Source organism: Gossypium hirsutum, chromosome D12 (genome assembly GCF_007990345.1).
Source record: "Gossypium hirsutum isolate 1008001.06 chromosome D12, Gossypium_hirsutum_v2.1, whole genome shotgun sequence".
In the NCBI taxonomy this organism is placed as follows: domain Eukaryota; kingdom Viridiplantae; phylum Streptophyta; class Magnoliopsida; order Malvales; family Malvaceae; genus Gossypium; species Gossypium hirsutum.
In genome coordinates, this window is record NC_053448.1 from 52,254,672 (window position 1) to 52,306,927 (window position 52,256).

The 52,256-nt window shown below is 35.2% G+C and overlaps 3 protein-coding genes, 3 long non-coding RNA genes and 1 other non-coding gene across 8 annotated transcripts; 3 read left to right on the plus strand and 4 right to left on the minus strand.

The window, feature by feature from the left end:
- Positions 1-10,399: 10,399 nt before the first annotated feature.
- LOC107943836 (myosin-7-like) lies at positions 10,400-11,088 on the minus strand. The gene is made up of 2 exons (XM_016877656.1): positions 10,825-11,088; positions 10,400-10,777 (listed from the first exon to the last, which is right to left on the minus strand). Exons 1-2 carry the CDS (start codon positions 11,086-11,088, stop codon positions 10,400-10,402), a joined length of 642 nt encoding a protein of 213 aa, XP_016733145.1.
- Positions 11,089-14,802: 3,714 nt separating this feature from the next.
- On the plus strand, positions 14,803-15,521 carry LOC121224215 (uncharacterized). Its single transcript, XR_005921825.1, has 2 exons — positions 14,803-14,948; positions 15,244-15,521. It is a non-coding gene; the product is annotated as an uncharacterized lncRNA (long non-coding RNA).
- A 4,458-nt stretch (positions 15,522-19,979) lies between these two features.
- LOC121224217 (uncharacterized) lies at positions 19,980-21,651 on the minus strand. The gene is made up of 2 exons (XR_005921827.1): positions 21,030-21,651; positions 19,980-20,428 (listed from the first exon to the last, which is right to left on the minus strand). It is a non-coding gene; the product is annotated as an uncharacterized lncRNA (long non-coding RNA).
- LOC107946494 (protein NRT1/ PTR FAMILY 4.6) lies at positions 21,506-24,921 on the plus strand. Of its 2 annotated transcripts, XM_016880847.2 has the most exons (5): positions 21,549-21,630; positions 21,718-21,823; positions 22,001-22,218; positions 23,315-23,755; positions 23,857-24,921. In XM_016880847.2, the coding sequence occupies exons 1-5, from the start codon at positions 21,628-21,630 to the stop codon at positions 24,826-24,828; spliced, it is 1,740 nt and encodes a 579-aa protein (XP_016736336.1). In that variant the 5' UTR covers positions 21,549-21,627; the 3' UTR covers positions 24,829-24,921. The 2 variants fall into 2 exon arrangements, with proteins under 2 accessions (XP_040962997.1, XP_016736336.1); XM_041107063.1 differs by having other exon boundaries at positions 21,506-21,823.
- Positions 22,213-24,307, minus strand: LOC121224216 (uncharacterized). Its single transcript, XR_005921826.1, has 5 exons — positions 24,168-24,307; positions 23,800-24,021; positions 23,332-23,702; positions 22,921-23,027; positions 22,213-22,778 (listed from the first exon to the last, which is right to left on the minus strand). It is a non-coding gene; the product is annotated as an uncharacterized lncRNA (long non-coding RNA).
- A 10,447-nt stretch (positions 24,922-35,368) lies between the features above and the next one.
- TRNAA-AGC (transfer RNA alanine (anticodon AGC)) lies at positions 35,369-35,441 on the plus strand. The gene has a single exon. It is a non-coding gene; the product is annotated as a tRNA-Ala (tRNA).
- A 692-nt stretch (positions 35,442-36,133) lies between these two features.
- LOC107946495 (mitochondrial outer membrane protein porin of 36 kDa) lies at positions 36,134-37,920 on the minus strand. Its single transcript, XM_016880849.2, has 5 exons — positions 37,684-37,920; positions 37,503-37,589; positions 37,229-37,290; positions 36,869-37,095; positions 36,134-36,776 (listed from the first exon to the last, which is right to left on the minus strand). Exons 1-5 carry the CDS (start codon positions 37,724-37,726, stop codon positions 36,470-36,472), a joined length of 726 nt encoding a protein of 241 aa, XP_016736338.2. The 5' UTR covers positions 37,727-37,920; the 3' UTR covers positions 36,134-36,469.
- Positions 37,921-52,256: the final 14,336 nt, after the last annotated feature.

Genomic DNA, 52,256 nt, shown 5'->3' on the forward strand with positions numbered 1-52,256 from the left:
AAAATTATTATTTTTAAAATTTATTATTAAAATAAAATTGAAATATTAAATAATTTATTAAAATAATAAATTATTAATATAATTTATTATATGATTAGATATAGATAATTAAATATATATGTTTAATAATATTAGAAATTATAATATTTTACATTAATATTTTATTAATTTTATTTTTTTAGAATAAAAATAAAAATTTATTAATAATATAATAATATTAAACTTGACTTAAATTAATTTTTATATAAAAATAAACTCACCAAAAAAGGAGTTTTTTTTTTTCTAAAAGATGACTTACGCTTTTAAAAATGGTAAGTCATTTTATATGATAAATGATTTATTTTCCGTTTACCAAGCTGTTTTTCAAGAAACAAACACAGGAAAATACAGAAAATATTTTTCGAAATCCACTTTCAATTAAACAAACGGAGTTTTAATCGTAAGATTTTAATCCTAAAATTACCAAAAGCTCTTTATTTTATAAAATAATATCTTTTAATAGAAAATCTAAAAATACTTACATAGGATGAGATTCAAGTCCAAAACAGAATAACTTAATATCAATTTTATTATTTCAATCAAAATTATGTTGGACTATTTAAAAATTATTACATTCATTTTTCGGTAAAAATCTAGTATTATTATTGTTAGATTTGATTGAATGTAAATTTTAAAGGCACATGTATCGGTATATTATCTTCTTAGGGAAAGAAAACATGACAATCAACTCAATTTTTTAGGGTTCGAGAAAACTCCACAACAACAATCAACATCTTCCGAAAGATGGATGACTAGTAACCGAAAACTATGATTAGTCAAAATATAAGCTGAATGAAAAATAATGCATATAAATTCAATATAAAATATATATTATTGTCAGATTTTGTATAACATAAATTTTAACAGTTCAATTAAAAAATATATTTTTTAAAAATACAATAAATATTTTTATTTTTATATTTATATAAAATTCATAAAAAAATTTAAATCCAAATTAAATCAAGAGCCTAGGGCTTCAACTTCAAATACCAAAGTCTTCGAAGATTAACTTTGTCATTTTCATTAGAATTGTTTTTTTTTATATTTATATATAAATATAGTTTTTAATTACATAATTTCTTACATAGATGTAAATTTATTATTTACCTATATTTGTTATTCATATACTATACTATTTTTAGGTGTTGTGAGTTTATCGAATTTCAATTTAATTAAAATAAAATTTTAAAAAATATTTTTTTAAAACTAACAAATATTAGTATGAAATTATTATTTTTTTACTTTTATATATTTATAACAAAATCATTTAAGCCCAAATTAAATTAAGAAGTTAAGATACCGAATTTGCCAAAGATTAACTTGTTATTTCATTAAAAGCTCATTGATTTTTATATAATTTTTTATAAATATATTTTATTTATTTTTGGTAAATTATTAAGGGGTGATATTTGATACATTCATACTGTATTTTTTTTTTAACAATCTCATTATAGGTTCTATCATATTTGCTCTTTTTGATACAATACCTAGAATTATCTATAGTCATTTTAGCACACTTAAACCCATGTCCTCCTGTATTAGCAATAATGTCTATGCCAATCGAGTTAAGACTCAATCGGCACAGTGTACTTTTTTAACTCTACAAGCATAGTTAAAAAATTGTCATGTGTCCCATCTCTTTTATATATTTACTTTTTAAATATTTTACTATACTCTATAGAACATTTTTCATCACCTTACTTGTAAAATTTAAAATCGAAATTATACAGGTGTTATATATAAAATACATAGAAGAATTTTTTTTAAAAGATAACATAAATAGAGAGACATTTTTCTTTTGATAATATATAATTAAATGATTAGTATTTACGCACACATATTTATATCATACATGCACGCATTATATTTAAAGAGAATTGTCCAAATCAAATTCTATTACTACTCCCCTAATAACCCTAATTAGTTACTAGATGTACATAATATACAGAAGTGGCGCGCGCATGGCAAAAACGTTGAAACATGCATCCCACCATATGTGGCCACAACGCAACTAATGCCATATCTCCTTCCCTCTTTTTATCATGTTGGGCAAACATGTACCAGACTTATGGCTTAGTTGTCACTGCTATCAGTTCATATATTCTATGTCATATTTGTACTTTTTTTAATGTTATAATTATGTTTAAATTATTTCACATTTTATATAATTTTTTATTTGTTAATAATTTGTGTTATATAGATTTTGATATATTTACATATTTACGTCATGTTTTTTTTATTGTGTTTTTACTTAGTTTTTTTTTCTTTTTTTATATTACATAATTGTGTCATGTTCAATATTGTCAACTCTTCAATAAGCTGTGAAATTGGTTTTGTCGAAACCGTTTTTTTGAAAACAAAAATTTAGTTGTCGACCTTTTTTTAAAAAATAGAACTGGAGTCGCCACCGATCCCTTATTAAGGTGTGACCGGCCCACCTTAAAAAATTATTTTGGTCTGCGAGTTTTGAAAACAGGTTCGGGAGTCTGTTACGCACGAGGAAGGGTTAGCACCCTCGTAACGCCCTAAAATCGGTACCAAATTGACAATTTAATGTCTTAGTGTCGAAAGTTAAAAATGATTTTAAAATAAGCTTGAATGATGAAATTTGCAAAAGGATAACCAATTGTTTGAGTCATGTAAAGAAATTGAGTCCCAATACGTTAGGGTACAATTCCTCATAATCCCCGAACTTTGGATATCTCTCTTATTCCATACGAAAATCTTCATTTCGAGAAAGTAACATGCCACACCCAATACGTTAGGGCACAACAAGTTAAGTTCCCAAAATGATTTTTATGCATTAATCTTGAATAAAGAATATCCTTGGTTATTTAAGATTGACTAAGAAAATCAGAACCCAATACGTTAGGGCTCAATTTCCCTCGAAAATCCCAAACTTCCAAAAAAGCTTTTATTCAAAAAAACCTTTAAATCGAGAAAATAATTTTGACGAATGGTTAAAACCAAAATGTATTTTCAAAAGGGTATGTTAAAAGGGTTTATATACAATATGATGCAGATCCTTTAATTTAAAGCATATATACATAAATATTTACAAATATATATACAAGTATAGTATACAAGTAAACTTGCAAGTATGTGTGCACATATATTTAACTCGCCTATACAAGGATACACAAAAAAAAGTAATGTAATATATAAAAAAATAATATAAAAAACGTGTATATATGTATATGAAAATCATGAAAATAAAATAAATGGATAAAGTATGCACATGGGTATATGTTTACGAAAAAATAAAAAGACATAAGTATATGTGCGTTGGTAAAGTACGAAATTATATATATGTATATCAAAATACTTATATGTCTATACAGTATGTATATATACAAGAAAATGGAATAGAATGGTAAAAAAGTATTTTAAAAAAATGTATATACTATAGGAAATGAATGTATATTTTAGAACATGTATGTATAAAAAGAAATTAGGAAGAATAATACATATATATATAAATACGCACACATGTTTACAAAATAAAAAAACTAAAAAATATAAAAGTATATATATATATATATAAGTTGAAAAATAAAAAAATAAACACACGTATAAAATATATAGGTAGGCGTGTAATGTAAATCAAGCATATATATGTATATATATTATAAAAAAAAATGTGAATACCATATAAGGAAAATGCATATATATATATTATAAGAAAAATGCATGTGAATGAATATAGATAGAGATGATGATAGTAATAATGATAATATATAATATAATAATAATGTTTAAAAAAATAAAAAAAATAAAAATAAAAATAGCCCCAAAAAAGTGGATTAAATCGAACGAAAGGCGAGAAAACAGGGACAAATTCGAAACAAATAAAAAAACCAAATTAAATGCATTGGAAACAATGGAGGACCAAAAGGGGAATTAACCCATCTCTCCTACATACTGCGCAGCACTGGGTTAAACCGTCACGCGATTAAATATTTGGGCCAAATTTAAAAAAGGAAAAAAAACTTGATTAAGACGCGTCACAAAAGGGGGAGGGCTAACTGCGCAATTTCCCCATTTAAGTGGAGATGCGCGGACCCCCCCCAAAAAGCTAAACGGCGCCGTTTCTTGATTCCTCTTTATGCTTTAACAAAACTAAAAAAAAAAAGAAAATCATTCTGCTTCAATTTTTAAAAAAAAAAAAACTCAGTGGCTCTGTTAGGTTTCTCCCAACCCATTCTTTGCGCCACTACCAACCAAGGCCATCCCACGCCCTTGGTCACCTCAGTCTCCAATCACGGCGGAGAAAGGCGCACCGTGGCGGCACCGGTAAGCGTTCCCTCTTTCTTTTATGTTATTTTAAACAAAAAATAAAATGAAAATAAAAGAAAATAGAACATATGAAAATAATAATAAAAATACTGAAAAAACGAAAAGAAGAAACCTTTGTAAAAAACCCTTCGATATATGTATTTACTCTTCTTTTAAGAAAGCCCGACTTGCCCTCGTATTGAATCTTTTTTTCTCTCCCCCCCAATTTTTTACAGATTTTGATAGGCCTTTTATAGGCCGAAAATAAAGAAAATAAAATAATCTAAATGCTGTTTCTTTTCTCTGGGACTCTCTAAGTCCGTGTTTTTGCAGGTGACGTGCGTGGAGAGGGGTCGATCTCCGAGTTGTACGGCGTTTGGAGAAGTTGCTGGAGGCATGGAGGCTGCGGCGGCTAGGACATATGGAGGCTCTTAGGGTTTCAGCAAATGTTTTTGCTGGGTTAGGGTTGAAATTGGGTATTGGGCCCGATATTGGGCCTGCTATTGCTTTTGTTGTGTTTGTTTTATTATTTGTAAGGCCTGGGTCAATTGGGCCCTATTACAGCTGCCCCTCTTTGCTCATTGTCGTGTAACGGGAATAGAGCAAAGACTACAAGCCCAATTGAGCCCGGCCTTACTGAGCCTCGACTTCTTCGGTGTTTTTCTTCTTCAAATAGCTTTATTCCTTCCTACTGCATCTTCAGAAGTACATGAACTAGCACTTCAATCTACTCCACTACAATGTCAGGGAGATAAGATTCGTATGTTGTAGCTTCTCAATTTGCTATCTTTGATCTGCTCCACTGCAACTCCAGGGAGACAAGACTTATAGTTTTAATTTGGTCTGCTGCAACTTAAAGATAAATCTGGCGCGATCTGCTCCACTGCAACTTCAGAGAGATGAGATCTGCGGTTTTAATCCACTCCATTGCAACTTCAATGAGATAGGATTGGTTACTTCAGTCTACTCCACTGCAACTTCAGGGAGATAAGACTTGTATCTTTGATCTACTTCACCACCAGTATGGGAAGACAAGATCTGCTTTCTTCGATCTACTTCACGCCAATACATGAAGACAAGATCTGCTTTTTCAATCGATTCCACTGCCGACCGGGGAGGTAAAATTACTGGCTTCAATATACTCCACTGCAACTTCAGGGAGGTAAAATCCGCCATCTTCGATCTGCTCCACTACTGCTTAGGGAGGCAAAATCTGTAATCTTCAATCTACTTTGCCGCCGGTATGGGAAGATGTATATTCGATCCACTTCGCTACCAATATAGGAAGATAAGACCTACTATCTTTGATCTACTTCACGCCAGTACATGAAGACACGATCTGTTTTCTTCGACCTACTCCACCACCAGTATGGGGAGACAAGATCTGTTTCTTTGATCTACTTCACGCCAGTACATGAAGACAAGATCTGCTTTCTTTGATCTACTCCACCACCAGTATGGGGAGACAAGATCTGTTGACTTTAATCTACTTCACGCCGATACATGAAGACAAGATCTGCTTTCTTTGATCTACTCCACCACCAGTATGGGGAGACAAGATCTGTTGACTTTGATCTACTTCACGCTGATACATGAAGACAATATCTACTTTCTTTCGATCTGCTTCGCCACCAGTATGAGAAGGCGAGATCTGTATATTTGATCTACTTCACGCTAGTACATGAAGACAAGATCTGTATTCCTTCGATCTGCTTCGCCACCAGTATGGGAAGGTGAGATCTGTTATCTTTGATCTACTTCACGCCAGAAGACAAGATCTACTTTTTCCTTCGATCTGTTTCGCCACCAGTATGGGAAGGCGAGATCTGTATATTCGATCCACTTCGCTACCAATATAGAAAGACAAGACCTGCTGCTTTTCAACCTGCTCCACTGTTGTTCAGGGAGATAAGGCTTTATGATTTCACCGATCTGTTCTCTGGGGAACATAACCTGTATAATTCACTTTATGAACCTAACTATGCCTAATGATTAGGATGTCATGATCAAATGAATCAAATGCTCCTAACTAGGCGTGTATGAATGACATTTGAATGAATGCAGAATGTCATTTTTTCGAGAATGATCCCTCATTTTCACTTAGGTTATCATTACTCAAAGTTTATTTAAAGTTTCATCGCTAATGTGCTATAGCACCCTCTTGCTCAGCTGGCGTCTCGAAAGAAACAGTTGACCAGATTGCCCCCCACTGTAAACCTCCAAGTTTGATCCATTGGGATGCAAAATTTATACCAACTTTCTCCCGTTGTCACCCAAGAGTAAAAAGATTTGGTCTTTTCTCAATCCTTTACTATCACAATTCAAGGATACGGGATATGAAATTCTTTGGTCCCTTACACCATTCCCAGGGTGTCATACCAAATTCTTATGCACAAATGAAGAATGTTCCTCTCCAAGAACAACTTCTTCTTATTATTCGGTGATCATTGCCTGCTTGTTCATTGAAGCCTTGTGACCAACATGACACATTGCCATTTTGTCCAATCGATGTTTTAGGCAACAAAATTTAAAGGGATAGTCTGAATTTAGACTTTTCCTTATTAGATTTCCAACCTGGTGTGTTCTAAACAATAGTCCTGTTTCAGGTTCCTGTATTATTTAGAAACTTCTAGAGTAATATGCAAAACTTCCCTTGTGAAAGTTTTATTAGTCTATTAACCATTATTCTAATGCAACATGCTTGCAAAAAGATCATGGATAAGAATAGAGTTGGCTTTGAGCATAGCTCGAAATGAATAAATTATCAAGGATAATAAAGATGGATAACAAGGAAATTGATTTAGGAATGCATATCTTGGAAATGAATGAAGTGTTCCAAGAATAACAAAAATAGTATAAGGATTAGGTGCCCTAGATATCGCAGCCTGAACTTCTCAGTACAGACTTTCTGAAGACCATTCTGACTTTAACATGTGTTTAGGAGATCTACAGTACTTTGTCGATGCCCCCAAAATGTCGCGTACCCTTTCCTGTTGATTCAGGTATAGCAAGACCACTGCATGCCCCGCTCTGATCAGTATTTGATCTGCTCTGATTACTTCATGCCCCATTCTGATCAATATTTGAGCCACCCTTTTCAGGTTTTTAACTCAAATCCCCTTTGGTCTAAGGCGCCCTTTGCGAGTTTTCACCTTAGCCTCTCCATTTTTTTTTACTCAAGGCTCCCTTTGTAGGGTTTCACTTGGTCTTTCTCTTTTTTTTTTTGACTCAAAGCGCCCTTTGTAGGCTTTCACCTTAGTCCCACGTTTTTTTAAGCAGAGTATTTCTTGATTGAATCTGAGTTTACAGAACTTTGTAAATTTTTACCATCCATCTCACTCAAGATCAAAGCTTCTCCAGAAAAGGCTTTCTTTATAACATATGAACCATTCTAATTTGGCCTCTATCTTCCTCTAAAATCCTTTTGTATAGGAAGGATCTTTTTCAACACTAGTTCCCTCTTGTGAAATTCTTTGGGACGAACCTTCGGGTCTTCCTCTTAGGATAAAATGTAGAGAAATGACAATTCGACTTCAATGAGTAAAGCTATGATAAGCCAAAGAGGAGGATATTGCCCCAGCAAAGAAAGTTTAATGCATCGTTCATAGCATCGATGTTGAACCTACTGCCCATTTCTGACATCATGCTGTTATTCAGATTACAAGCTAGTGCTTAACCCGAGCATATCTGGGTATGACCATGTGAAGACATCATTGAATTCTTGGGGTAGCTCTATAAGGTCCTGCCTCGTCTTTGTGATCATGTCAATTCACCAAGCTCACAATTTCTGATAATTCATCGTGATGTAGGATCTGTCTATCCTCTTATTCTATCACCCTCCTCAAGTCTGGAGATAAGCTACAATCTATGTCATCTTCAAAGTCATGAGATCCCTCTAAACACATGTCTCACTCAAAAGGAAATTTTGAGTCTGTAGCAGCGTCACTCATGACATTGATTTCTGGGGACCCATAGTAGGTATCCGAGAATATACAAAAGAATGTATGAATAATATGAATGAATGGTTTGGCAGAAAAAAAAATCCAAAAAAATGAAAAAAACGTAAAGAATGAAAGAACATTTGCTCAAAGATGATTGCAATAATGTATTTCATTAAAATAATAATGTTCAGACATGAGCCTATTTCACAAAGAAAACCTTATTGCTTCTAGGCTGAAAACAACAAGTGTGTTCTGAACATTACTCTAACAGACTTTAAATACTTCAGGGGTTTCCTCCGCAGTCTCATTATTTAGAACACCTCTAAGGCAAATATCTAACAAGGACCCTTTAAATTGTTTCTGCATATATCGCATCCATGTGCAAATTTCCCACCACTTCTTCATACATTGCAGTCCCTCCGTCCTCAATCATGATTGGGTAGCGGATTTCCTGCGCTAGACGAGTCACCAAACTTGATAATACCCATGTTGATAAGTCTTTCAACTTGCTTCTTGAAGGTAGTGCAATTCTCAATCGAGTGTCCCGTAATTCCCGCGTGGTAGTCACATTGTGTGTTCGCATCATACCATTCGGGATACGGAGGTTGTAGAGGCTTCACATGAAAAGGGGAAACAACATGTGCATCAAACAAATTTTGATACAGTTCCTTATACGGTACTAGGATTGGTGTAAACTGGAACTTTTCAGTCTTTATGCCGGAATCTTGCCTCGATGGATTTTGTTGATTACCAACCACCTTTCTTGGCTGAACAGTAACTGATTTAGAGTAACCCGTGTTGTTCACCTCATTTTCTCTTCTTTTTGAGACTGACCTCTTGTTACTCTCCTCTATATCAATTTTCCCACTTCTTATCGCATTTTTGATCATTTCACCATTCATAATTATGTCGGAAAAGCTTTTTGTAGTATTTCCTAACATATGTGTAATGAATGGGGCTTTCAGTGTGTTAATAAATAGCATGGTCATTTCTTTCTCCAAGAGCGGTGGCTGGACTTGGACTGCGACTTCCCTCCATCTTTGTGCATATTGCCTGAAGCTTTCACTCGACTTCTTCTCCATGTTTTGAAGGGTGATTCCATCAAGAGCCATGTCTGTCACATGACTATATTGTTTCATGAATGCTTACGCCAAGTCTCTCCATGAACCAATCGTAGCACGACTCAACTGATTGTACCACTTGGATGCTGCCCCTGCAAGGCTGTCTTGGAAGCAATGTATTAATAGCTGGTCATTATTAACATATCCAGCCATTCGCCTGCAGAACATGGTGATATGAGCCTCTGGGCAAGTCGTCCCATTGTACTTCTCGAATTCAGGCATATTAAATTTATGAGGAAGTACAAGGTCTGGCACTAAACTCAGCTCTTTTGCGTCAATGCCTCGATAACTTTCAGTGACTTCCATCGCCTTGAACTTCTCCTCGAGCCACTTACATCTCTCCTCTAACTGTCTCGGTAACTCCTCCTTCACTCTTTCCTTCTCAACCACTTCATCAAAGTCAGGAACGGCAGAGTTAATAGGATTATTTTCGGGATTAAAACCCGGCCCAGTTTGGAGGTTCGGAATACCAGCTCGAAATTGCTGAGGCATGATGGTGACGGTAGATTTGCGCGGGTGTTCAGCTTGAGCTCGCTCATGTGGAGGGGTGAAACCTGGAGGATAGAAAAGTTCATCATCATTTCCCTCATCGACATCTGCCATGGGGCCCTTTCCTTTGTCACCTCCCTTAGTTATCAGTTGGATTAACTTTGCCACTATATCTTCTTGGGATTCTCGCATCTTCTCAGACATCTCTTATTTCATCTTGTCTAACCGCTCCTGCATTTGTAGCTGAAGCCGATCTTACATCTCCTTCTGGTACTGTTCGAGCTTCTCTAATCTCTGATCCATATCTTTTGTCTTTGCTCGAGTGTCGTATCGGTGTCGGGTTGGTTGGTTGGTTTCCAGGTTAACTGAGCAATAATCTTAACTTATTAGGATTTAATAAAGGTCTTTAATGCATATGATGTGATGCTAATGAATATGATGCGATGCATGAGGTGAATGCAAAAAAAGCGTTAATTATAATTCAATTCCACTCAGAAAACTTTACTAGAGAAAAAATTTCTTTACATAAAACAGCTATAAATACGGCTTTGCCCTAACACTTAGAACTTTAATCTCTCTAAGTAATGATGCCAACTTCTGCCCCTGATCTAATTCCAATTCATACTTCACACTTAGTACATCAGCTTGTACTGCCAAAGTCTGCAAGTGCTCAGCTACCCCTTGAATCTGAACCACAGCTTCTCCCATGATGTGATCCCTGCTTGCAACTTGATCCTGAAGATAGTGAAGCTGTTCATTTTGATGATCTTCATTTGCTTCCAGATGTTCAATTCTGGCTTCATAGTCTTGTAATATTGCCTCCAGTTCGGCCACCCTAGCTTTTAATTCATCATTTTCGTTCTGGCTTTCGGACAAACTCCTCTCAAATGACTTATTTTGCTTTTGAGCCTCCTGAAATCTCTTTTCCCACCATCAGCCTTGACCTTTTCTTCTTAAACTTCTTGACGCCACTGCTCTGAGGTTTTTCCCAATCCAGCAGTTCTCATTGACATACGTAGCCTCTTATAATCCATCTTCAAGCTATTCAAATCCTCCTCAGCTTTGTGCTTTTCTTTCCTCAGGCCTTCGGTTTCCAGCTTCTGAACATCCACATCCAGTTTCAGACTCATCTTTTCCTCTTCCATTTGCCCTATCTTCTTCACAAGTTCAGAATTTCTTCTTTCAAAATCTTGTTTTATGATTTCTAGCTCAGAAGGGACCATATGTACATGCTTTTCTACTAATTGGCTATCTCATTGACCTGGTACAGGTATATTATCATTGACCCTCCTACCCAGCCAACTGATATATTCAGGAGTCATCGACGGACCTACTGACAATCTCTTCAATCGACGAGTCTGCCTCCAAGCATTTGTCATTTCTCGAATCTTTTTCTTGTAGCCATCACACTTATACGAGAACTCACTTTGAGCTAGTCCTTGGGTTGTAGGTACGAACTGCCTCGATCTATACTGCCTCAATACCAGTAATGGTGCATAACCAATAGCTCCCCAAATCCCAAGTAGGGGAACCCAATCGAAATCTCCACATCTATACAATATCTCATCTGACAGCAACCAAGGAGCTCTTCACTCAACGTCCTCCTTTTGAAGATTTTGAAGAGTTGCAATCCATCTTTCTTCTAAGGCCCCATCTTGCATCGGTATTTCCACTATTTCTTTTAAGGGCGAATAAGTTTCAGAAAAAACTCGATAAGAAAATTTATCAACCTTCCTGAAATGACTGTGAAACCATGCCAAGAGAAGCTACGCACATCCAATGAATCTTCCTTCACCTACTCTTCGACATTCGTTCAGTGACTTGAAGGTTTCTGCTAAAATTGTTAGAACCGGTGTGACTCCTTTATTAAGTCGATCGAAAATATCAGTGTCTGCTTCATCGATATGTCCCAAGGCTTTGGGAAAGACAACTAAGCCGTAGATACTCAAAGCAAAAACATCAACCCTCTTCTTCGTGTCTGGATGTACTTGAATTAAGTCTCTCAGATTCTTCCAAGGAATACATTTGCTATCTCCCTTCTGTTTGATTCGTGCTGCGACCCATTGCTCACTCATCCCAGTTATATTCACCAACTTCTTCAGAAAAGTTGGAACATTAACAGCTCTTGAATAGGCTTTGTCCACTTGAATTTTTGAACAACGAAGCAATGCCGTGTATTCCTCCACTGTAGGCACTAAATCAACACTTCCAAAGGTGAAACAACAATAAGTAGAATTCCAAAATTGGGCTAAGGCACGGAACAGGCGCTTATCCACCTTTACGTCAAGCAAGTAAGGTAGGTCTCCATAGCTAGAGTAGAAGAGTTGCTTAATCTCATCATTCCACTGATCCCAAATTTCCTTTAGTTCCTGTAGGTTATTCTGAGTCACACTAACACGAGTGAAGTCCCACAACTCTGACACATATCCTTCGGCCAAACTATCACATTTCTCATGCTGTGTTGTCTCAGACCAAGTTTGGACAGCCGCATTATCTTCCACCTTATCAAGAAACCCTTTTTCCATGATAAGCTTTCTGTCTAGCAACCAAATTTGAACTAATGCCCTTTTAGGATGAAATGTTATGCTATCATGATGTCATGCAAATAAAACAAAAGAAACCCAAGTCAGTATCACATATAAAGATATAAACAAACATAAAATAGCAAGAAACACCTAAACAGGAAACCCCTAGGGTTTTGGGATAGTTCTACCTAGGTCAAGTTCCTAAAGCTCACTATATGAGGTTTAGTTTCTAGAGTAAGGGTACCCAAACCAGCAAATTCCTCGATCCTCACCCATTATAGGCTCATACAGATCGAGTTCAGTTCAGGGGGACACATTTCCCTATGGCTGCACGGAGATGAAAACCTTACGAAGACATAGGTACGGATATATCCCGGAAGCGGTCCACTACCCTGCACGGAGGTGAAAACCTCATGAAGGACTAGTTTCTCGCTCCCACTTAAGGGTAAAATGCAAAATGCGAATGCAAAGTTTCCAACACCATGGTAAAAAAAATATGAAGGGAAATCATGAATTTTTTAAGAACTTTTGATGTTCGACACAAAGACAAAAAAATGAATCAATTTCTGGCTCGACTCTCTAACGGTCCCCAGTGGAGTCGCCAAGCTGTCGAAACCGTCTTTTTGAAAACAAAAATTTAGTTGTCGACCTTTTTTTAAAAAAAATAGAACTGGAGTCGCCATCGATCCCTTATTAAGGTGTGACCGGCCCACCTTAAAAAATTATTTTGGTCTGCAAGTTTTGAAAATAGGTTCGGGAGTCAGTTACGCACGAGGAAGGGTTAGCACCCTCGTAACGCCCTAAAATCGGTACCAAATTGACAATTTAATGTCTTAGTGTCGAAAGTTAAAAATGATTTTAAAATAAGCTTGAATGATGAAATTTGCAAAAGGATAACCAATTGTTTGAGTCATGTAAAGAAATTGAGTCCCAATACGTTAGGGTACAATTCCTCATAATCCCCGAACTTTGGATATCTCTCTTATTCCATACGAAAATCTTCATTTCGAGAAAGTAACATGCCACACCCAATACGTTAGGGCACAACAAGTTAAGTTCCCAAAATGATTTTTATGCATTAATCTTGAATAAAGAATATCCTTGGTTATTTAAGATTGACTAAGAAAATCAGAACCCAATACGTTAAGGCTCAATTTCCCTCGAAAATTCCAAACTTCCAAAAAAGCTTTTATTCAAAAAAACCTTTAAATCGAGAAAATAATTTTGACGAATGGTTAAAACCAAAATGTATTTTCAAAAGGGTATGTTAAAAGGGTTTATATACAATATGATGCAGATCCTTTAATTTAAAGCATATATACATAAATATTTACAAATATATATACAAGTATAGTATACAAGTAAACTTGCAAGTATGTGTGCACATATATTTAACTCGCCTATACAAGGATACACAAAAAAAAAGTAATGTAATATATAAAAAAAAATAATATAAAAAACGTGTATATATGTATATGAAAATCATGAAAATAAAATAAATGGATAAAGTATGCACATGGGTATATGTTTACGAAAAAATAAAAAGACATAAGTATATGTGCGTTGGTAAAGTACGAAATTATATATATGTATATCAAAATACTTATATGTCTATACAGTATGTATATATACAAGAAAATGGAATAGAATGGTAAAAAAGTATTTTAAAAAAATGTATATACTATAGGAAATGAATGTATATTTTAGAACATGTATGTATAAAAAGAAATTAGGAAGAATAATACATATATATATATAAATACGCACACATGTTTACAAAATAAAAAAACTAAAAAATATAAAAGTATATATATATAAGTTGAAAAATAAAAAAATAAACACACGTATAAAATATATAGGTAGGCGTGTAATGTAAATCAAGCATATATATATTATAAAAAAAATATGTGAATACCATATAAGGAAAATGCATATATATATTATAAGAAAAATGCATGTGAATGAATATAGATAGAGATGATGATAGTAATAATGATAATATATAATATAATAATAATGTTTTAAAAAAATAAAAATAAATAAAAATAAAAATAGCCCCAAAAAAGTGATTAAATCGAACGAAAGGCGAGAAAACAGAGACAAATTCGAAACAAATAAAAAAAACCAAATTAAATGCGCTGGAAACAATGGAGGACCAAAAGGGGAATTAACCCATCCCTCCTACATACTGCGCAGCACTGGGTTAAACCGTCACGCGATTAAATATTTGGGCCAAATTTAAAAAAGGAAAAAAAACTTGATTAAGACGCGTCACAAAAGGGGGAGGGCTAACTGCGCAATTTCCCCATTTAAGTGGAGATGCGCGGACCCCCCCAAAAAGCTAAACGGCGCCGTTTCTTGAGTCCTCTTTATGCTTTAACAAAACTAAAAATAAAAAGAAAATCATTCTGCTTCAATTTTTTAAAAAAAAAAACTCAGTGGCTCTGTTGGGTTTCTCCCAACCCATTCTTTGCGCCACTACCAACCAAGGCCATCCCACGCCCTTGGTCACCTCAGTCTCCGATCACGGCGGAGAAAGGCGCACCGTGGCGGCACCGGTAAGCGTTCCCTCTTTCTTTTATGTTATTTTAAACAAAAAATAAAATGAAAATAAAAGAAAATAGAACATATGAAAATAATAAAAAATACTGAAAAAACGAAAAGAAGAAACCTTTGTAAAAACCCTTCGATATATGTATTTACTCTTCTTTTAAGAAAGCCCGACTTGCCCTCGTATTGAATCTTTTTTCTCTCCCCCCAATTTTTTACAGATTTTGATAGGCCTTTTATAGGCCGAAAATAAAGAAAATAAAATGATCTAAATGCTGTTTCTTTTCTCTGGGACTCTCTAAGTCCGTGTTTTTGCAGGTGACGTGCGTGGAGAGGGGTCGATCTCCGAGTTGTACGGCGTTTGGAGAAGTTAATGGAGGCATGGAGGCTGCGGCGGCTAGGACATATGGAGGCTCTTAGGGTTTCAGCAAATGTTTTTGCTGGGTTAGGGTTGAAATTGGGTATTGGGCCCGATATTGGGCCTGCTATTGCTTTTGTTGTGTTTGTTTTATTATTTGTAGGGCCTGGGTCAATTGGGCCCTATTACAGGTTTTAATAAAATTAAAAATAATTAAGAACAATACCACTAAGATTAAGATTAGTGAATATTTGGATTTAAATGTCATAATGATAATGTAATAAAAATATGTTTAAAATAGGTTTAAGTATAAAGCATGCGAACACTTATTAAAAAAAATATAATTTTATCGTTACTTTATGAAAATTGAGAAGTTAAAACTTTTTACTTTAATTTTGTCAGAAGTTGATCTTCATACTTTATGAAAATTAGTAAGTTAGTCCATTGAGTAACATTGTTAAGCATTATCATTGAATCGCAAATTAAAGTGGTGATATTAACTTGTAAATTTTCATGAAGTGTAATGATCATTAAAGTAAGAAGAAGAAGAGAAAAATTAAAGTGATAAATTGTTATGATACATGCATGCATCTTGAATGTTGTGGATGTTATAATGACTTTTATGAGATTTATGTATTTATATGACATATTGTACTATGGAAGGAATCACCTCTCCTCCTATAAAATTGCATTTATGTATTTATTATTTGGAGTTGTGTATAAAATGAATTAATCAAATTATCTATTGTTCAACCCAGTCAATTAAACTACAAATATTCTAAATTCAAGATCAACCTGATGGAATTGAAATAAAAGCTTAAACCTTTGACTTTCGATTTGCCTTTGCCTTTGTGGTCTTTTTAGGTTTCATCCTTTGTTGGATCTTACAATCATGTTAGCTTCAATGAATGTCCTTTGTTTGAGCAGTTTTTTCAATTCCCACATTATGTTTCATAAGGGTTTTTATTTATTTATTTATAATTTTAACATAGGAAACCAAAGTATACTTTATGTGTAGCTGACTTGCCTTTGTAAAGGATGTTGACTGTGAATTTAATATGTAATTGTTGCGTTTTCGAATGGGATTGATTTTTTTTATCTTAGATTATATTTTAATTGGTTTTCAATTTGATTAAAGTCTGATTTAGATAATATTAAATTTTAAAAATTTTGTTTATATTTTAAAATTAAATTAAATTAAAATTATTTTTTATTTTTCGAATTTTAAAGAACTTTTAATATATATTTTTAAAAATTATAATTTTTATTTTTAACAATTATATGTATTTTATGTTTTTATTAAATTATGACAAAAATAAATTTTAAAAATATTTATACACTCTTAAAGGTAATGATCAAATTGATAAAAAACTGTAATCGTTGAGGGCTAAAAAATTATTTTACCTTTAATACCATTAAATTTAACAGCAAAATTAGATGAAGGGACCAAAAATTTTAAATAAAAAAATATAGTGATTCAATGTCTCAAAATTAAAGTACATAAATAAAAATTTAATTTTGAAAAGAGTACAAAGAGCCCCAACATGTTTTAATCTTTTTTATCTTATTGAAATTAAAAAAAAATATTTATAAAAAAATACTTTAAAACTTAATCGAATAATGTTCAAACTCATAATAAAAAAATTATAATAAAAAAACCGAAAATCAAATCAAATTATTACAAACAATAAAAAAACACTACTAAATGGAATCAAAGTCAACTACAACATTAAAACATATTTGAGAGGAAATAAGTATAGTGGTATTGGTTATCCAAAACCTCAGTTTAAGTGTACCACGATTGAGGAGATGAAACATTTAATAGAATCAGAATCTAAAGAAAAAGTGAAGTGAAAGGCAGAATCAAGATCAGCTTTTAAAATAATTATTTTTTGGCTTAATGTTAGGATTATATGTCATCCAAATATATTATTAATCAATGCTTAAAAATATTAATGTTTTTTTTTTAGTTTTTGAACTTATATATTTTTCTGTCAAATCACCTTAAAATGGATAAAAAGTTAACGATTGTTAATTTTACTCACATGACATACACGTAGATGATGTCGAAACCATTTTTTTGAAAACAAAAAATTTTAGGTTGTCGACTTTTTAAAAAAATTAAAATTGGGAGTCGCCACCAATCTTTATTAGGGTGTGATTGGATCACCTAAAAACGGATTTGGTCTACGAGTTTTAGAAAAACAGATCCGGGAGTCAGTTACGTATGAGGAAGGATTAACACCCTCGTAACGCCCAAAATTGGTACCTAGTTAATTAATTAGTGTCTTAAGGTCGAGAATTTGGAAAAAACGTAATCCTTAGCAAAACTTAAAAGGCTACGTATTAAGACCCTTATTATTTCAGAGAAAGAAGATACCACATCCAATGCGTTAGGGCACATCATTCTAATTTTCCCCAAAATGAATTGGGCCAAAATACTTGCACAATAAAATTTTAAAAGAACATCCACTTATCAAAGATTTAAGAAATCACACCCAATACGTTAGGGCACGATTCCTCTAGAATCCCAAACTCAGAATATTTCATTTACTTTAAAAGAACATCCACTTATCCAAGATTTAAGAAATCACATCCAATACGTTAGGGCACAATTCTTTTAAAATCCCAAATTCGGAATATTTCCTTTATTGTTTTTAGAAAAATAAATTCATTTCGAGAAATCAATGCGTCACATCCAATACGTTAGGACACAACATGTTGAATTCCCAATAATGAATTCTTATTTTTTGATTAAAGAGAAATGCTCGATTGTTAGACTTAACGAAGAAAATCGGAACCCAATACGTTAGGACTCAATTTCCTTGAAAATCATAAATTCAAGCATTCTCTCAATTTTGAAAAGTTCGAAATCGAGTAAAGAATGATGTGATGCTATATTAAATATACAATGCAATAATAAATATTACAAAGGCCTAGAAATAATATAAATAAATGAATAAATAAAATCAATATGCATAATAAAAATAATCACATACAAAATATCAAATAAATCATAAAAAATAATTCTTTTTAACATATAAACGAAAACATGAATTAATAATCGAATGAAGAAAATAAACAAAATATAAAGAATAAAAGGCACATAATATATACATTGAAATTAAAAGCCATACACATAATTTACATATGTAACTTTGGATTAAAATTTATAAAAGCAGAATATATAATGCATTTGTGAAAATAAAATATAAATTATAAAGTAAATGTTAAAAAATACATATATTTGAGCATTTAAAAAAATAAATATATTCATATATATATATACAAGTATATAAAAAACTGGTTAAGAATATTAATATGTATACATACATATATATACAAAGATAAATATAACATATATAGATTATAAAAAAATAATTATATATAAATAAAATAAAATAAAAATAATTACCTCATATTAAAAAAATAAATATGCGAAAAATATTAGTTTTTAAAAAAAAATATAAATACGCACATAGAAACAAGTATACATATATTTATAGCTAAAATAATAATTACATATGAAAATAATAATAATAATAATTACATTAACAAAATTAACTAATTTTAAGAAAAATATAAAAAAAGGATTAAATTGAATTACAAGTAAACAAATTTGGGGTCAATCTGCAAATAAATAAAATTTGGAGGACTAAATTGAACGAGCAAATTACATAGAGGGGCTGGAAGGGAAATTTTCCCTTCTCCTCTAAAATGGTGTCGTTCAAAAGGATTAAATTGGAATTTAAAATAAATAAAAGGGTAAATTAAAAAAATAAAGAAAACTTAATTACAAAAATATTAAAAGGCGGAGGGGCTAAATAAATAAAATTTGCAGTGGTATCACCTTCTCCCTTTTTTAAAATCGTGAATAAGTAAAAAATAATCAAAAGAAAAAAAATTGTAAGCCACCTTTAAAAAACTGCCAATCGTTCTTTTTTATTCCTCCTCCTCTTTTCTCCTTTTTTTTCTCCTTTTCAATGAAGGGAGAGGCCTCTATTTATAGTTGAGCCTCCCCAAATCCAACGGTACAGATCAATTACATCAACGGCTAAGATTAAAGGGTATCTACAATTTAAATCTCTAAGATTACAAAATCATATATTCTAAGATTGCATATCATATCTAAGATTGCATATCATATCTAAGATTGCATATCCTCAAAAATTATGTTTCCATATGTGAGCCCGGGCTAAAATTGGATATTACAGATGATATATCAACATTTAATTAATTTTTTAAAATAATAAAATATAAAAATTGATTTTTATATTTTTTTACGTTTTAAAATTTTAAAAAGTACCATTCACGTGGCAATTCACATATATGTCATGTCAGTAAAGTTAAAAATGTTATATTTGATAAAAGAATACAAATTAAAGACTTAAAAGAGACGAAAAATTAAATAAATGACAAATGATTTAAAAAAATTATTATGCTAAAAAAAATGAATAAAATCTTTAAAGAGGTGCAGAAGGGGGGCATGGATCAGTGGGCGGTGGTATGTGAGGGAACATCGGCCTGCGTCCGGTACGACTCTTCCTTCATCAATAGGCAAAGGAGCTGGGCGTATAGTGACATTGTCCAACCTCTACAGTATGCCCATTCCTGCTATGGTCAACAACATATGCTGCTCAATATACTAGTTTAATGCACATGCAATCTCATTCTCGTGTGGTCACCCTTTAATTTCATTGGCTTTTATTTAATTGTTTCCTAAAATGCTAATTCACCTTACATTGTTTCATTATAATGGTTAACATATCAAGGCCAACGGCAAAAACTTGTGGAAACCCACACCTAACTTCCAAGTTAATTGTTATGGCCGGAAAGCTTCAGCGATGTGTCCCATTAAAAGCATCTAAGCATGGGTGGCAATATATGCATGCAAGCAAATGGAAGGAAGTCTGGTCCCAATCCTAAAAGGCTATAAGCCACCCAATTTGGAGATTTGGAAAAGGTACATCGTTATCACGTCCACTTAATCGGCTGAGCAAAGGGACTTTCAGGTGGCCTACAAAGGAAACCGGTGATGAAGGTAATGCCATTGGAATCAAATAGTACACCACACTCCTCAGATGTCCTTCTTTCTAGTGACTTGACTTGTGAGAATTGAAGCTGAAAACACTAGTAGCAACATGAAAAAGGGACAATAAATTCACATGTATTAGACGGTGACACGACATGACAAAGAGATTAGCTCTTTTTGTCAGATTAGAAATTCAATCAGCCTGATCCAAGTGATCTGGAACAACTTTTTTATACAAGAAAAAATTTCAACTGTTCATCACTTTATCTATGTTAGGAAAGTCAAAATATAGGATCTATGAGGATAAAACACAGATAGTGGAAGTAGAAAAGGCACTTATCTCTCTTAAGATTAGCTTTAAGTCCCAATGGCATTACCACCAGAAAGAGTGAGTGTGGGTGTGGGGCATGTACAGAAAGCAAGGATCTTAACTTTACCCTCATCAACATCATATCACTATAGCTTCATTTAATCTACTCCACTTGTTTCTTTTATTTTTATATCTCATTCTCAGATACTCATCCTTGATAAAAATAAATACGTCTGGGCATCTATGTATTGCACAGTACTCTGGACAGGCAATCATCTGACACCACATTCATTTCCAATTTGCAGCTAATATCAACTAGAAAATAATCTCCTTACACATGTTCGCTATCATAATTTCCTTACACATGTATAGACAAGTTTAAGTAGAACCTGAGAATTAATCCAGTTGGCTCCATGTAAACGTTGGACTTAATATTTGCAATTCTTTCCTCTTTATGAGCTCCTTTGCGTAAATAATAAATATGACCATCATCATGAAGTTCAAATAATCTTCTTATTCGTGTTGTTTTGATGATAATGGTTAGGCATATCGTCTGGGGTAATCGGAGCCCATCTAAAACAGAAAACATAACAGCATTTTTCAATCATCATAACAAGTGTGCAAACAGGTCTTGATTCCTAACCTATTATGCTTCTCATTTTTATCATCATTTCCTGTATGATTCACTATAACCAAGTGATCTTAGATAAGAATACACCTCCACTAGTATCCCTCTCTCTCTCTCTCTCTCTCTCTCTCGCTCCCCCTCCCCTTCAATCTACAACCTACACTGACAATATAGGAGGAAATGAGTAGTCATTATCATAGGGTCTAGACCTTTCTCTAATGCTTGGACCACATATTTTCTGTCTATATAAATAACTCTACTACCTTTTATTCAAGAAATTCTGTATCAAAGTCTTCTCTACCAGAGATATCCCTCCTGAGTTTAAAACACTAAATATAATAATAACAATAAACGTTGCTATGGTAATCTTAACATCTTGTTCCTTTTTCTTATTTTATCTTCAAGCTTTGCCACTTGTTTCTAATTCAGTTGCTGGTTCATTGTTGCAGGAAGAAGGACAAGAGTTAAACAAATGGGAAGGGTATGTAAATTGGAGGAATAAACCTGCCATGAGAGACCAACACGGTGGCATGCTAGCAGCCTCCTTTGTCTTAGGTCAGTAGCAACATCATCTGTATTGTTTTTTATCTGATTCCAAGGTCTTACAAAAGTACGCAACTTGGTTGTTGCAGCAAAGAACAGTTTAGATATAGTAAATTCAACAATATGAAAGAAATTTTTACGATATGTTATATTATCTTATATTGATATTGCAATTAAATTATATCCTAGTGGTGGAGATACTGGAGAATCTAGCTTTCCTGGCTAATGCAAGCAACCTTGTGCTATACCTTTCAAAGTTCATGCACTACTCTCCATCAAGTTCTGCAAATATTGTTACCAATTTCATGGGAACAGCCTTCCTCCTTGCTGTCCTTGGTGGCTTTTTATCGGATGCTTACTTCACCACCTATCGCCTCTATTTGACAAGTGCTGCAATAGAATTCATGGTAAGAATCTTTAGTAAACTTAAACTCTTCAACTTTATATTAATTTTTTCCCCATTTTCTTTGGAAGCTTAGATGACAACAATAAACTAACCGAATATTGAAATATGAAAATCGACCAGCACAAAAGCTGCCATCAACTGGGGTACAAGTTGGTCAAGAGAGCACTTAATTGGCTTTTTCAAGCTATGTTGCTCCGATTTTTCATTTTTGTTGAGTTACTCAGCATCAAACACTTGTGTTTGATATATGGATATGGAGTTATGACTTTCAAAGATCCTCACAATACATGTAAAAACTTAAAAAAACCTGACCATATCTGTTTTGGGCACTTAGCCATATCCAAAACTTACACCCAAATTCGGGTAACATAAATTTCAAGTCTCTTTGGTAGGAAGGGTGTAGAGCAGAAATCACCACAAAGTATCTGTTTGTTATTTCAAGCACGACGAAACATTTAATGCTCCATTCATCTAGAAGCATGTGTGAACAATGCTGCATGTCCCAATTAGCATTTCAAAGGGATATGTTACTACCCTAGGCCCACCTGATGAGGTCCCTACCTACAATTGACACATTATCAATGGGTTCAGAACAATGACTCCATCACAAGTAAGACAGAGCAAGCCTACCCAATAATGATCTATGAAAACAAGGGGTGGGGCAGGGGGAAATACAAAGATTGAAAGTGTTAATTTGGCTTACATTTCATGGCAACTGGGCTTGGTCCCACAAATGAATCTGCTTTTCCTTTAGAGAAATTTTATTGGTGGAAGAAAAAAATTCCACGTCTAATTCCCCATCTGAGTCCACTTCAATTAAATGCAGTCCATGTCCAACCATGTAAAAACTTGATTAAAAGCGGGTGTTATTAATGCAATTAAGGGGGCAAAAGTGTATGTGCCATACAAGCTCCCCCAATCTTCATAAAGTAAATGTAGTGTGACCAAAAGAACATGATGCCCATTAAAACTCCATTTGCCATTGTTTTTAGATGTGTAATAAGTAATAGGGGCTTTTGTTTGTTTGTTGTTTTCCCGCAGATATTTTTTACTTGGCTTCTACCTGATTTTTTTAACAAATTCTAATAATCAAACAGGGGTTATTGATACTCACAGTGCAAGCTCACACACCTTCATTGAAACCACCAATTTGTGCTTCAGCAAGCACTGAAATTCAATGCGAGAAAGTCAATCGGCGGAAAGCAGCCATGTTGTTTACTGGACTTTATCTGGTGGCACTAGGTGTTGGTGGAATAAAAGGTTCACTTCCCCCTCATGGAGCTGAGCAATTTGATGATACCACCCCACAAGGGAGGAAGCAGAGATCATCCTTCTTCAATTACTATGTTTTCTCCCTCTCTTGTGGAGCTTTAATTGCAGTAACATTTGTGGTATGGATTGAAGACAACAAAGGGTGGCAATGGGGTTTTGGTGTTGCTACTGCTGCAATACTGGCTTCTATCCCCGTTTTTCTCCTTGGCTCTCCTATTTACAGGACAAAGATTCCAGCAGGAAGTCCCATTACCACAATGTTTAAGGTAGAAACTCAAACGAATAATTAAATTTAAGAGTACAAAAGCACCGCAAGTTGCAAAGCTAGAGCTTGACTAAGTGACCCTTTCTCATTCATGCCCAACAGGTTTTAATTGCAGCAGTTTGCAACAATTGCAAGTCTAAGAATCCAAGCAATGCAGTCATGGGCATGAAGACAAGTCCCTCATCCTACACTACTGAAACCGGTGAAGAAGGGAATGCTACCAAGGTGAAGGTCCCAAGTCAGACTCTTACAGAAGACCTGGAGTTCCTAAATAAAGCAGTCACAGAAAAAACAGTTAGCCCAATGTTACAGTGTACAGTAAAGCAAGTAGAAGAGGTGAAGGTAGTGCTAAAAATAATCCCAGTTTTTATGTGCACTATAATGCTGAACTGCTGCCTTGCTCAGCTCTCTACCTTTTCTATCCAACAAGCAGCCACCATGAACACCAAGATTGGTTCCTTAAAAGTTCCACCAGCTTCTCTACCTGTCTTCCCTGTCATCTTCGTGATGCTCATTGCACCAACCTATAACCATTTCGTGGTTCCATTTGCCAGGAAAGTAACCAAGACTGAAATGGGAATCACTCATCTCCAGAGAATAGGAACAGGGCTGATTCTATCCATCATTGCAATGGCAGTGGCAGCTGTAGTGGAAATGAAGAGGAAAAAGGTAGCAATCGAGTCGGGGCTACTTAATTCTGCGGAGCCTCTACCGATCACATTCCTATGGATAGCTCTCCAGTACTTGTTTCTGGGATCTGCTGATCTTTTCACCTTAGCCGGCATGATGGACTTCTTCTTCACCGAGGCCCCGAAAAGCATGAGATCTTTGGCCACTTCCCTCTCTTGGGTTTCACTTTCCATGGGATACTATTTCAGTTCAGTGCTTATATCAACGGTCAACAATATTACCAGCATCTTTCGACACACGCCATGGCTTTCTGGTAGCAATTTGAATCACTACCACCTAGAGAGGTTTTACTGGTTAATGTGCATACTTAGCAGTCTAAATTTCCTCCATTATCTCTTCTGGGCAAACCGTTACAAGTACAGAACAGAAAGCACGGCTGATTAAAATATCTACAGATCTAGTAGTTGTGGTCAACCAAATTCATCAGCTGTAAACCCCATTTATATGAATGATTAATGTCTAATACCTTTTCACTTACATTTGAATAAGCTAATAAACGAGTCAAGAAATGGCCGCAAAGTTGGCAGAGTGCACAAATCATCACACTTACCTTGCTTACTGAATGTTCAAGAGCAACACCATCCAAGAAAACAGCTTAATCTTGAAATACTTGCCTGCCTCCAAATAAAAAAAAAGGATGTCTAAGTGGCACGAAATTAGTAATATTAGCAACTAACGAGAGTATGGGTCTTTAAAGTATAGCATGCAACTTTTACTTATAAACAGATTGAGATCAAAGTAAATGAAAAGTGTAATACGTAATGGAACAGTGAGCAGGAATATGCTCGTTAGCTGGACTCTTTGATGGGTGTCGAATCCACCAATATAAACCTACGCCTTAATTTGCAAATTATGCAGTATAGGAAGTAGGGTCGATCCCTCAGAGACTGGTTTACTGTAAATTGTTGCTCGCTTGACCAGATTTATGTCGGGGCAGCTGTCGTGCCCAAGACGTTCGGGGGGATAAAAATTTGAAAACCTGAAATTAACAGAAAAATAACGTCAAAAGTAAAGATTGAAAACATAATAATAAAAACCGTGAAATAAATATTAAGAAAAATTAATTAGAATGAGCTCAGCTTTAGACACGAATTTTCCTCGTCTTTGAACCGATCCTCGAAATTGGATGAACTCCTCTTTTCTAATAAGCTAGTTATAGCTACAAAGGACGCCTCGGACACCAACTCTTCCTTGTGTAAATTAGTTATGGAACGTCCAATAACTAACCCTTACCGATCGAACAACCACGAAACGTTCGTGATTTAGAACTCCGGCAGCTTTGCGTTCTAGAAGAGCCTAACTCGAACCAATGCCCTCAACCGCGTGGGGCATTTAAATCCGGTTACTACTTCCCTTGACGGAACCAAACAACAATATCCACTTGGCACGCCAATGTGTTCACAGAAAACCGATTAGAAACGTTCCTTTTGGAATTCCAACTGTACGTCTAACCACACTAAATCAAACGACGTCTTTTTTGACTTAGTGTTGATCTGACTTTATGAGTTAACAAAATCATACTCTTAATCCGGAGAAGTAATAAGTACTGGAATTTTAGGAGTTAAATGGCTCGGGTTCGTAACTCACGGGTTTTGACGAGGTTAATTTCGGCCTAAAGCTGAAAATGAGTTTAGTTGACTAAGGTTTGGGACATGTTGGTATCTGATAAATTAATTAAGGTAAATGGGTGAAAAGGTGGGTGATGTGATTGAGTATGGGGGTTGGAATATATTGAAGTGGGGTGGTTGACTATTTGGAAAAAAAATTGAAAAATGAATTCCAAATGGCTTGATTTGGTGATTAGCTACTGGAAAGACAAGAACTTAATATTTTTGATTGATGAATAAATGAACAATACAAGCTCTATTTATACTAGTGGATTTACTAAATTAGGAGCCAACTAGTCATAGGAAATTAATGAAAAAAATATCCCATAATAAAATAAATCTCAAAATAATCTCTCCCACTAAGTCAACAAAATTTTCAGCTAATTAATATTGGAAAAATTTTACTTTGGCCCTCATTCTTTGCTTCTTTCTTTAATTTGGCCAAATTGTTTCATTTTTCTTCTATTTAGCCCCAAATTGCATTCCTGCACAAAATTCAATAAATATGGCAAAATTAGTAGTGCATTCTCATAAATTAACCAATTTAATTATATAAAATATGTAACTTTAGCATTTAATCAAATTCCCCCTACTTAGCTTATGCTAGTCCTTGAGCATTTTGTATGTATCTGCAAAAGGAAAAAAATTTCTCCAAAATAGGACTTGACCCTCATGGTTTGCACAACTCAACAATTTAATCCTTGCACATTAACATCTCAAATAACCTAGCCTAAGAAGTAAGTAAATATATTTCAGAACTTATTAGAGCTTGATAGACTTACCTTTCATTTTATTATATTTTGTACTTAGGACATTTTTGAATTTTTTGACGCGAGACATGATGACAACCCAAGCACCATGTTCCGATTACTCAATTCGGACGTCTCTAAGCGGGTTATTTTGCCCTACTCATGATAACTTGTTAGCGGAGTGAGTGCAAAGAAATTAAGCAACCACGCGAACCTTTTTACGCGAGATGTAATGACAACCCAAGCACCACGTTCCGGTTACTCAGCCCGATGTACAGCCCCAATTTTTCACTCTTAACATTCGTATCAGAGGAGTATTTTTTTTGCATTCAAAAATTTGACATATGATAAAAAGTAGACAGTCAAGCAAACTTATAATTCCCAAAAATTTCTTACCCACTAAGTCTAGGTTATTGAAAAGTTTCATGTATAAAGAATTAAATAGCTAAATAGGTCAAACCATAAGTGTACCATCCCAATTTAAAAGAAAAATTTTACCTTTTACCAAAAACATGCAAAAATAGCGATGACAGATAAGCAAATTAGAACCAATTTATGTTTCCCTCCCCCTACTTATTTTACATTGTCCCAATGTAATTCAAAGAATAAAAGTAAAGATAAGTAGGAGAAAGAGAGAAAAAATTTATTTGCATAAAGGAAAAGAAAATTTGGGTTGCCTCCCAACAGCGCTTTGTTTAACGTCGTTAGCTCGACGACCTATTATTCAAATTCTGGGCTCCTCGAGAACAATCTCCTCAATCGTGTGCGTTTGAAAATTCTCGTAGAAGGGTTTCAATCATTGACCATTCACCTTAAAGCACTTCCGGGTTTCTTCGCTTTGAATTTCCACTACACCATTTGAGAATAAATTAGTGATAGTAAATGGACCTATCCATTTGGATCGAAGCTTACCAGCGAAAATTTTTAAGGTGGAGTTGTATAGGAGAACTTTTTGTCCTATTGAAAACTACTTCCTAGTGATCATCTTATTATGGAACGCCTTCGTCTTTTCTTTATAAACTCGAGCATTTTCATATGCATCGTTTCTAATTTCTTCGAGTTCCTGAATGTCTAACTTTCGAGCTCTTCCCGCGGTCTCCATCTCCATATTTCACTGCTTAACTGCCCAAAATGCTTTGTGCTCTAATTCGACCGAGAGATGGCACGGTTTACCAAAAACAAGTCGATAAGGTGACATGCCTATTGGTCCCTTGTAAGCTGTCCTATAAACCCAAAGTGCGTCATTTAGTCTCAAGCTCCAATCCTTTCTGTTAGGTTTAACAGTCTTCTCCAATATGGACTTGATTTTTCGATTTGACACTTTATCTTGTCCGTTTGTTTGTGGATGGTAGGCAATGACAATTCGTTGAGTCACTCCATATTTTTCCATAAGTGCACTTACGAGTTTATTGCAGAAATGAGTTCCTCTGTCGCTGATTAATGCTCGTGGGGTGCCATACCTGGAAAAGATAGAACTTTTAAGAAAGTCAACCACAGTCTTAGCATTATCATTGCGAGTAGCATTTACTTCTATCCACTTAGAAACGTAATAAACAGCTAAGAGTATATAGAAATTATCGAAAGAAGAAATAAAAGGACCCATAAAATCGATGTCCCACACATCAAAAATTTCGCAATTATGAATAGGAGTAAGGGGCATCTCATTTCGACGACTAAGGTTATCGACTTTTTGGCATCTTTCACAAGTTTTACAGAATAAGAAGGCATCACGAAATATGTTTGGCCAAAATAGTCCACACTCGAGAATTTTATGTGCGGTGCGTTTGGGTCCAATGTGTCCTCCACATGCATAAGAATGACAAAAAGTTAAGATAAACTGTACCTCTGTTTCTGCTACACACCACCGGGTTACCTGATCGGAGCAATGCCTCCATAGGTAAGGACCATCCCAAATGTAATATCGAGCGTCCTTTTTAATCTTATCTTTTTTAGACTTTGGTAATTCTAAAGGTATAGTACCTGTGACGAGATAGTTTACTATATCTGCGTACCAAGGATGAACCGCATTTGATGAAAGCAGGTTTTCATCTAGAAAGTTATCTTTCAATGGTGTGTCATCTGTTGGAATCAGTAATCGACTCAGATGGTCAGCTACTAAGTTTTCGCATCCCTTCTTATCCCGGATTTCAAAATCAAATTCTTGTAGGAGTAGAATCCACCTAATCAGTCGAGGTTTTGCCTCCTTCTTCTCTATCAAATATTTCAAAGTTGCATGATCAGAAAAAATAATCACTTTAGTTCCCAATAGGTAAGATATAAATTTATCTAAAGCAAACACAACAGCTAATAATTCTTTCTCAGTGGTTGTGTAATTGCTTTGGGCAGCATCCAAGGTTTTCGAAGCGTAGTAGATAACATGAGGCTCTTTCCCTATTCTTTGGCCAAGAACAGCTCCCACACTTCGATCACTTGCATCACACATGATTTCGAAAGGGAAGTTCCAATTTGGTGGTTGCACTATAGGGGCGGAGACCAATTTCTTCTTCAATACGTCAAATGCATCTTTACAAGTCTGGTCAAATTTAAATTCTTTATCCTTTTGTAACAGAGTGCAAAGTGGTTGCACGATCTTCGGGAAGTCTTTTATGAATCGTCTGTAAAATCCTGCATGCCCAAGAAACGAACGAATTTCCCTCACAGATGTGAGGTAAGGTAATGAGTTAATAATATCCGTTTTTGCTTTATCGACCTCAATACCTTCTGAGGAAACTATATAACCTAAAATTAATCCTTTGTCAACCATGAAGTGACATTTTTCATAATTTAAAACATGATTAAATTCTAGGCATCTTTGTAATATCTTAGCAAGATTATCGAGACATTCGTTAAAAGAGTTACCGTACACCGTAAAGTCATCCATGAAAACTTCAATGATTTTCTCGACGTAATCGGAGAATATGCTTACCATGCATCTCTGGAAGGTGGCCGGAGCATTACAGAGTCCAAACGGCATTCGTTTATACGCAAACATTCCAAAGGGGCACGTGAAAGTTGTTTTGTCTTGATCTTCAGGCGCCACCGGAATTTGGAAAAATCCTTAATATCCATCGAGACAACAATAATGAGTCTTACCAGCTAATCGCTCGAGCATTTGATCGATGAAAGGAAGTGGAAAATGTCTTTTCGGGTAGCTGCGTTCAACTTTCTGTAATCGATGCAAACCCTTTATCCATTCTAGACTTGGGTAGGAACTAGCTCTCCTGATGAATTTTGTACCACTGTCACGTCAGTTTTCTTGGGCACGACATAAACCGGGCTAACCCAATCACTGTCAGAGACCGGGTATATCATTCCAGCATCCAACATTTTCTGGATTTCTTTCTTTACTACCTCCGTCATGGGTGGATTAAGGCGCCTTTGAGCATCTCTCTTTGGTTTTGTGTTATCTTCGATGGAAATTCTGTGGATACAAGTGGATCGACTTAGCCCTTTTATGTCGACTATTTTCCAACCAATAGCTCCCTTATAATCCTTCAGAACTCGAACTAGACTTTCCTCCTCGTCTTTGGTTAGTCTGTTTGACACTATTACCGATAATGTGTCTTTCTCTCCCAAAAAGACATACTTGAGGTGGTCCGGTAACGCTTTAAGCTCCAAGGTTGGTGGCTGCAAAATTGAAGGCAACATTTTAATTTGGGAAGGTAATAGTTCAAATTGGTTACCTCGATTCGTCAACGATGGTTGCGTCTCCAAGTGTTTGACAATTTCTCGCAACGGATCTTCTATAACTGCTAACTCCTCGAGACGACTCAATATATCCATGTTAATGCTTCTGTAAAGGACAGTTTCCAACTCATCAAAGTCATGATATTCAGAATAATTTTGAGTTAAACAATCTATACTATCGATACTGGAAATATTTGATAATGAGTTAGGATGACTCATGGCTTCGTAGACATTAAATTTCACGATTTCGCCATCAAACTCCATTGTTAATGTTCCACTCTGAACATCAATTTTTGCGCTTGCGGTACTTAGGAACGGTCTTCCAAGTAAAATGTCAGACGAATTAGTTGAGTTATCGTCCTCCATATTAATAATGTAGAAATCTGCAGGGAAAACTAATTTGTTAACTTTAACAAGGACGTCTTCAAGCAACCCTTCGGGATAAATGACTGACCTGTCCGCCAACTGGATTATTACTCCTGTCTTTTTCAAAGGATCCGCGTTAATTAACTTATAAATAGGATAAGACATAACATTAATGGAAGCCCCTAAATCACCCATGACTTTCTTAATGCCTACATTACCTATCTCACAGGAAATAGCAAACATATATTGGTCCTTGTATTTAGGCGAAACTTTCTTTTGCAGTACTGCGGAGACATTTTCTCCTACATTTACTCTTTCGTTACCTATTAACCTCTTTTTGCTAGTGCACAATTCCTTAAGAAATTTCGCATAACGAGGGATTTGCTTGATAGTGTCGAGCAAAGGGATATTTACCTCCACTTTCCTGAACGTTTCGAGGATTTCTTTTTCCTCCTTCTCTTTCTTATCCTTTGCGAGTCTCCCTAGAAAAGGAGGTGGTATCACAATTGGTTTCTAAATTTCCGATTCTGGTTTGGCTTTTAGATCAGAGATTTGCTTTTCCCGTTCCTTGTCTTGCCTATGACTTTTGTTGGGAACTGGTTCCAAAATTTTTCCGCTACGAAGAGTTATTGCACTTGCATTTTACCGAGGATTCGGCTCCGTCTAGGAAGGTAATTTACCTTGAGATTCCAAACGATTAACTGCCATCGAGAGTTTACTAACTTGATTAGTTAACTCCTGTATTGATGCGTCTGTCTTCTGTTGGTACTTCGCAACATCGACGGCAAGTCTTTCCATAACAGCTTCTAGAGATGTGCTCGGCTTGAGTGGTGGTTGCGGAGGTCTTGGTTGGTACGATGGATTATATCGGGGGTTAGCTCCGTAATTCAAGTTGGGATGATCCTTCCACCCGAGATTGTAAGTGTTGGAGAAAGGATCATAGCGTCTTTGTGGAGGTCCCGGAAAACCTCCGACAACGTCAATATTAGAGGTGCACATGGGCCGGGCCCATAAAAAAATTTCGACCCGGCCCGAAATATGGGCCTAAGATTTTGCCCAGGCCCGGCCCGAGAAAAAAATCATAAGCCCGGGCTCGGCCCGGCCCGGCCTATTTTTATTTTAAAAATTTTAAAAAATTAAAAAAAGTATTTAAAAAATATTTTAAAATATTTTAAAATTAAAAAAAGTATTTTAAAAAAAGTATTTTAAAATTAAAAAAATTAAAAAAAGTATTTTAAAAATATTTTAAAATTTAAAAAAATTAAAAAAAGTATGTAAAAAATATTTTAAAATTAAAAAAATAAATATATTTATTAAATCGGGTCGGGCCGGCCGGGCCCGGGCCAAAAAAGTGGTGCCCGAGGCCCGGCCTGTTTTCTAAACGGGCCTCGTTTTTTTGCCCAAGCCTATTTTCGGGCTTATATTTTTACCTAAACCCTCCCATATTTCAGCCGGGCCGCCCGGCCCATGAGCACCTCTAGTCGACATGTGCCGTTGAATTTTCGTTGAGGATTGGGCACAAATCCGTCGGATGTTCAGATGTAGTACATATTCCACACAATTGGGTCTGATTCTTCTTTTCTGTAAGCATAGATTGAACAATATTAGTTAGCTTATCCAATTTATCTTTTAAGGATAAAACGTTTACCCCATTAACCCGTCTTGTGGGTTCTGAATTCGGCCAATACTGTTGAGAATTTGCCGCCATGGTGGATATCAGTTCTCTTGCCTTTTGAGGAGTCATATTGACAAGCGCCCCTCCACTAGCAGCATCAATCATCTTCACCTCCATAGGGAGCAAACCTTCGTAGAAATATTGAAGAAGTGATTGTTCGGTCAAACCGTGTTGAGGACAACTTGCACATAATTTTTTGTACCACTCCCAATAGTCGTAGAGCGATTCACTCTCCATTTGGCGAATTCCCACTATGTCTCTCCTAAGTTCAGCTGCTTGCGATGCTGGGAAAAATCTGTCAAGAAAAACACGAGATAAGTTATCCCACGTTCTAATAAAACCGGGGGGTAAGTAAAATAACCATTCTCTTGCTGTATCAACTAAAGAAAAAGGAAAGGCCCGAAGTTTGATTTCATCTTCGGTTACTCCCTGTGGTTTCATGCTTGAGCAGACCATGTGGAATTCTCTCAAGTGGGTATGTGGATTTTCGTTCTTCAAGCCTCGAAAAGTGGGCAAAAGGTGAATCAGGCCTGACTTCAACTCAAACGGGGTTTCTCCGGCTGGATAATTGATGCATAACGGTGTTTCCTCATTGGGAGCAGCGGCTAGCTGACGAATGGTTCGGTTCGCCATCCTTTCTGGTTCATCGAGGTTGTCTTCCGCCTCTTATGTTTCACAAAATGGTTTGGTCTCAGGTTCAACCACTTCGACTTGTTTTCCACGTTCAATTGCTTCTACACGTTTAAGAACTTTCGTCTCTTTACGTCGCGCTCGTGCTAATTTTTCGATCTCTGGGTCGTATTCGAGATCTCCGAATGAAGATCTAGTCATGAAGATAATCTAAACAATTTGTAAGTGTTGCCAGTCCCCGGCAACGGTGCCAAAACTGATGGGTGTCGAATCCACCAATATAAACCTATGCCTTAATTTGCAAATTATGCAGTATAGGGAGTAGGGTCGATCCCTCAGAGACTGGTTTACTGTAAATAGTTGCTCGCTTGACCAGATTTATGTCGGGGCAGCTGTCATGCCCAAGACGTTCGGGGGGATAAAAATTTGAAAACCTAAAATTAACAGAAAAATAACGTCCAAAGTAAAGGTTGAAAACAGAATAATAAAAACCGTGAAATAAATATTAAGAAAGATTAATTAGAATGAGTTCAGCTTTAGACACGAATTTTCCTCGTCTTTGAACCGATCCTCGAAATTGGATGAACTCCTCTTTTCCAATAAGCTAGTTATAGCTACCAAGGACGCCTCGGACACCAACTCTTCCTTGTGTAAATTAGTTATAGAACGTCCAATAACTAACCCTTACCGATCGAACAACCACGAAACGTTCGTGATTTAGAACTCCGGCAGCTTTGCGTTCTAGAAGAGCCTAGCTCGAACCAATGCCCTCAATCACGTAGGACATTTAAATCCGGTTACTACTTCCCTTGACGGAACCAAACAACAATATCCACTTGGCACGCCAATGTGTTCACAGAAAACCGATTAGAAACGTTCCTTTTGGAATTCCAACTGTACGTCTAACCACACTAAATCAAACGACGTCTTTTTTGACTTAGTGTTGATCTGACTTTATGAGTTGACAAAATCATACTCTTAATCCGGAGAAGTAATAAGTACTGGAATTTTAGGAGTTAAATGGCTCGGGTTCGTAACTCACGACTTTTGACGAGGCTAATTTTGGCCTAAAGCTGAAAATGAGTTTAATTGGCTAAGGTTTAGGACATGTTGGTATTTGATAAATTAATTAAGGTAAATGGGTGAAAAGGTGGGTGATGTGATTGAGTATGAGGGTTGGAATATATTAAAGTGGGGTAGTTGACTATTTGGAAAAAAATTGAAAAAGGAATTGCAAATGGCTTGATTTGGTGATTAGCTACTGGAAATTAAAAATTGAAGGAAAGGAAACTAAAGAAACAACAATGCTACGTGAAAAAAGGGAGAATGTATTGAAAGACAAGAACTTAATATTTTTGATTGATGAATAAATGAACAATACAAACTCTATTTATAGTAGTGAATTTACTAAATTAGGAGCCAACTAGTCATAGGAAATTAAGGAAAAAAATATCCCATTATAAAATAAATCCCAAAATAATCTCCCCCACTAAGTTAACAAAATTTTCAGCTAATTAATATTGGAAAAATTCTACTTTGGCCCTCCTTCTTTGCTTCTTTCTTTAATTTGGCCCAATTGTTTACTTTTTCTTCTATTTAGCCTCAAATTGCATTCCTGCACAAAATTCAATAAATATGGCAAAATTAATAGTGCATTCTCATAAATTAACCAATTTAATTATATAAAATATGTAACTTTAGCATTTAATCACTCTTCAAGGGAGGAAAAGAGCAATGTCAGCCCATCCCCAGTTTGATTGATCTGACGACAATATGTGTACCTGAAATTGGGAAATGTTGGAACGAAATAAATATTCCATTGAAATAAGAGCAATATATTTGGTAGTGGTCCTGCATTCTCATGTGCTTAATCACAAGTCATCTTTCCTTGGTTTCTAGGCAACTCAACAGTTCATCATCATTAATTGAAACATTAAGGCTAGCATGTGCCTACCCTTATACGGACACAAAAAAAAAAAAAACAAAAAACAGATGAAGAAATAAAACAACATACCTGCAAATTGCAAGGTGAATAACCAACATTTTTCACCAAAAAAAAAAAAGGAGTAACATTCGGAATTCCAATCATCACACTCTTTTCAGAAGGTTTGCCTTAAATGACTAGATAACAATCAAACAGAACTAGTCCTCCTGCTTTTGGATGCAAAGAGTTTTATTCTACTTAAATCTGATTGAAGCCCTGTAACAAAGGGGATGTAGCTCAGATGGTAGAGCGCTCGCTTAGCATGCGAGAGGTACGGGGATCGATACCCCGCATCTCCAAATCTTTTTAATTTTTTTTTTTGGATTTCTTGCTTCCATGACCCGATTCCCAAACCCTCTTTCCTTGCTCAGAAATGGGATTTCATTCCTTATTCTATAGTTTTTTATTTTATGACTCTTGTAACAGTTTCCTCAAAATATAACTTTGTTATGGTGCCTTACTTGGAGCCAGCTCCAAGCACATTTTAATTTTATTTTATGATTCTTGTAACAGTTGCCTCAAAATATATAATTTTGTTATTGTGTGTTTACTTGCAGGCAGCTGCAAGGGTAATGAGAAAATTTTGCAAATCAAACCAACTGACATGGTGATCGCTGAATATGTAAATATATGCGAGAGTGGCTGGTATTGCTGATCAGCAACAGTCTATTTTCGTAGTTTTTGCGAGATAGCTTCTCTGTTAATGTCCCTGGGGAGGGGATTACTGCAAATGAAATGATGTGATTGACATGAATGGAATTGCTGCTGCTCCCCATGTGACTTCTCAGATTGTAATGGAGATGGACTCCTCCAGGCTACCTTTCTGCAACTATATGACTGGGTTCTGCTTAAGACAGGGAATAATGGGTTTTGATGTGTGCCTGTTTAGTTCTTGCTGCCTTTGCTCTTGTAGTTGTGGTTGTCATCCATGACCAAGAACATGATTTGTTAAAAACTAACAAAAAATATGATACTGCGAAACAAAATGTGATCATATGAAGTTATCAAAATTTATACAATATGATTATGACACAAAAATAATACCAAGAATTGCCCGGTCTAGTTCATGAGTTCCTCTTGCTGCAATCTTGTCTTTTCTCATATGCAAATGCAACACTTGTTTTCACTGCAATTGTTTCCACAGCATTAGCAGCTGCTTCATGGCTTAACTTCCGATGAACCCTTCATTAACTTAACTTTTTCTGCATTATATGATATCTTTCACATCATTATTTATCACTGATACAAGGACCCTGTATACATAACAGTAAATACTATGATTTTGTGGCGACCAAATCAACTGAATATGATGAATTGGGTATTCTTTCTAGTGCTTGATAGCCATTGAAAGTCCAATTCTAGGAATACTATTGTTGTCCCTTAAATCGAGCTCCCCTGCAACGGAGACATAGAACCTTTGCCAAATTTCCTGCCGAAGAACAGCACTGACTTTGCCATCAGTATTCATACGAGCCTTCACCAATGTATATGGCAACAGTGCATGCTGGGCTCCAAATGTAAGGGTGGTTGCATCCCTGGAAATTCTATGCTTCAACTCAGCTGCAATTGCAGTCATTGTTGGGGGGTTCAGTGGATGATAAACCGATGCTTTTACACTGTCACAACTATCACTCCTGCATTGTCACAAATGCTAGGTTTTTTATTTCTTCTATTCTAACCATAACAGTTCTATTTTCTTCTCTAAATTTATATACTGAAAGCTCACAGGGTCATGGAAGCAATAAGGAAGGCACTATTCAAGCTCAAACCGGCACTGAATTTGTTTAGAGTCCTTGTTGTTATGTCGATCCCCAGGTCTGCTCCAAGAGAGACGACAGTGCTTCCTATTACACCCGAGATGTTAGCAATCGGATCAAATCCATGTGCAGAGTTTGCCTTCAGTCCTATTCCAGCACTAAACCCCACATAATCACGCAAGTATTGCAGTTCTGCCTGTTATTGCAATCACCATTGCTGTAAGAATTGGCACTGTGCATACTTACAATAGATTCTTGTCCACATTTATTGTGCATTACATTGTTCAAGTTTCAGATGACAAGCAAATTTAAAGCATATTATTAAGTACCTGGCTTGAATCTGGAACAACAACTCTAAAAACTGTGTTCAATCCAGGCAAAACCTCTTCAACTGTAAAACCATAAAAACTTTGTAAGCCAGGAAATGAATCATCAGCTGAATTTCCTACAAACAAGAAATTCTGCTGCATATGATAGACTCAGTTCAACTCAATAGTGCAAGAAGCAACTTGATTAATATATATACATATATATATATGGCCAAAAGCAGATTCCTGTAAAACAGACTTGGAGCAAAAAAGAGAATAAGAGGAGAAAAATTACTTTGGCATGAGAAATCAAAACTCCAATCATAACTTTGGTACCGAATCTGTAGTGGTTGAGGTTGAGCATAATCCTTGTACAGAAGATCTAACAAAACATTCAGATGGTAAGCATGAATGAAGAACAGCAAGTGCTTAAGGAAACAATTCTGAATCTGTATTAAACAATGTTATAAAGTAACCTCTAGCTTTCCTGCCTATAGCAAAGTATAAACCAGGATTCATGATAATTTGTTGTTTAAGCTTTTAAACAGCGGATTTCAGCTTGTTTATTAACCAGTTTTAATTTTAATATATATATATTGTTTCAGGAAAATTTATTGAGAATGAGAAGAATGAGCCAGAAAGGAAGCTTCAAAAGTAGTGACAAACAAAAGATTCCTGTATGAAACGAAATTTCCAGGAACCAATAATACGGTCCATCGAAAATGCCAAGCCTAAATCAGATGTCTCTTATCTTGGATTTGCCTATACTTTTGTGAATTAGTGACTACTTAATTTAATATAGTGAGAAGGATACTATTATTTGCTTCTTTAGTTACTTTTAAGTCTTTTTTTTTTCAAAGAGACTCTTAAAAGAACTGAAAATACCAGCATTAGTGATATTGCCATTTTTTTATGTTCATTTGCTTATTTTTTTTTTCAAATTTTGATTTTGTTTGAGTCAATATGCAATTGCAGCAACAATAAATGAGGATAGAAGTAGAGGTGATTATGGGTTGGGCGGTTCGGCCCGTCTTGACTGTCCGCCCGAAATATGGGAGGGTTCGGGTAAAAATATAGACCCGAAATATAGGTTTGGGCAAAAAAAAGAGGTCCGTTTAGAAAATGAACCGGGTATCGGGTATCACTTTTTTGGCCCGGGCCGGGCCGAATATATAATAAATAAATATTTTTATTTTTTTAACTTTAAAATATTTTTAAAATATTTTTTTTTATTTTTAAAATAAATTGTTGGTGTTTATTAAAAAAATGGGCCGGACTCAGACTTAGGAATTTTTTTCTAGGCCGGGTCTGGACAAAATTTCAAGCCCATATTTTGGGCCGAGCCCGGGCATAAGACGCGGGCTAAAATTTTTTTAGGCCCGGCCCGACCCATGATCACCTCTAGATAGAAATAATCCGAACATTTTTTTCAAAATGTATAGAGAAGAACGTGATTTCATTTTGACGAATTGAACCATTTAAAAAGAAACACCAAGAAAATAAAGGCGACAAATCCTGATGTAGGTATTAGGGGTAGGGAGATACTCCAATTGCGCAAAAACATAATAGAAATAAAATATGACGCAACAATTAAGTTATGAGGGCATACTGGAGCTTATAAAACTAAGATTAAAGGCATAGAAGAGATAGGACAAAATTTTCCTACACCTTTAACAAGGGTTTGAGATCTATTATCTAAGGTAACTGTAGAGGAGGAAGTAAAATGAGAGGTAAGGGTAGAAAAAAAGATTTTGTTACCAAAACTATGATCAAAAGTACCTTAGCCAAAAGATTTACTTGGTTGATCCAACGCGTGATCCTATAAATATTCATTACAACCTAATCCAAACAATGAAACAGATTTGGTTCCTTGTGCATGGGTGGTTGAAAGCGGAAGAAGTCTATCTCCTTGAACTTGGGCTACATGAGCAGTGGGTCGATTATGGCGAGGAGGCTAAGACCCACTTCAGTTTCCTCTTCGATTATCACCTTGTGGCCAGTTTTTTGTACTGTTAGTATAGAGGATTATGCCTCAACTTGGGCTTGGTTTGAGGAAATGTGAAATAATCAGTCAGTCACCTCATCAAGAGTTGGAATGGTTGGGCTAGTAAGAATCTGATCTTGGGTCGAGGCTAAATCTGCTCACAATCTAATCGAAGGAAGTACCATGAAAACTTATCCCATTGCTGCTCCTGGTAAGCGACATTTTTAGTAAGAGACATAACAACATTGAACTCATCCTTCAAAGTTTCAACCTGGCCCAAGTAATTGGCCATATCCTGTTGATTTTGCTGCAGATTAATAAGATTTGAGATAACTTTGTAAATCTACCTAATATTATTGAAGTATAAAGTTTTGGCCCTAGTCCAAACTTTCTAAGAAGTTTTGTAGGACTGAAACAAAGAAAGTAGCTTTGGGTTAAATAAATGCCACGATGAACTACATAATTCAACAGAAGGGACCCAATTTCATTAACTTCATTAACATCAATTTCTAGATGATCCTTGTATCATTTCCCTCTAAACCACAATTCAACATAAGCGACCCAAGATACGAAATTATTATTGCCTTGAAATTTGACAGTAATAATAGTTCGAGAACTTGAGGTGTAACAGTCCGGTTTAGATATTAGTCGGAACAGGTAGTTTCGGGACCACTTAACCGAGTCAAACTATTTATTTTATTATTTTAATGAGTTTTACAGCATGATAGAATTACCTGTGAAAGTTTCGCAAAGAAATTTTACCTTTTAAATAGTTAATTCGGTAAAAAGGATTAAATCGCGTAAAGCAAAAATTATGAGTTCTATAAGTGTAATGACTTATTTGACTTTGGTTTTATTAGTGGGAGTCCTTGCATGGTAAATATACCATAGCTATTTTTGAGTGGACGGTAGTGGAGTTGTTAAAATCAATTTTTATATGTTTCATTATAGGATAAATGTGTAAATTGATAAACAAGTTATATTTTTTTTAAAAATAAAAAAACAAAGGTAAAATTTATGTTCATATTTTTCTATTCTCAACCGAAACAAGTAAAGAAAAGAAGCCATGAGTGTTTAAAGAGTTCGGCACTTGCATGAATAATTTGTAAGTGAATTTTAGCTCGGTTTTTGATAGTTTTTACATTTTTAAGATCGTTGCTATGAAATTTACAATGCCCATGTTTTAATTTTTGAATTTGATGATGATTTTGTGTTTTGCTATTGATGATAGTTTGTGATTTCTGTTATTTGATGATAGAAAATAAAAGATATGTGATAGATTACAATGTTTTGTCTTTGGATTTTTGATGAACTTGAGTAATTTGGGTTAAATTATGAAAATAATATTTTTGAGGGACTAAAATGTGAAATAAATGAAATGCATGGACTTGTATGAGCATGAGGAAGATTCAACCTACGCATGAAATAGTGAAATTATGTGTATTTTTTTTGTGAAAAAAGGATTAAGTTGTGAAAATGTAAATTTTAGGGGCTTAAGTGCAAAATGCCCTAATTATGTGTTTGTGATTTAAATTGAATGGAATATGTTATTAAATAGCCAAATTTGAATATGTTTAGATTAAGAACCAAAGAAAACGAATTTGGATCGAGGGAAAACAAAAATAATCGAATAGTTGTTTTATTTTGTTCGTCAATAACCGAGGTAAGTCTATAAGCATATAAATGTTGTTAATTTTGAATATATGTAAATTTTATATGTTGAATTAAATTTTATGAATATAAATATGTATTGGCCGAATGTTTATAAGCTAGGGAAATATGTTTACAAGATTGATTCGATCAAGTTACAACATCCGAAAGTCTCGTACGAACTTTAGGAATAGCTAGGATACATATGTCATGACATAGGATTTCATTATGTATTATCGTGTAAGACCACGTCTGGGATGTTGGCATCGACTTGTGACTTATGTGTAAGACCTTGTCTAGGACAGTGGCATCGATATGTGATTACATGTAAGACCACGTCTGGGACGTTGGTGTTGTACGAGATGTTCGATTATCTGAGTATCCTTTTTAATTCTGAATGGTTCAACGGGTAATAATAGGTTAAAATCGGGTGAAAATTTGAGCTAGAAAGACTCAGGTACGTACTCATACCAAGTTATAAAAAAAATAAGGTAAGTTGAATGTTGAATTGATGATATAATGTTATATGTTAATGTGAATTATGTGATAGTATATGTGAATATATATATATTCGGCCTAATGATGTAAATGTATTATAAAAAATTAACAGTTAAGTGTACTAATATTTGAATGGGTATTCGGCCAAAGGAGAATTTATGCAAAACTTATATGTTTTGATTTATGAAATTATAAGTTGGAAATGGACATGAGTTAATAATGGTTTATTTCGGTTTGACTAGATTAATTTTGTATATGATTAAATGTTTCCATTACTTATGACTTACTAAGCTGTGAAAGCTTACTGTGTGTATGTTTGCTCTTTGTTTTATAGATTTTGGAAGTTGGTTACGAGCTCGAGAATCGTCAGAGAAGTCTATCACACTATCGGCCATCTTTGGTATTTTATAAATTTGAATTTGAACTTATGACATGTATAGTCTAGTTAATATGTTTGATGTTAAGATATGTAAATATGAGCCATGCGAAAATGGCTTATTCATTTTGGTTAAGCTTGGTTTTATATGTTTTTGGTTAAATACTTGATGTGTTTGATTTTGGGATATATATATATAAGCCATGAAAAAAAAATGTGTAACACCCCAAATTCGGTCTAAACATTATGATCGAATCTGGCGATGTCATATTGTAACACCCCTTACCCGTATTCGACGCCGGAATAGGGTACGAGGCATTACCAGAACACATACACTTATAAACATGTTAAACCGAGTTATAAAATTTCATTCAAATTTAAACTCTTCAAAATTTTAACATGTTTTTATAAATCTTCACGTTATAGCTTCAAAATACTATATTTGTAACAAATAGGGCTTCTGAGACCTAATACATACTCATGCAATTCAATGCTTCATTTCCATTTCATTTAATTCACGATTCTCATGTTCACGATTCAATTTAATTTCTCAATCCAATATACATTTCAATACCACAATAATTCATTTAATTCAAATCATATCATTTGCAATTTCCATTTAATTCACGTACAATTCAATTTCATTAAGTTCAATACTAATACATATTTATCGTTTAACTTAACGTCCATTTTTTGCATCATTTTACACTTCAAGCATGAACCTAGTATTTCATTTCCTTTTCACTCCCGTTTCCTATGCATATCACACAAGATATAAACATTACACTCAACCATAGTCGCAAGCTAGTCTTTTTGAAGACTAACCACATGATAAACCATTTTAATAGAGGTTACAAACTTTAAACCTTACCACCCTTTTATGGTCACAAGCATATTTCCATCTAGACATTTAAATCTCAATGCATAATTTTATAAATTTAATGTGGCGTAATCCAGCGACAACTTGGCCAAAGCCTAAGCATACACACCAAACATGCTAGCCAAATAAACATATAGTATAAACATTATAAGCATGGATAAGCACCACATTTATTTATGTATCAAACTTATCAACATGAGTTAATTCATAAACCATTTCTGACATTGCTACATATCAAATCATATACCAAGTATACCATATACACATACTATGAAACTTTATTTTCTCACATGAACTTTAACTATAACTAATAATGCACAATTATAAACATCATTTCTTTTCAATCGTTTATTGATTATAATCGAGCATATGAAAAATTATACATAAATCATTCATATGTTCTTCCAATTTTCCTCCTCCTCTTCATTCCACATCCTTAATGTGTATAACACACTTAAACAATAGTAACTACAATTTCACTATTCACTCACATATATATTCAAAGTTGTCTATTCGAGTCAGAGTCACTAAATTATTTTTACCTGGAGCTACAGAACTCCAAATTAAGATCTATAAATTTTTCTTGAAACTAAATTCACATATCTTCTTACCATAAAATTTTCAAAATTTTTGGTTTAGCCAAATAGTACATTTTATTCTTTAAAATTTCCCCTGTTTCACTACTCGACAGTTCTAACCTCTCTTCACTAAAAATTAATTATCTCATTGTAAAGAATTCAGATATTGTTTCTGTTTACTTCTATTGAAAATAGATTCACTGAGGATTCTAAACATATAAACTTTATCCCATAATTATTTTTTTTATAATTTTTTACAATTTTTCAAAGTCAGAATAGGGGATTTCGAACTCATTCTAACTTTGTCTAACTAAAATTCAAATATCTCAAAATATATAACTCTTTTGTTTACTTTATTTCTTTTATATGAAAGTAGACTCATTCAGCTTCAATTTCATATATTATTCACCCTCTAATTAAATCTCTACCATTTTTGGTGATTTTTCAAAGTCACACAACTGTTGCTGTCTAAACTATTTTATTGCTAAATGTACTCTTTCATAATTTCACTTTTTCACTTTCAATTACAATTCAATTCAAAATTCACTTTTCCATTTCTAAGTAGATATTCAATTCAATCCCACACCTATATTCATTATTCAATTACACTTAGTCAATTTCCCGATGAACACTTCGGAATAATAACAGATACTCGGTGGATTCAACACATAGCAACCACCTTATTAATCAATGATGTTCAGTTTACATACTAGCCTGCACATAGTACTACACATGTGACCATTACCATCCGATACACGTAGTAGCCTGCACATAGTACTATACACGTGATCGAAACTATCCGGTACGTATAGTAGCTTACACATAGTACTACACACGTGACCATCAATTTCACTTTTACATAGTGGCCTACACACAATCCGTGCCACACATGTGATCATTTCTGTCACTTCATTCGTATCCCTTTTTATTCCAAAGGTTTATTCGGAAATTTTTCACTTTTTCTCACTTTTCTTTTTATCGATCAATTTCAATTTTTCGTATTTCTTGATTTATAACAATACATTTAACTTATATAACCTTCACACTATTCATTCCAGTCCAAAAATCATACTTTAGCAAAATTACATTTTTACCCCTAAAGTTTCACAAAATTACAATTTTTCCCCTAGGCTCGTAAAATAATTTTTATTCAATTTCCTTGCATTTTAGGCATAGCTGAACCATTTTCATAACTATAGCAGTCCACAATACTCACTTATTCACATACTTGTGACATATTTTATAACTTTTACAAATTAATCCTTTTAGGCATTTTCATCGAAAATTACTTAGTACAAATCGTTTATTACGCTCCAAATATTCATATTCTTCCATAGAACATCAAAATACATGCATATCATTCATGGGTAAATTTTTAAACACAAACCCTAGTTCAAAATAATTGTAAAAATAGGTAAATCTTGTTACGAGGATTTCAAAAACGTAAAAATAATTAAAAACGGGGATAGAACAGACTTACAATCGAGCTTGGAAGCTTGAAAAACCCTAGCCATGGTTTCTCCATGCAATTTTTGGCCTAGGGGTTGAAGATGGGCAAAAATTGGCTTTTAATTTTGTTTTTAATTCATTTTAATAACTAAATAACCAAAATGCCCTTAATGAAAAACTTTGAAACATGCCTACCCATACCCATTTTTGTCCACCAAATTAACCAATGGTCTAATTACCATATAAAGACCTCCAATTTAAAATTTCATAACAATTGGACACGTTTAACATATAGAACTCAACTTTTGAACTTTTTACAATTTAGTATTTTTGACTAAATTGAGTGCCCAAACGTCAAAATTTTCGAACGAAATTTTCATGTAATCATTTTGTGAAATCGTAGACCATAAAAATATAATGAAAATAAATTTTTTTCTCGTCGAATTTGTGGACCCGAAACCACTATTCCGACTAGCCCCAAATTCGGGCTGTTACAAAATGGCTTAATTAAGAAATCAATGTTCATGTATGTTTGGTTGTGATTTCTTTTCCTAATGGGTTATGTTTTATGATATTCATGCTTGTGATGTTTGGCTTGTGATTCGGTAATAAGGTAAGTAAGTATGTCAATAGAGTTAGATTATTTCATATGTTAGTTGAATGGTATATGAATGCAATATATGTGATAAATAATTATGTTTTGTAGTAATGACAATCGGAAAAATGATGATATAGATATGGACTATGATTTTTGAGCTATTCATGTTTCAGCACTTATACTTATATTCGTGATGAATTTGTTTGAGATGATGCTTAAATGGCATTTGGATGCTTTGAAAGTTTGATTCGGTTTGTTTAGTAAAAGAAACTTATGCTCAAAATGATGCTAATGGAATAGGTGTTCCAAAAGTTTAATAATTGTTGTACAAGCCCAATTTGAACCAGCCCAAACCCAAGACCCAAAACAGACCCAAAGCCCAACTACTAGCCCAATAACCCAAACACTTTCAGAAAAAAAAAACCTAACCCCTAACCCTCTGTCACCACCAACTTTGCCACCACCTGCTCCACCTGTTGCCGCCGCACCTGCCCTCCACTTGCACTGCCATCTACAAGAAGAAAAGACAACAAATAATAAAAAAAATATATTAGGGCTATATAAAGCTATTCAAACCAATGAAAAGGGGAGGGGGGAAAGCTTGATCACTATAATCGGGTCTTTCCTTTTGTAACATTTTCACAACACAACAGCTAATGAAAAAAGGCAGAGAAAACATTTAAAGGTGGATTCAGACTTCCTATTCTCTTTTGTTTGTTTTATATTTGCTTGTTTTTTCTTTTATATAATGAATCTATCTTAACAAAAACGAAATAAAAAAGGAGAAAGAACCTTACCTAAATCGCCTCGCAAGTGTCGTCGCCGGAGTCCGACTTCGGGTCACCGAAATTGGGCGGGGAAGGCAGCGATTTGATTTTTCTCTCGCGACCCAAGGCCATGAAGACTTAGTCTTCAGTTGGTCCTTGAAGCAGGGTTTAAAAACCCGACGTTCGGGCTTCTGACCACCACTCACGGCGGGGTCGACGGTGGCCCATTTGGCCGACGGTGGGGGAATTTTCGAAAAAAAAAAATCAGAAATCAATAAAAAGGGTCGCTGTTTTTGTTCTTCGTTTTTTTTTCTTTGTCGATTTCTTTTCTTTTTTTCTTTTCGAAATCGTTTTCTTAAGAAAATTATTTAAAAAAAAGAGAGGAAGGAGAATACCTGGGATCGCCGGAGAGCCCTTCGCCGGCCATTTCGGTCATCGAAATCAGGACGTGAAAAGGGGGCACGTGATTTTTCTCCTTTCGGCCTTGAAGTCTAGGAGTTTAGGCCTTCAAGTGTTTCAAAAACGGACCAAAGGGGCGACCTTTGCGTTGCCCCGGTCACTGATGACGGTGAGGGTCACGGCGGCGCCGGCGACGGCCCTATCGGCGTGACTTGGAGCCTGTGAGAGAGAGGGGCTGAGCCCTCTGTTTTTTAGAAAAAATGAAGCAACATTTTCTCTTTATTGGGTATTTATGTTAGAAGAAACGGCGCCAGGTGATGGGGGGATTTGTGCATGCTTTGCCCTAATGGGTAATTTATGTATTTAGTCCCTCCATCTTGCGTCGAAATGCAATCAAACCTTTTATTTTTTTTTTGATTTGGGCCGCGAGTTTTGTTTCTGTTTCAATCAGGTCCTTTGACCATGTATGGTCCTTTGCGCTGAAACGTGGCACTCTACATGGGAATATTTCCCATTTGGCCCTTCTACTTTTCGCGTCCATCACAATTGGGTCCCTTTCTTTATTTATTTATTTTCGATTTCGCCCCAAATGTTGTTCTTTTATTATTCTAGTCCTTTTCCAAAATTTTTTTTACTTTTATTTTATTATTAAACCTATTATGTTATTTACTGTTATTATTATTATCCTCATATTTTGTTTATACTTATTATGTAAATTTTATATATATGCTTCATATTATATTATTATTATATAATTGCTTATATATGTATATAGGTATATGTATATGTATGTTTTTTTTATATACAAAAATACTCTTTTTTTTTCATGTGTATATTTATATATATATATATGCTCTTACATATCCATTATATTTTCAAAATATATTGTTTATATTTTTCGTACTTTGTGATTTATATATATAATTACATATGTATTTATATATATTTGATGATGGTTTTACACGTATACATGTACGTGCATATATGCCTATGTATTTTCACGTCCAATAGTTTTAAATAAGGTGTACATGCGCATGCTTTTCATATTTTCATGCTTATATGTATACGTGTTTATGTATCTTTATAATTATATGATTTTGTTGATTTTGTTCATTTATTTATTTACATGTTTATTATTGTTTATTTTCTTACTTTAGTTTTTTATCGTTTGTAATTTCGCCCGTATAATTGTTTTTATTGTTTATTATTTTGCTTGTATCATTTTATTTACATTGTCATCATTATTATTATTTTGCATTCATTTTTACTCGGATTTATCAAAACAAAAAAAATCTAAAATAAAAGTAACACTCGGTATTTTAGATCTTCGAGAATCGAGCCCTAACGTATTGGGTTCCGATTTTCTTCGTTGAATTTAAATAATCGAGATTACTCTTTTAAAAATGATATAAATCTCGTTATCAAGAATTCAATACGTTGTGTCCTAACGCATTGGATGTGACACGTTGTTTTCTCGAGACGAGGATTTTTCGAAATAAATGCAATATTCAATGTTTAATATTTTAAGAAATTGTGCCCTAACGTATTGGGTTGCGATTTCTTCACTTGATTTTAAACAATTGAATATTCTTTTAAACTTTATTATACGATTCTTTTAAAATCAAGTTTTAAATGATATCGGGAGTTAAGAAAAGATTGTGTCCTAACTTACTGGGCATGATCCCTTTTCTAAACCCGAGATAATAAAATATCTTTTTAAATAAATAAAATTTTGGCATTCATTCGCGTATCGGAAATTCGAGACATTGTGTCCTAACTTACTGGATATGATATTTTTTTTCTCGATTAACGCGGAATGTGTCCCCTTTTCCCAAAATTTTCAACTTTTTAATACAAGGAACGTATTTTTAAATTTCTTTAAAGTTTTCAACTTTTCGACATTAAGACATTAAGTAATCAACTAAGGTACCAATTTTGGGCGTATCGAGGGTGCTAATCCTTCCTCGTGCGTAACCGACTCCCGAACCCATTTTTCTGAATTTCGTGGATCAAACCTGTTGTTTTAATAAAATCAAACCGTTTATTAAAAATAACTACTTTTAGAGGTGATCCAATCACACCTCATAGAAAAGGATTGGTGGCGACTCCCGTTTCATTTTTCAAAATCCAAGTCGACCCCGTTTTCATCAAAAAATGGTGTCTACAGCTTGGCGACTCCGCTGGGGATATAAAATAAGAGAGTCAAGCCACGAGTTGATTATTTTTTGTCTTTTTGTCGACAGTTAAAATTTTGGTTTAAATTTACGATCCTCTCGTTGCATTTCATTTGTTTTGAGTTATAGTTTTCATCAGGTGTTGTATTTTAAATTTTTATATCTTTCTGCATTGCATTGCATGACCGTTGGTCACACCTTTTTAAGTGGGAGTGAGAAACTACGCCTTCGTGAGGTTTTCACCTCCGCATGGGATAGTGAATCGCTTCCGGGATACATCCGTACCTATGTCTTCGTGAGATTTTCATCTCCGCATGGCCATAGGGAAATGTATCCCCCTGAATCGAACTTGGTCCGTATAAGCCTATAATGGGTGAGGATCGAGGAATCGGCTGGTTCAGGTACCTTATCTCTAGAGCCATACCACATGTAGTGAACCTTAGGAACCGACCTAGGTAGAGCTACTCCAAATTTTTAGTGCTTACCTAAATGAATGTTGTATTTTAAATCTTATTCTGTGTTTAATGCTAATTTACTTTGTTTGTGATTGCATGGCATCTTCATTCTAAAAGAGGTGTCGATTTACATTCAGTTTCTCAGTAGAAAGCTTATCATGGAAAAGGGGTTTGTTGATAAAGTGGAGGATAATGCGGCTGTGCGAATATAGGCTGAAACGACACAACGGGAGAAAGGCGATAGTCTTACCGAAGGGTACGTGTCAGAATTGTGGGATTTTACCCGTATCAGTGTAATCCAGAATGACCTTCGAGAAATGAAAGAAGTCTGGGATCAATGGGATGTCGAGGCCAAGCAGCTGTTCTATTGTAACTACGGTGACTTACCTTATCTGCTTAGTGTCAAAGTGGACAAGTATTTATTTCGAGCCCTTGCTCAGTTCTGGAATCCTGCCTACAGTTGTTTCACTTTTGGGAAAGTAGATTTGACGCCTACTGTGGAGGAGTATACGACCTTGCTTCGGTGCCCAAAGATTCAAGTCGACAAGGCTTATTCCAGAGCTGCTTGTGTCCCTCCGTTGTTAAAGAAATTAATGAACATCACTGGGATGAGCGAGCAGTGGGTCGCTGCCCGGATCCAACAGAAAGGCGACAGTAAATGTGTTCCTTGGAAAAGTTTGCGAGATTTGGTGCTTGTACATCCTGACTTAAAGAAAAGGGTCGATGTCTTCGCTTTAGGTATCTATGGACTAGTGGTTTTCCCCAAAGCTTTAGGACACATAGACGAGGCTGTATCTGATTTGTTTGATCGACTTAGTAAAGGGGTGACACCGGTTCCGGCAATACTCGCTGAAACTTTTAGATCCCTGAATGCGTGTCGAAAAGCAGGGGAGGGAAGGTTTATTGGATGCGCGCAGCTCTTATTGGCATGGTTCCATAGCCACTTCTGGAAGGTCGAAAAGGTCTCTTATCGGATATTCTCCGATAGCTACTCCCCTCTAGGAGAATTGGTGGCCACGCCAAGACGGGATGATATTTCAGAAGAAAAATGGATAGAGATACTCCAGAATCTCCAGGATGAAGATATTGAATGGAGGGCTCCTTGGTTAATTCCTGATGAGATATTGTACCGATGTGGAGATTTTGACTGGGTTCCGCTGCTCGGAATATGGGGAGCTATCGGATATGCTCCTCTACTCGTATCAAGACAATATAGATCACGACAATTCATACCAGCAACGCAGGGGTTGGCTTATAGTGATTTTTCCTATAGGGAGGACAATTACAAGAAGAAGGTTCGAGAAATATCTAGTGCCTGGAACCAGACTCGTCGAATGAAGATCTTAGCCGTGGGTCCGACAATTACCCCCGAGTATGGTCAGTGGCGTGATCAAAGGATCAACGACAACATCCCGGCGTCAAATTCAGAAACTGCTCGATCTTTAGAGGAACACTTACAAGTTTTGCCTTCTGAGATAGAAATTATCAAACAAGAATTCGAAAAAAGGAGTTTAGAATTGGGGAAGAAGATAGAACAACTAGAGGAAGAAAAAATGCAGTTAGGACTGGATGTGGACATTCAAAGCTTAGAGGCCAACAAGTTGAGAAAAGGAAAGAACAAAGCAGAAGAAGATTTGGACAGCCTGAAGACAGATTACAAGAAGTTGCGTAAGTCGGTAAGAGCTGCTGGCTTGGGTAAAACGCCAGAACAATGGCGACAAGAAATTCAGGAGGAAAAGACGAAAGCTAATCAATGGGAAAAGAAATTCCAGGATACTCGGGCTCGAGAAGTCGCCTTGGGAAAGAGTCTACTAGATTGCCAAGACGAGAAGACGGAGTTGAAGGTCCGGATAACTGAACTAGAAAGATCGCTTCACCAGTACTGTAATCGTAATGCTACGGTTGAATTAAGGGCGAGCTTAGACAAAATTGAAGAATTGAAAAGACAAATAGGAGGGCTAGAGAATGCATTGCACAATAGTGAAATCCGGATAGAGCTTCTGGAAGAAAGTAATGAGCAGTGGCAAAGACAATTCCGTCGGTCTCAAGAGCAGATTGGAGAAAGAGATTATATTATGGGAGAGGCGGTGACTCAAGTGCGCGAGGTAGCTGATCATCTGCAAACTCTAGCGGTTCAGGCTGATCTATTAAGTTTGAAGTATGAGTTAGAGTCCGACAGGGGCCGAGAGTTAGCTTGGCTTCTTAGAAAGGTTAAGGCTTTGAGTGTAAGGGCAAAGCCATATATGTAGTCTATTTTATGTAAAGAAACTCTGTATCTAGTAAAGTTTTCTAATGAAGTTGAATGAGAATCAGTGCCTCTTTTTCTTTGCATTCTTTTCATGCATTGCATCACATCATATGCATTAATGACCATTAAAAAAACCTAATCGAATAAAATCATTTCAGTTAACCTGGAAAACCAACAAAGTTACGGTACCCGAGCTAAGACAAAAATTATGGACCAAAGGTTGGAGAAGCTAGAGCGACTTCAAAGAGAAATGCAGGACCAGTTGCAGGCGCAAATGAAAGAGCAAATAGAAAAGATTCAGCGTGACATGGTGCAAAAGATGGAGGAGTCCCAAAATGATCTGGTGGCTAAGATGACACAATTATTGAAGGGAGTAGATAAGGGTAAAGGTCCTGTGATTGTTAGTGAAGAAGAAAACAATGGTGAACCACTTTATCCTCCAGGTTTCACGCCTCCGCATGCGCAAGTACAGACTGAGCTGCATCCGCGGAGACCCTCTGTGTCGGTTAGGCCCCAGCAGTTCCAAGGCGATGCTTCAATCCCAATGAATTTTCAACCCGGAGCGGGCTTTAATCCCGGTGATAGCCCGAATAATATTGCTGTCCCAGATCTTGACGAGATGGTTGAAAAGGACAAGGCGAAGGAGGAATTTCCAAAACAATTTGAGGAGAAATGGAAATGGATAGAAGAAAAGTTTAGGGCAATAGAAAGCATCGAAAGCTATGGAATAGATGCAAAGGATCTGAGCTTGGTTCCGGACTTGGTGCTCCCTTACAAATTTAAGATGCCGGAATTTGAGAAATACAACGGGACTAGTTGCCCAGGATCCCATATTACTATGTTTTGTAGAAGAATGACGGGGCATATTAATAATGATCAATTATTAATACATTGCTTTCAGGAAAGTCTTACGGGAGCGGCGTCAAAGTGGTACAATCAGCTGAGCCGAGCTAAAATTGCTACTTGGAGGGATTTAGCACAGGCTTTCCTGAG

What these genes read in the sequence shown, in the direction of transcription:
- LOC107946495 (XM_016880849.2), bottom strand. Translation starts at nt 37,726, where the DNA reads ATGAATCCTGGTTTATACTTTGCTATAGGCAGGAAAGCTAGAG. An exon ending in TATAGGCAGGAAAGCTAGAG is followed by an intron (nt 37,590 to 37,683) that starts GTTACTTTATAA and finishes ATGTTTTGTTAG; the next exon opens with ATCTTCTGTACAAGGATTAT. An exon ending in TTGTTCCAGATTCAAGCCAG is followed by an intron (nt 37,096 to 37,228) that starts GTACTTAATAAT and finishes TTGCAATAACAG; the next exon opens with GCAGAACTGCAATACTTGCG.
- LOC107943836 (XM_016877656.1), bottom strand. Translation starts at nt 11,088, where the DNA reads ATGGTCCCTTCTGAGCTAGAAATCATAAAACAAGATTTTGAAAGAAGA. An exon ending in CAGAGCAGTGGCGTCAAGAA is followed by an intron (nt 10,778 to 10,824) that starts GTTTAAGAAGAA and finishes AAGAGATTTCAG; the next exon opens with GAGGCTCAAAAGCAAAATAA.
- LOC107946494 (XM_041107063.1), top strand. Translation starts at nt 21,628, where the DNA reads ATGGTAATCTTAACATCTTGTTCCTTTTTCTTATTTTATCTTCAAGCT. An exon ending in AGCAGCCTCCTTTGTCTTAG is followed by an intron (nt 21,824 to 22,000) that starts GTCAGTAGCAAC and finishes ATTATATCCTAG; the next exon opens with TGGTGGAGATACTGGAGAAT. An exon ending in CCATTACCACAATGTTTAAG is followed by an intron (nt 23,756 to 23,856) that starts GTAGAAACTCAA and finishes CATGCCCAACAG; the next exon opens with GTTTTAATTGCAGCAGTTTG.